This window comes from Balaenoptera musculus, chromosome 4, assembly GCF_009873245.2.
Source record: "Balaenoptera musculus isolate JJ_BM4_2016_0621 chromosome 4, mBalMus1.pri.v3, whole genome shotgun sequence".
NCBI lineage: Eukaryota > Metazoa > Chordata > Mammalia > Artiodactyla > Balaenopteridae > Balaenoptera > Balaenoptera musculus.
Window position 1 is genome coordinate 134,444,420 of NC_045788.1, and position 71,729 is coordinate 134,516,148.

The following is a 71,729-nucleotide window of genomic DNA, read 5'->3' on the forward strand; positions in this document are numbered from 1 at the left end:
TCATGCTGCCGAGACAGAAGGCATAACCTGGACCATCCCAGGCTAAGTGGGACGAAGTGTCACCCGAGTTCTCCATGGCTCTTCCAGCCCTGTAGTACACCGTTCTGTCAATATGTGACCGCTCTGTCCTCTGGGCCCAGTACAACAATGAGGCTGTAATGTTAACAAGAAGCGGCGCTGTGCTGAGTATGACACATACATTCTCTGATTTAAAACTCACAATTACAATGATCGTATTATAACACTCACTGTTCTAGATGAAAAGCTTACTCAAGATCACACAGTTAATACATGATAAAGTGGGATTTAAGTCAGGTAACGTGACCAGAGGACCTATCCGTTTCACATGGCATTATTTGTGTTGGTTTGTGTGATGTTCTTATTGGCTTGCAAGATGCTCTATCCATGCTCAGTCCCTGCCTCCTAGTTGAGGACTGTTCTGTGCCGATATCCTTCTCTTAACTGAACTATACCTTTACAGATAACAGAGCAAAGCCAGGTTTGGGGCCATTCTTAGGTGGGGAGGAAGAGCTTGAAGAGAAATCAGTGCAAGGGGGACTTCTGTTTGGCCATAAGTGCAGCCAGTGATCTGAATGTTCTAGACACATCATCATCCCAAGGGCTCTTCTGAAGGGAGCAGAGATCTGCTAGAGAAAGAGGGGATCTCTGTGGAAATGAGTCTGTTTGTTCTGGGAAAACAGCAAAAACAACAAACCTTTAAATCGTTTATTTATAAGCCTTTGAGAGATTTTCTTTGTAATCCCTGAGTTACCCTGCTTCATGCTTCCTCGTAAAATATGGTAGGAAAACTCTAAAATTACTAAAATCGACTTAATTATCAGCAGTTTTGACTCCCGTCCCTGAATTTGTCACCTCTGTTTAACCCTCCTTGGTATTTAAATAGCTAATCTGGTGCTGGCTGCCAAGTCAACACTGTGCAAATCTCCAAGTGACTTCACAGTGACCTTCGCAACTCGATTTATTTGGTATTTCCTTTGTGTTCCTTTATAGCAATTGACCGGCCTTTGCTAATTATTAAAAGTATTTGCTGAAGTATTCACCACCGTCAGTAGATAAGAATTTCTGGGAACAGCCTGTCTTGTGACATTAGCTTGTCCCCCAAAGTATAAAACCAACTGAGAAAAGTCTTTTTGAAAACTGGTTCAGGTTGATATATACATATATGAAAGCACGCATGCATTCATTCATCCAGCATAGATTTATTGAGTGCCTACTATGTGCCTGGTCCTGTTCTAGGCAGTAACACACAAAAACTCCTGGCTTCACAGAACTGCCATCCTAGTGGGTTGGGATGAGGGAGACAGATTACGTAGAACATATTACATGTCAGATGGAGATACCTGCTATGGAGAAAAATAAGGCAGAAAACGGTGACTGAGAATAGAAGCTGTGTTTTAAAATAGAGTGCTATCCATGTTCATTGCAGCTTTACTCACAAAGGTCAAGACGTGGAAACAACTTGAATGTCCTTCCATGGAGGAGTGGATGAAACAAACATGGTAGGTATTGGGTTGGCCAAAAAGTTCGTTCGGGTTTTTCCATAACATCTTACGAAAAACCCGAACGATCTTTTTGGCCAACCCAGTACTTACAATGGAATATTATTCAGCCTTTAAAAAGAGGGGGGGGGGGCTTCCCTGGTGGTCCAGTGGTTAAGAATCCACCTTCCAATGTAGGGGATGCATGTTCAATCACTGGTCGGGAAAATAAGATTTCATATGATGCAGGGCAACTAAGCCTGTGCACCGCAGGTAGAGAGAAGACCATGTGCCTCAACGAAGAGCCTGCATGCTGCAACTAAGACCTGACGCAGCCAAATAAATAAATTAATTTTTAAAAAAAAAAGGGAAATTCTGCCATTTGTGACAACATGGATGAACCTGGAAGGCATTATGCTTCATGAGACAAGCCAGAGGAAGAAAGACAAAAACTGCATAAGCTCACTGATATGTGGAATCCAAAATAGTCAAATTGGACTTCCCTAGCTGTCCAGTGGTTAATACTCCATGCTCCCACTGCAGGGGGCACAAGTTCGATCCCTGGTCTGGGAACATTTAACGATATCGTATACCGCTAAGAGGGTAGAACTTAAAGATTATCACCACAAAAATAAAATTAAAAAATAAAGTACAAGAAAATAGGTGCTTAGAGAAAAGAGCTTATGAAAGACCTCAAAAGGTAAGGGGTAATCTCTGAGGATACAGGGACCATCCCAGGCAGAGGAAGGCCCACCAGCAAGTTCTACGAATAGCAGAGAGGCTGGTGTGTTAGAAACCAATGAGGCCAGAGAAGACTGTGGTGTCTGATTTTATAGCATCTCATACTTGTAAGAACTTGGCTTTTTCTTGGTGTCAGACAGGAAGTCTTTGAAAGGTTTCAAGCCTAAAAATGGCATGGTGGACTGTTGATTTCAAGGAGGATCATCTGAACATGGGGTGGAGAACAGACAGTAGGAGGGTGAGGGAAAAGCAGGGGAACCAGTTAGGAGGTGATGGCCGTGCTTGGACCAGTCTGGTAGCAATGGGGGTAGAGAGAAGAGGTTGGATTCTGGACATACTTTAAAAAGTGGAGATAACAGGATTCACTGGCAGGTTGAATGTGGGATGTGAGAGAAAGGAGCTAAGGTTTTCAGGATGTGCACGTGTGTGTGCATGCACACGCGTGTATGTCTATATAAAGCTTAGCATTATCCAAAGGTATCTAGTTTAATTGTTTACTTATTTATTTTTGTTCCACCCCAAAACTCTGCGATGGGAGGAACCGTCTCAGTCTTGTTCACTGTTGTATACTCTTCCTTATTTTTGGCCTGTATTCATTTTACAATAATACATTTTGTAATTACAGAAAAATCAAAGAAATACACAGAATTATATGATAGAAATATAAACATTGCTTATAAAGACTATTGTTAAAAAGTGAAAGAGTCTGCATTCTACAGATGGAGCGATGTTATTTTGAGATCCAATGTCAATGTGAGTAAATGAATCTAAACAGTATAAAAGAATAAATCCAAATCCTATAGAATAGAATGGTGTTGTGTGATAGGCAGGACCAGTAGCCAGGATAGAATAGACTTTATTTGTGTTGTTTTTCTTTAAAGACAACACCCAGGGCTAGCTCTCAGCCAGCCAGTCGACTCTACTGAGTCTGACTTCATTAGTTGGTAATCTCTTGGCTCAATTCAAAAGGAGGTCTTTCTAGAGATACCAACCTTTCTATAACTAGGACATTTCTATCAACTTTGCTTGAATTAAAGTTTATGGAATATTCTTACTCCCATAAGTCTGTGCCTTTAATTTGTTTCTTTGTGAAAGCAGAGCACTGGAGACAGTTGGTTCATTATTAAGAACAAACTTACAGATGTAACTGATCTTGGATGTTTCAAAGGAGGGCAAATAAGCCTATAGCCCTTCAATGAGTCACAGGACAACAATCCCTTATATACATTCTGAAAGCTGAACAGCTCTGAAATGCAAGCTTTTTGGGGTGATCTTGAACTGGGAGCCCTGAAGCTATGTATGGTTTTTACATAATCCATCTAATGTGAAAGTTCATCAGTGTCACTGCAGAAATATTAATGTGTTTGGTTACAGGGCAGTATGCAGTACTATGTAATATACACCATAAACACTCAGGTGTTATTTTTCTTATCTTTCTGAGAATTCTGTTTTCTGAAACATCAGGCCTCATGGGGTTTGCATAAGGGTCTGTCATCCCATACCATGTTTGCTGTTTGGGGCTGAATGTGCTGACTTCACCCTTCCTCAAGAAATAAGGCTTGCGAATGCAGCAGGATTCCTTTCCTAGGTGACTGGAGCGTCTACAGAGCTGGATCTGTGTCTGACATGTTTGCTAGCTCACGTGCATGAGTGCCGTGCTTTGAGTAGATGTTGCTTTGCGGTGACAAATCTTCTGGCCCGTTCCTTTCCAGATAGGGGCCACCTTGGAGAAAGGTGGCATGAAGCTGGGTGACACTGGGCTCTTGTCCTGTCACCCATCAGTGATGGGCAATGGGAATTAGAAGGAGACATCCTGGTGATTGGCCAAATGTGTGACTCACACACTGTGATTGGCCATATCACAGATGCTCCCTGATTTTTTAGTGATAATAGAACCCTCTGTGGACATGATAGACAAATGAGTCTCAGGGCAGTATTAAAGCTTTTAAGAGGCTGACAAGTTTAGTCAGTCTTGATTCGGGAACCCTGCTCGCTCACATTTAGGCTGTGCCATCCTGGGCAACCAGCTCCTCACTGTCACCCACATGATCCAGCCTGACACATAACAAACTGACTACATAATTTTCATCATAACTTCTTCTTCTTCTCCTTCTCGTTCCCCTTCTCGCCCTCCTCCTCGCGCGGCCTCTCACCCCTCCAAAAACCCCTCCCTTCTTCTTCTTCTTCGCCTTCTTCTTCTTCTCCTTCTCCGTCCCCCCCCTCTCCTCCCACCCACCCCCCCGTTCCCCCCTCCTCCTCCTCCTTCTTTCTTCTTCTTCTTCTTCTTCTTCTTCTTCTTCTTCTTCTTCTTCTTCCTCTTCCTCTTCCTCTTCCTCTTCTTCTTCTTCTTCTTCTCTTCTCCTCCTCCTCCTCCTCCTCCTCCTTCTCCTTCTTTCTTCTTCTTCTTCTCCTTCTCCTTCTCCTTCTTCTTCTTCTAAGAGGAAAGGTGTCTGGTCTGTGATCTTGGGAGATTTCTAATCCAGTGATTTCCATAGCTCCCTTTCTTCAAATCTTCCATTTTCATCTCCCCACCTTCAGCTCCCCAAGCCCTTAACACACAACTTTAAGGCGAAAGCCTTGAACATGGGTTTAGAAAATCTAGGAGAATCAGAAAGATAAACAGGTTCTTGGCATCTTCAGGGACCAGGGAGATGCAGAATATAACCCCGGAGGGCAGAACCCCCAGTACTTGTCATGGAGAGAGTACAGCCAGCCGCTCATGCACAACAGGACACATCTCTGGTCCAAGAAGACCAGCTGGCTCCACTTGCTTCTATATCGGGGCCTCTGGAACTTCTCAGGAGGGCCCTGCAGAAATTGGAAGGAGGCGGTGTGGCCTCCCCTTCTTTCTTTCAGGATTTACCCCTCTTGCTCTAGGACACTGAGGCACTACAGGGGCATGTGCAGTTGCGCAGCTGCTGAGCTTAACGCTTGACCCCTGGGAAGGTGGGGCTTAGGTGTTTGGGTGTCGTGTGTGTTTAGGGGTGATTTTAATGGCTCTGGAACTTGAAGCTGTTCCAGAAAACACCTAAGCGGTCAGTAGAATCAGGATCTTTTCACTGAAATCCACAAGGGTCACAAGAAAGACTGTCATTGGCCAAGCTCTCAGGCCACCCAAATAGGCGGAGAAGAGGGGATGCAAACCCCGCCCAAGCCCCAGGGGGGGATGGAGTTGGCACCGGGGACTTCTGGTCAACCCCTGGACAGAGGGCCAGGCATTTCAAAGCGTGCAGGAGCTAAGCGCCCTCCCCAGCAGCGCACTGCACCTCCGCAAGCGCGTTTCCAGGAAACTAAGGTCGGAATTAGGGTCCAGGTGGGAATCAGGCGCGGAACCAGCGAGAAGCACAAGCGGTGGAGGAATAGCCCAGAAAGCTTAAGCCCGGGAGAAGGGGCGCAGCGTTCTGTGGCGGGAGGATTTCGCCCCGCGCGCCCAGCGTACCGCCCAGGCGCCTCCAGAGTCCCGGGCAGGGGGTCCTCTCGGAGCTGGCGCAGCGGCCCCTGGCACCGCGCCCTTCGCCCAGCGCCACCTGGCTCCTCAGCAGCGTCCAGGAAGGGTCTCTGGTCAAAGACAGGGATCTGCGGCCATGGCCGAGGTCGCGGAGCCGGAGGTGGGCGCCCCGGGTCCCCAGAGCCAGCCCGAGGGCTCGGCGCTTCAGGCGGAGAGACGGGGCGAGCCGGGGGCTTCCGGCCCTGAGGCGCAGAGGGAGGAGGCGAGAGAGGGCGCCGCGGAGGCGCCGAGGGGCGGGGGCCCGGGCGCAGCCGCGACGGCCGAGGTGACGGAAGGAGAAGGTCCGGGGCCGCACGGAGGGCGCGCGTGCGAGCTGGCGCCGGACGCAGGCGGTGGCCCGGGGGCCGAGACGAGGGGCGCGAGCGGAGAGCAGGGCGAGGCCCAGTCGGAGGAGGGCGCCCGGGAGGGAGAGGAGCGGGCGAGCGGCGCGGAGCTGGTGGAGGAAGCGAGCCCCGGGTGCGGCGCGCAGGCCGAGGCCCCGGGGGAGGCTCAGGTGGAGCCTGGGGATCCCGCGGCCCCCGGGGCGAAGGAAGAGGCGGAGAGCGGGCCGGAGGAGCCGGGGGGCAGCGCGCCTGGGGCGGCGGGGGCCCGCATGGACGCCGACGGGCTGACGGGGGACAGCGCGGTCACCGAGGGGTCGGCGGGGGTCCGCGTGGACGCCGAGGGGCCGACGGGGGTCAGCACGGTCGCCGAGGGGCCGGCGGGGGACAGCGCGGTCGCCGAGGGGCCGGCGGGGGACAGCATGGTCCCCGAGGGACGGGCGGGGATCCTCGTGGACACCGAGGAGCTGACGGGGGTCAGCACAGTCGCCGAGGGGCCGGCGGGGGACAGCACAGTCGCCGAGGGGCCGGCGGGGGACAGCACAGTCGCCGAGGGGCCGGCGGGGGACAGCATGGTCCCCGAGGGACCGGCGGGGATCCGCGTGGACGCCGAGGAGCTGACGGGGGTCAGCACGGATGTCGGGGCGCCGGCGGGAGGGGCGTCCAGGGCCGAGGGTGAGCCCCGGGACGGAGGGGACGGCAGCCCCGAGACCCAGGCCGAGGCGACTGAGGCCGCAGCGGCGGAGAGCGCGGAGTGCAGCCCCGGGGAGCTTGCGGGGGAGCCTCGGGGTGCAGCGGCGGGCGCCGCGGAAGAGACAGGGGACCGGGAGGGAGAGGAGTCGGAGGAAGCGGCCCCCGGGGGCGCGAGGGCAGAGGCTGGCGAGGACGCGGACCAGGGTGGGCCCCTGGGGCAGAGAGAGGAGGAGAGGCGAGAGCGGGGTCCGGAGGGCGAGGAGGAGCCCCCCGACGGCAGCGCGGATGGGGAGGCGGCCCCGCCGACGGAGGCCCGGGAGCCCGAGGCCGAGCTGAGCAACCACCTGGCGGAGGGGAGCAGCACCGAGCGCGGCGACGAGACCGCGCCGGTGAACGGCGGCCAGGAGGACGGCGAGGCGTCCGAGGAGGGGGCCCCGGGGCAGGAGCACGACATCACCCTCTTCGTGAAGGTAAATCTGGCTTTTTGCAACTCCCAGGACGCCCCCTTCCATCCTTAGTCTTGGTCTGTTGAGAGCTGATCCCAGAGGGACGCGCGGGGATCAAGCTCTCGGCGCCCTGATGGTCACCGAGCACTTCTATCCGCGGGGGCGGGGAGGAGGAGGGACAGCCTGGGTTTCAGGGAGAAGAGGTAAAGCACCGTTACGAAGACGAACTGAGGGTCTGGAAGCAAAAAGGTTGGGGTGAGAGTGGTGGGAGATGGGGATGCGGGTCCAGCGTCCCCCTGCCCTCTGTACTGAAAATCCTATCTGGCCCTTCTAGTCAGGAGGTTATTAAAGAATTCACTTAAAAAAACAAAAACAAAACCCCACCAAGCCCTGCTGATGTTCAAAGCAATTTCTGCCAAAGGAAACGCTAATACCTAAAGTGAAAAAATGCAAACAGGTAGGTTGTAAGGTGAGAAGTATCTCCGGACTCAAACCTCAGAGACCCAGAGCCGGCCCAAATTTTCAGCTCCAAAAAGGTCTTCCATTTCTGTAGAATGGATAAGGTATGTTTGGGAGGAAAGTGGAAGTTTATTTAAATACTGTAATATTTATTGAACATTTAACACTTACTTTGGAAGAATGCAAGATGCTGACGACTTGAACGTCGTCTGCCTTTATGTCCTACTTTCAGCCTTACTTCAAAGATTCAAAGAGGACAAAGATTCTGTAGAGACACAAGTGAGGAAATTTTGAGTTTAAATAGTCATTCCTACAAGACATCACAAATGAGGAACGAGGTTCCAGGGGCAGCTCACAGGAGGATCTTTGTTGGAAAAGCCCTTCCCAAAGACCTTTGGCCAGATAGGGAAAACAGCAGATAATAAGGTCAAGAATGTGCATTGTATGTTGAATCGTAATCCTTCCAAAATACTTTCAGGCTTATAGAGGCCGGTTATGACCTAAACCTCCTTGGGAGAAATATAAGCAAATTTTAATAAGCCAAAAACAAAACAAAACAAAAAACAGTTCCCAAAGTGATTAAGATCAGAATTTCAGGAATTCTTTGGGTGGCAAGAGAGTTTGGGAAGAACAGGCTTGGGTTTCTTCACTGTGCTGTTCTGAGCAATTTTTAAGATGCTGAGACATTTTAAGATTATGTATTGGGACATAACCTGAGGGTACAATCCCTAGGAGGGTCACTGGGAGCCAGAAGACTTCAGGGAAGTTAGGGGAGGGGGAAATCCGAGCACAGCGCTGCTGTGTGTGCCCCAAATCTGCTCCTTGGTTTAAGAAATTTCCCCTTGTTCTGGTCGCCTGACTACGTAATTCCAGCCTCTTGTTACAGCTTGGGAACACAGCTTCCTAACTAGTCTTTCTGCTTCCATCCTCGGCTCTCTCCAATCTAGTCCCTTTGTCATAGCCAGTGAGCTAAGAAAGAAAAGATCTGATCATTTTGTTTCCTAGTATAATCTTCAGTTGTTTATTACAGACTTTCAGATAAATCCACACTCCTTAGCCAGGTCACAAGGCTATCCGTGATGTGATTCCTGTCTCCTTGGCACTGCCTGAGTACCCCCCATCCCAGCTTTGCTACCCATGGTACCACTATGCCAGCCTTGTTAAACTACTTACTGGTCCTAGAGAGAACCACATTCTCTTCTGCCTTGAAATTTTGCATGTGCTGTACCTGAATCGAGTTTCCTCCTCTTCACCCCTCTCCGCCTCCCCTGCCTGGCTATCTGCTATGTGTCCAAGATTCAACATGGCCGTCATCTCCTCTGGGGAGACTTTTCCAACCCCAGTTTGGGTTGGGTATCCCTCTGTCGAAGCTCCACTCACACATGGCACTACCCTCTGCGTGCTGTCTCCAACGTGGAGCACAGGTCTGGAACGTGATGGTGTGTGTGAACGGGTCGCTGCCTGTATGAGATAGTAGACTGTAGTGATCAATAGCACAGAGTTTAGAGCCAGTGGGTCTGGGACCAAATCCTGGCTCTGCTCCTTTCTTGCTGTGTGATCTTGGGCAAGTTACTTGATCTTTCTGTGCCTTTGTTGCTTATGGATAAAACAGGAACAATAATAGTTCCTACTTCATGAGTTTGTGGGGCATTCAAAATTAGGATTGTATAAAACACTCAGAACAGTACCTGACTTGAAATAAGCCTGCTATAAATGTGACTTCTTATTGTTACATCTGCTCAGCTCTGATAAACTTTCATTGATTTTGCACAGGAATAATCCCTTTCCCATTCCATCCCTGCCATTTTATTTATTTATTTATTTATTTATTTCTGGCAAATATCTCTAGTTTCCTAATTACCTCCATTTTCTGGGGAAAAGAATATTATGAAAGGTAAAAACAAGTTGTTTTCTCAGACTCTGCTCAGTAGTTTGTGAAGGCAGAGGCAAGGGGGCATGTCATGGACTGCTTAACCAGAATGCTTGACTCTGATGATTGGCTTGGTGCTCGGTTGTTGTTTTCCTTTCTTTAAGGAAATAAATGGATCTCCAAACAGTGAAATTGGTTTTCAAGCAACTACTGCTTGATACAGCTTCTGAGGGTCACTTAGGATGTGCACCGCAGGATTGTTAAGGCATATCTCACTTTCTTCTTCTTTTTTTTTTTTTGGCTGTGCCACACTGCATGCGGGATCTTAATTCCCCAACCAGGGATCGAACCCGTGCCCCCTGCATTGGAAGCATGGGGTCTGAACCACTGGACTGCCAGGGAAGTCTTCATTTTCTTCTTATCCTTCTAATCATTCTCTTGAACAACAAAAGATCCCAAAGCACAAATCAAGCAAAAACCCTTTAGACTATTTTAGCTCTTGAGTTTGTAATACTCGATTTAAAATCCTTAAATTAGTTCAGAATAGGATTTCTTTGCCAGATTTAACCTTCTCTAGGTTCCTTCTTCGGGCTCCACTTTATCTGGACGCTGTATTCCGTAATGGATGTCTGACCTCCTGGGTTTTGTAAACATGTCAGGGCAAGTGTGTCTTGGTGGGTTTTTGATTCCATGATTGATGTGGAAAATTCACAGAACTGTTCTTTAAGGAGGGAACTACAGTGTTTCTCCAAACATTCTCCTAGCCTTCCTATGACAGCCTACTAAACACAATTTTTAAAATTAATTAGCCCTCATTCTATTTGGGAACTTTTAACTTTTACATTTCTTCCTGTTAGAAAAAAGAAATGTATTGGTTACAAATAAATGTATTGGTGACCAGAAAGTAATGACATACGACCCAGTAAAATGTAATAATAAAATCTGCTTCTAATTTTAGCCACCTGGTGGTTTATGTTCCCCATCTTTGTGAGAATTGTCATTTTATTAATTTGTCATTTTGTTTTATTCTATACGTATGCAAGAATGTATTCTTGGATGTAAAAGAGCCAGGAATGTATAGAACAGGCCACAGGAAAGCCTCCTTGAATTATTGTATGGTAAATGAATTGCTGATTATGCTAATTTTTAGTTCTGTTTTCTCAAAGAAGTGTTAATTATTTACCATCAAATTATAGGGCAACCCTGCAATATATTTAGTAAGAAAGATTCTTTTCTTCTTTGCTCATGAAAAGGAAGGATGACAACATAATAACACACCAACATAGTAACAACAAACGACAAACAAGATACTAACACCATAGCGTAAGGTCAGGACTTCAGCGGCTGTGGCGGTTTAGTTGCTAAGGAAGTCTCACTTACAGGTTTGGTTTGTCTAATACTTTGAGGCAGGGTCTAGGGATGGGATAGTCTGAGATATGGATTTTCTGGCAAATTCACATGACTTAAAAAACCTTAATGTGACCAGTGAATAATCCTGGGCCAGAGTCTAAGAATTTCTTAAATTACGTTTCGGAGATCATTCATATAACCACTAATACACAGCTAACGCTGAGCTTGAAAACTTGCATTTGCCATCACATTTGGATTCTCCAGGGAGGTGAAACTGAGGACGGAACAAAGTAGAACTTGAGAAAGACATGGCCTTTGAGGATAACCAACAAGGACCTACTGTATAGCACAGGGAACTCTGCTCAATGTTATGTGGCAGCCTGGATGGGAGGGGAGTCTGGGGGAGAATGGATACATGTATATGTATGGCTGAGTCGCTTTGCTGTGCACCTGAAACTATCACAGCATTGTTAATCGACTATACTCTAATATGAAATAAAAAGTTAAAAAAAAAAAAGACAAGCCTTTGAATGAGCATTGTCACCTGGAGATACCTCCCCTCCCCAAATAAATAAGTAAATAAATCAAGCCCCCCAAGCTTGTCATGTCACATGGGGGGATGGGAGTGGGGCGGGGGTCTGTTGGGACCAGCATCTGATGGACTCCTGGTGGGTCAGCAGGCTGCAGCTGTCTGTGCATCTTTAGTCAGGTGTGAGCAAGCTGAGACCTGCTCTGTGGGCTTTGGTCTCCGAAGAGCTTGAAAGGGAGATGTTATTTTCATAACTAAGTATGAATTATGTGTTTGGAAGGGAAATGAGCAAAAATGCACTTCTGGGACTTTAATTTTTCCCCCCAAATGACATTTTTTGGTCATTTGTTTTCTGAGTGTCAACGCCACTTACTTACAAATTACATCTATGAAATCATACAAGGTTAGTTGGGGTGGAAACCAAGGTGGAACATCATGCTTTGCTAACTTCTTATGCACACGTGTGCACACAGTGCATGCACAGGAGTGAGATCCACAGGGTGTCCTTACTGCCTGGCATGGCGGTAGGCTCGTGGGAGGGCCTCAATCAGTGATTTTTGGTAATGGTAGGTAAATAACCAGATGGATGGATGATTGGTTCAAGGTGACTTGGCTACTGAGAAGCTGGACTCAAGCCCCGTTCCCCACTGCCCCAGTCTAGTGTCCCTTGTGGAAGGGCCAGAGACACTCTTCTCCCTGAAGATGTCGTAGTCTGGCACAGGGTCTGGTACATAATGGGCACCCTGGTAATGCTGGTAGGAAGAGAAGATGGGATCAAGGATGAGTAGGAGGCTATGAGAGTATATATAAGAGGACCTGCACATACACTGGTGGTCACTAAAGAGTTATTGATTCAGTTGTATTTGGGGAGACACAGAGAGTGGGGACCCTTTGATAATCCCTAGCACAAATTCTTCAAGATTTTCTAAAACAGGCTGGCTTTGCTCTAGCCATTCTCTGAGCTCCTTTGATATTCAGCAAAGAAAAGTTTTCTCTGAGAGTTGGGGAGGTGGAGGCTTAAATCTCCTAAGCTTCCCCTTTTCCATCATTGATTTTCTCTGCTCTTTTTCTGACAGAGTGATGATTTGTAAACTGAGCTCTGTATCTGGGCAAAGTCGAGGGAGGTATCTTCTAAAATATTTCAACTTTTATTTTACTATTTACTTCTATTTTATTTCAAAAGTTGAGTAAATTAAATTTTTTAAAAGTTGAAATAAAATAGAGGTTAAAGATATTTATGCACAGTTTGGTCATTCATGTAATCCATGAGATTCTTTTGTAAAATGTACTTTTTTTAAAGAAAAAACAATATATTAGGATAAGAAAAACTTATAAAACAATACAATGCGATGAAAAATAAATCTTCTTCCATGCCTGAGGCCCAACCTCTCAGTTTTCTCCCTAGAGATATTCTGTGCATATTCAAACATATATGTAAGTATCCTCACTGTTTTAGTTACTTACTGCTGTGTAACAAATTACTCTGAGACTTAGCATCTTAAAACAACAAACATTTATTATTCACAGTTTCTCTGTATCAGGAATTTGAGAGCAGCTTAGTTGGGTAGTTCTGGCTCCTGAAGTTGTAGCCTAGATGTTTGCAGGGCTGTGGTCTCATCTGAAGGACTGATTGTGGTTGGATCCACTTCCACAGTGGTTGACTCACATGGCTGTTGGCAAGAGGTTCAATTGCTCATCACTTGGACCCTCCCCACAGGGCTGCTTTAGTGTCCTCAAACATGACATCTGGCTTTCCCCAGAGCAGGGGGATCCAAGAGAGAAGAATGCCTTTTATGACCTTGTCTCAGAAGTCACACAGTCGTTTCTGTCTTATTCTCTTAACTAAGTCCAGCCTTCAGGGAGATTGGAATTCCATTCCACCTTTTAAAGAGAAAGTCAAAGAATTTGTGGACATATTTTTAAAAAAACCACACCTACTTTTTTTTTTTTTCATAAAAGTAGTACACTGGAAATACATTCGGTTATATCTTACATTCTTTACTTAACATCATATCTTAGAAACCATTCCCTATCAGTGCCTGTAGCTCTCTCACATTCTTGTTAAAAATTTTGCATTTTTCTAGTAATGGGTGTATTCTACAATCAGTTTCCCACTGATGGATGTTTAGGTAGTTACCTCTTTTTGATACGTTAAGCAATGCTATAGTGAAAATCCCTCCACAGATGTACAATCATATATGGAACCTAAATTCTTAGCAATGGTATTGCTAGGAGGAAGGATATGCATATTTAAGATTTTGATAACTTTTATCAAATTTCCTCTTCAAAGAGGTTATATCAAATAATCCTCCCCTGACACCATACGAGTGCTGTGTTTGCTTCCCCACTCAGTGTATTCCCCAACTTTTTTGAATCGGAGAGGTGAAAAATGATGTCCATTGTCATTTAACTCACATCTCTTTTAGTATATGTGAGATTGAGTTTAATTTTATGTATTTAAAAACCGTTAGTATCTATTTTTCTGTGATCTGGCCATTTATGTCCTTTCAAATTGCCTTTTGGTCTTGTTCTTCCCGATTTTTATATTAAGGAAATTAGACCTCTGTCTGTCATATGTTGCATATGTTTTTATGGGACTGTTTTGACTATTTGTACTGGAGTAATTTATCCTTTTAGTCTTAGTAATTTCTTGTAACTGATACTTGGGAAAACAAAGCATAGCCTGTGATAGCACCCTTAGAAACTTCAACTTCATTTCCTAGAATCTTTAAATGCTCTCTTTTACTTTTTATCCTATAACTTCTTAAATCCTGAGGGATTAGGTATTTTAAATCTTGCCTCCCTACCTTTGTTTTTAATTAGCAGGTTACATTTTATCAAGCACACACCCTTTCAGGATCAAACTCTTTCTTGTATGAATTCCTGTTCAAAACAAAGTTTAAAACGTATAGATAGCAGCATCATTTCGTACCCCACCCTGCTCTATCTGAAAATGTAAGGTATATCACTTTGATCTTGGCTTGCCATCTTCCGAAATGGATTCGTGATCAGTAATCATCTGCTACGAAGCGATATCAAAGTATTGTTTCCAAGGTTGTGTCTCCTAGCCAGATGTTCTTATTTGGATTCTATCTGTTGAAAGAATTGACCAAAATGTATAGAGATTGATCACAAATCCTGTCTGTAGAGGACCAGTGAATTGTGGAAGCCTACCCATAGCTTATGTTTGATAAGAGAGAGGATGGAAATATACAAATATCAAAGATTGTTTGGAAAGATAATTTTGAAGCTTCTGGAAGGGTAGCTTTATGGAGAAACACAGACCGTGTTGATATATATTTATTCAGTCTGCGAGGGAAAGTCTGATTTTATATATGCATGCAAGATCATCAGATTAAAAAAATTCTCCATTTTTACTACTTTTATGGACTCTACCTCAACTTACTCTTTCTCTTTCCTTCTTTACTTGGTCATCCATCTGAAAGTTGAGTCTTGATATGGGGCGAAGAAAAGCTGCTTTTCAGTCTTTCAAACTACCAAGTGGTATTTTGGACCCAAGTAGGCTATTGAAAGTGAATGTTTATTGAGTACCCACCATGTAACAGACACTGTGCATGGGGCTGGGGGTACTACAGTGACAAACAGTGATGAACACAGCTCCTGCTTTTCTGGAGCCTCAGCCTTAGAGAGTGATCCGGAAGGAAATAATTACGATGCCGTGTGAGGGAGGAGAACGTGGCGTGGGGGAGGGGTTGGTGGGACAGGTGGGCAGAGCGGGATGGCAGCCTGGGTGGCGACGGACAGAAAGGAGAGATTTGGCCTCTAGATCTCTGACAGCAAGGGCTCTGCCCTTCTGCTGTACTCCCCTCTACCTGGAAGATTGTGCTGTACACAGTGCATGGATGAATGAATGATGGCAGTGAACAGACGTGGCTACTATATCAGGTGGGCTGAATTGGGTGGTCAGCTGTGGTTTTTATTTTTTGTTTTTGATTTGCAATGTTGTGTTAGTTTCTGGTGTACAGCAAGGTGATTCAGTTATACACACACACACACACACACACACACACACTTTTTGCATTCTTTTCCAGTGTGGTTTATTACAGGATATTGAATATAGTTCCCTGTGCTATACGGTAGGTCCTTGGTCCTTGTTGTTTATCTATTTTATGTGTAGTAGCTTGTATCTGCTAATCCCAAGCACCTAATTTATCCCTCCTCCCTGCTTTCCCCTTTGGTAACCATAAGTTCGTTTTCTATGTCTGTGAGGGGGTGGTCAGCTTTTAATGGTACATTTTGCAGAATGTAAATTTTATGATTTCGTAGATTCTTTCCATCTAAGCCAGCAATGCCTCAACTGTCAGATTGCGTTTACAGACATTGGCTTTTGTCTGAGCATGGTAACTGACCAACTATTAAAGTACTAGGCCTGTTAAAAATCATTTTTACCTTTCTAATTCCATGGCAGGAGACAACGGTAAGGAATACAGTCGACGACCAAAATGGGGGAGTGATGCAGGTTACTCGGCGGTGTTCAGCTGGTGAACGGGCTGGTCCCAGGGGTTCAAGACAACTTCACACACTTGTCCGGTGTCTTGGCAGGATGGCTAGAAGGCTGTGCAGCTGGGACGGTCAACTGGAGCACCTACAGGCAACCCCTCCAGTATGCTGGCCTCAGGGAGGGTCAGTGGACAAGGCAGAAGCTACACGGCCTTTTCCACCATATTCTAGTGGTTACCAAGTAGTCAACAGAGGTCAGGCCACATTCAGAGGGAGGAGAATCAGACCACTTCCCAATGCGAGGAGAGTCAAAGGATTTGTAACCTTCTTTAACCCATCACATTATCTGATTTCAGGGTATGCCGAAATGCACACATCATTTATTTAGATCCAGGTCTTTGCTAACTTGAACTGTTTTAAGAAAATTTTAGCAGTATGTAAAGCACTGGAGTTATTATTATTTTTTTTTTAAAGGAATTCCTTTATTTTTATTATTTATTTATTTTTAGCTGTGTTGGGTCTTCATTTCTGTGCGAGGGCTTTCTCTAGTTGTGGCAAGCGGGGGCCACTCTTCATCACGGTGTGCAGGCCTCTCACTATCGCGGCCTCTCTTGTTGCGGAGCACAGGCTCCAGACGCGCAGGCTCAGTAATTGTGGCTCACGGGCCCAGTTGCTCCGCGGCATGTGGGATCTTCCCAGACCAGGGCTCGAACCCATGTCCCCTGCATTGGCAGACAGATTCTCAACCACTGCGCCACCAGGGAAGCCCTATTTTATTTTTTATATTTAGTGATGAGCAAAGCAATGTAGCTATAGTTCTTACCACAGCAAACCTCAACTCCATAACTATAATGCACAGGCAAAGAGGGTATCGAGCCCCGACCTGGGCCCCTCCATATGCCCTTTTCACAGTCATTTCTTCGTCATGTGTAAGAGCCAGCCACTTATTCTTATTGATATAAAGGAGAAGCAGTATGCGCTGGTTAGGTAGCTACTAGTATCAGTGCCCCCTTTTTGTTTCGAGTGTGCAAGTTTAGAGCTGTTTCGAGAAGCGAGAGATTGGCTTCCCTTTTAAACCTGTGGGATTCTGCCTTCCGGCCAGTGAGACTCTTTGCTGGTGAGGGTGGCCAGTAGGAAGACCCTCATTACGCACCCCTATCCATCCCCCTATGGTGCCGCTGGCCCACCTCCAGCCACAGTGGGCTGTGGGGACGAGGAATCAGGGTAGGGGGGCACATGTTCTCTTCCCTGGCTGGGGGCGCACGAGGGGTTCTGATGGGGCCCTTCGGACAGTGGCCACAAGCATGACCAAGACATGCAGCACATCTCAGCTGTCATGTGCTGTGAAGGTCACCCAGCATAAGGGTGTTATTGGAGATCCGGAGACCTAAGGCTTTCTTCCTAAATGAGGATGATTAACACTTTTTTATTGGTGCCTTTGGTGTCAGGGCCTTGGACACGGTGAGTTCAAAGAACCTTGGAAAGATTTAATCTCTCCCCAACTTTGTTCCTTTTGTTTGAACTCCATCCAGGCTGGATGCCTTCAACTCTGTTCCCATAAATGGTCAGACGAGATGAAGTTTGGGTTGCACTCAATGGCTTTTTGGTGTCATTTAACTCTCTGAACAGAGAATTGCATGCTTAAGAAAACTCAGAGGTATTGACACATCAGATATGGAGGAAGACTTTTTTTGTTAATGCCATTTTAACCAATATATTATGATTATTCGCATCATGAAAAACAGCAATAAAGTAAGATTACTCTGTCGCTCTCCAGCGAGTGAGATTTGCTCTAGTAAGTACTGCGGATGCAGTGCTCTGCCCATCACTGGGTAATACAAATCAACACCATTGCTTTTAGGCACTGCTAAAAAATTTTTAAGCCAGTTCAAGTTAGTCAAGACCTGGATCTATAAATAAATGATTTGAGCATTTCAGCACACCCTGAAATCAGATAGTGTGGTGGATTAAAGAAGGGTACAGATCCTTTGACCCTCCTGCCATTGGGAAGTGGGGTCTGATTCTCCTCCCTCTGAATGTGGCCTGACCTCTGTGACTACTTGGTAACCAGTAGAATATGGTGGGAGTGATGCTGTGTGGTTTTCATGACAAAAGGCCATGCAGCTTCTGCCTTGTCCACTGACCCTCCCTGATGCCAGCATTCTGGAGGGGCTGCCTGTAGGTGCTCCAGTTGACCATCCCAGCTGCACAGCCTTCCAGCCAACCTGCCAAGACACCGGACAAGTGTGTGAAGCTGTCTTGAACCCCTGGGACCAGCCCATTCACCAGCTGAACACCACTGAGTGACCTTGTCAATGTCACATGGAACAGAAAGATCATTTAGGCAAGCCTTACCCTACCCAAATTCCTAACTCACAAATCATGACATATAATAAAGCAGACAACTTAGGCTGCTAAATGTGGAGTGATTTGTTACTGGGCAAAAGAGAACTGAGACATGTGACTTATGACACTTCTAAGCTGGTGAAATCTGAGTGGGTGGAAAGATGGCCAAGGTGAGAGGTACAGAGCGGGTTAAAGCAGTTCCAAGGGGGGTGGGGGGGCAGTGCAGATAAAAAGGAGGGCTCCATGTGGCCAGTTCTTCTGTTTGGTGCAGGCGTTTTCCCCTTTGGAGTCACTCTAAGAAATGGAATACGCTCAGTCATTCAAGAACGTAAACCACCAGGGTATAGAGAAACAGGCTGCGTTATTAAGCTGGCCTTCCAGAACAAGGTGTTCCTTTGTTGTAATAATTCCTTGTGAGAATTTTACAAGGAAATAAGCTTTTCATCTCTGTGTAAAAGCTTCAGTTGGTATCAGGCCATATTATTAAATAAGGATTAAAAATAGCCCGAGAGTTTTTAAAGCATAATTCATATAGGAGGATAAACAGCAAGTTTCATTTTGTTCGTCCGTGTACTTATGAGTTGATTCCACCCACTGTGACAATGAACAGCGACATAACTAAGCCTTTGGCCAGAATTTAAAGCAGAATTTAAGAGCAATTGGGTTCAGTGATTAAGTTTGTGGGTCAAGGGTGGTCACCCACCTAATCCACCTAATAAGACATTGTTACGACAGTCGAAAAGAATAAATACTATACATACTTGGGAATGAATTTAGGTTTCATAGGCTTTTTGAAAAGCTCAGATCTGTTTCGAAGTTTTAAGATCTAAAATATATTCCTTAGGATCTAGGTGTAATGAGGAATGAAATCGTCCCTAAGTTCTGAGGTTATGGAGGAGTGAGAAGCATGTTTCAAGACAGAGCATAATCCTCTTTGTGGCCTGGACCGAGGACTCTAATAACACATTTTACTGATAAAGTGCAGCAAAGCTTTCCCCTCCTTGGGTGTGCGAAGTCAGTCTAGAAAATGATATCAACTGTGCAGTCATTTTTATTTCTTTAAGAAAAAAACACTCAATACTCGCTGCACTTATGATACGTTTTTCCTTTACAGGCTTACAAGAAGTGTGATGCGTAATGTTTGTGTCATGGGATGAGCTAGTATAATAACAATAAACAATACCAACAGAGATAAGAAAATGAGGGCCACGATTCTTATCTGCAAGGAGCCTTGTTTCTGGCGCTGGGTTTTGTCGGTTGTTGCTGTTCTTGCTGGCTATTTTGTTGCTCCACCAGAGGGCAGAAGAGGAACCAGAAGGGGCGCAAGTCCAGGGGGCCAACTGGGCAGTTTCCTCTCCAGTTAGCGTTCCCTCTGCCTTGCAGAAAAGTTAAAGGAACCGAGAAGACCTTCAGATGGTCTGTGCCACACAGTAGTCATGGTGATGGTACAGCTGGAACCGCTGGCCTTTTACCTGCAAGCAGCCTCTTACAGCCCTTCCTGTTGACCGTGGCAGAATAATGGGTGGTGATATGGGAGCCCAGCTGCATGGTCCAGCTTTCTGTTCACCTGCCCATGGGCCCTCGTCCCTCCTAACTGCAGAGTGTTCTGCCCTCTGGCACCACCCCACATGGCTCCTTCCTGCCCTAACCAAGAGGTGGGGATAAGACCAGTGGAGACTTTGCTGGCACAGACTGTAGCGGAAGAAGGGAGATGGTGGTGCTGAGCTGAGAAAAGCCTGGGCAGAGGGTGCCGGAAGAGAGGTTATCAGACCTCAGTAAGTGGTGTGTCTCATGAATGTGGGTGTCCTTCAGTCTCTAAGGGAGACTCGCAAGTAGGAATTCCAGAATTTGAGCTAGGATATCAAATTCCGATGACTGCCATGTCAGAATCTCCCCAAAGAAAGCAGCTTTACTGCATTCCTTGCCCCTAACAGAAATTGTGAAATCAGTTAAGAATTTAGTACTTTAAGGGACTCTATCACTTTTCTGTTGGTTTCTCCTCATGTCCTCTCTGTCACCCACTTAAAGGGTTTATATACCCTTTAGAACACTTTGTCTTTCATAGGACACTCCTCCCCCAGTTTTGCAGTTGATTGGGCATTTCTACAAAAGTTGTTCCTTTAGTTCTTGGCAAAGAAAATAATCTTCTGTTGTATCATTGTTTCCGTGGGAAAATCAGTGAATATATCAGTTCAACTCCATCATCTTTCCCAGGGCCACTTATTAAGCACGTCTTTCCACTAAAAGGTAGCAGCGGGTGATATCTCAGTAACAGAATTATGTTTTAATCTGCAGTCCGGATTTTCAGAACTATACCTTATTCTGGCAAATTAGGTGAATTGGCTTTTCAAGGTTTGTAGAGTATGATTTATTAAATTCTTACTTCCTGCACCAATAACGTCAGAATAAAAATGGAAAGAGTTAAAAATCCCCTGAAATTATTAAACCGATTCACAGAGAATAGTAACGTGAAGTGAGTTTACGGCTTTAAACTGTATCCACTGTAGGTGGGATTTCGGAATGTTCTCAACACAACGGGTTCCCCAAACTGGGTCAGGAATAGAGTAAAGCACGGGAATTCTGGAAGCTGACTCTTCTCTGGGGGGTGGGGTCTCTCCTTCTGCCACATTGTCGCCGTCCTGCCCACCTTGAGGATGTGCTGGCACATCAGACACTGAGTATTTCTGTTCACAGTGCGGTGGAGTGCTGACCGTCAGTGTGTTTTGAGGGGGTCATTGATTGATTGATCGACTCATGGATTCATCGATTCAGCAAACATTCTCAAGCATTCTTAAACATCCCAAATTCCATAAAAGAAAATCTTTTCTTTTATTATTTTTGCACAATTTTGTCTTTCAGAACGAGGTTTTGTTTCCCGGTTTGGGGCACCCAATGTTTTGTGCCATTTTTACCCTCGTGCCAAATGAGATAGTGCCAAACCAAGCCCCCTCAGCTGCCTCTTCTCCTGGTGTTGTTGGAGGGTCTTGCAGATCATTATCAGTTAGTGTGGATTTGAACACAGATGGGGTCCAGGGAACCAGAGCAGGTCTGGTTTACATGGTGCCCGAGGGTAGACTGGACAAGCATGGCATGTAGCCCACTTAGGATACCTAAGACCTAATAAATCCTTTCCCTGGCCCTGTAAATCCCCTTGACTCTCTCATTTTCATATCTGTGTGGATGCCTTTATTTTGGAGACAAATAAACGAGAACCCTCACAAAATCTTCACATTCTGTTTTCTTCCTGAAATACAGAGCACATGTCTTTTCCTATTTAGTTAATTACCTACAGGCACCCTAGTGTACAATATTTTCAAGTTATTCTACATAAAAAGTAATATTTTGTTGCTTCATCTCTGAATCCCAGTTTTCCAAGCCTTACAAAACTGAAACAACACACTTCCATAAGAAACTGGCCTTGCCCAGATTGGATTTAGGATAATAAATGAACATCTTGAGAAATCCCCAGCCTCTTCTCCTGTGGTGTCGGTGTGTCCTTCTCCACGAGGCAGATGAAGGGATCCATTGCCCTGGAACTAGATTGCTGGGGCCACAGTAAGATTTGCAACAAATCAGGGACACCAGTTCCTGGCCACTTAGCATAAATGTCATTTTTGAAAACAGGAGCCTTTGAACGGTTTGCTCATTGGCTGGTTTGTGAACCACTGCAAAGCTGGCCTCAGGGTCACTGTTTTTTCTGACCTAATAGGTCAGGGTTAGGGAATCTTGAAACAGGATAGCACTCCCTCCTTTTTCTTCCTCAGGGGTGAGGGTGGGGAGAGAGTTCACCAAAAAAAGCTTGTGGCACAGAAAAGACTTCTGTATAATAAAGCCAGGGCACTAGCCTTGGCCTTGGTCAGCCAGTTAGGTGTTTCTCCTAATCTGGAACTTGGCTGATCCCTTTTGGTCTGAGGCCACAGACCTTCCCTGTTGCGTGGGTCAAGCCAGGCCAGAGAATATAGTCATATAACTAACAGTGGGAAACGGGGGAAGGTAAAGCTTCCAGATAATTCTGTAATGTCTGAAGTCTTCTAAAATCTTTCCGTTCAAATTGCTAGCATCAAGGTTAACATCAAGGTTAGCACCTTGTAGTACCACTACAAGGTGGTACTGTGTGCCTCTGCTCACTGACAAAGAACTTTCAAGTTCAGCAAGTTAATTATCCGTGACCTAGGAACCCCTGACCTTGTAAGAATTCTCAGATTACAAGGAAATACAAAATGAAATCTAATTGTTAAAATGGGAGTAGTTACCCTGTCGAGCACAGTTCCAGGACAATTTTGTGATTTTCCTAAACTCCATATGTTTTTTGGGAGGATTCTGACTCTGATTTTCCTGCTTTTGAAGCAAAAAGCCAACTTTTCCTATTTTATACGCAATGCGATTTTATGTACTCCTGGTTGATTCTTTTGTCTCTTTTCACTGATACAAGATGACAGGCTGGTTTGAACCTAAACTTGTGAAACCTGAGGTTTCTGGTTAGTAATGCAGACTTACCTTCAACTCTCAGTGGCCAGGAGAAAAGGGAGCAGCGGGGAAAATTAGCAAGTTGATGTAGCTTAGGTTTCTTAAACATGAAGATGTAGGTCTGAATTGAATAAAGTTGCATTGAAATTAAAAAGTGCCTTCCCACTATACCATTGATCTGGCATCTCCCATTGTGCATTACATAATTGCCCGTCTCCTTTACGAGAAGTTTTGTTTGTGCTGGGAGCTGTTCATTTGTTTGCTCATCTTGTTGAAGTTGCAAAAACCATTTAGGGATAATTCCATTATTCCATTAAACAAGACAATGGCAGGAGAAACTGATTACCCGATTGACTAGACATTTCTGTTTGTTCTTTAAAATGAAGCAAAAATTTTCAGTGAATATGTCATCCATGAGATCTACTACGAACTTTAATTTAGAAAACCAAATCTATTTAGTACCCTAGGTTGCTACTTTTCAGTATACCTGATTTAATTAATTAATTATTTATTTTTTATTGAGGTATAATTGGCATACACCATTATATTAGTTTCAGATGTACATAATGATTTGATATTTGTATGTATGGCAAAATGATCACCACAATAAGTGTAGTTAACAGCCATCATCACACAGAGTTACAGAATTTTTTCTTTCTTGGGATGAGAACTTTTAAGATCTACTTTCTTACCAACTTTCAAGTCTGCAATATGGTATTATTAATTATAGTCGCCATGCTGTACGTTACATCCTCATGACTTATTTATTTTATAATTGGAAACTTACACCTTTCGGCCCCCTTAACCCATTTCACCCCCATCCCCACCTCTGTCAGGCATCAACCCATTCTCTGTATCTATAAGCTTGTTTGTTTGCTTGTTTTGCTTTTTTTTAAAAAAATTCCACATATAAATAAGATCATATGGTATTTGTCTTTCTCTGTCTGACTTATTTCACTTAACATAATGCCCTCAAAATCCATACATCTTGTCACTAATGGCAATATTTCAATCTTTTTTAATAGCTGAATAATATTCCTTTGTGTGTGTGTGTGTATATATATGTACGTATGTGTGTGTATGTGTGTGTACATATATATACACACATATACATATACCACATTTTCTTTATCCATTCATCTGTTGATGGACACTTAGTTAGTTTCCATATCTTGGCTATTGTAAATAATGCTGCAATGAACACGGGGGTGCATGTATCTTTTTGAGTTAGTGTTTTCATTTTCTTTGGATAAATACCCAGGAATGGAACTGCTGAATCAAATGGTAGTTCTATTCTTAATTTTTTGAGGAACTTCTATACTGTTTTCCACAGTGGCTGCACCAATTTACATTCCCACCAACAGTGCGTGAGGGTTCCGTTCTCTCCACAGCCTCTGCAACACTTGTTATTTTTTGTCTTCTTGATAATAGCTATTCTAAAACAGGTGTGAGGTGATATCTCACTGTGGTTTTGATTTGCATTTCCCCGGTGATGAGTGATGTTGAGCATCTTTTTCATGTGACTGTTGGCCATCTGCATGTCTTTGGAAAAATGTCTGTTCAGATCCTCTGCTCATTTTAAAATCGGATTGTTTGAGGTTTTTTTGCTATTGAGTTGTACAAGTTCTTTATATATTTTGGATATTAGCCCCTTATCGGATATATGATTTGAAAATATTTTCTGCCATTCAGTAAATTGCCTTTTCATTTTGGTGATGGTTTCCTTCGCTGTGCAGAAGCTTTTTAGTTTGATGTAGTCCCACTTGTTTATTTTTGCTTTTGTTGCCTTTTCTTTTGGTGTCAAATACAAAAAATTGTCACCAAGACTGACGTCAGGGAGGTTTCTGCATATGTTTTCTTCTAGGAGTTTTGTGGTTTCAAGTCTTGCATTCAAGTCTTTAATCCATTTTGAATGAATTTTTGTGTATGTTGTAACACAGTGGTCCAGTTTCATTCTTTTGTATGTTGCTGTCCAGTTTTCTTAACACCATTTATTGAAGAGACTGTCCTTTCCCCATTGTATATTCTTGGCTCCTCTGTTGTAAGTTAATTGACTGTACATGCGTGGGTTTATTTCTGGGCTCTCAATTCTGTTTCCACTAATCTATGTGCCTGGTTTTATGCCAATACCATATTATTTTGATTACTATGATTTGTAATGTAGTTTGAAATCAGGAAGCGTGAGCTTCCAGCTTTGGCCTTCGTTCTGAAGATTGCTTTGGTTATTCAAGGTCTTTGGGATTTAATTTTATATTTTGAATACCTTTCATAGCTATAGTGACCAGCTGTAGTAATTAATATGGCTTCTTAAAAGTGCCTTGAACTTTTTGGAATGAGATCTGACAAGCATACCTTTACAAAAGGAACTTTAATGACTTTGCCACTTCATCAAACACCTGTAAGAAGGTGTAGAAAGTGTTGCCACAATGGACCTTTTCATGCTGTGTATGAGGAAATGGACAAACAGTGTCAGCTTGTGGGAAGGTTAGAGGTTTCTGGGATTGGTGTCCTCCCCTGGGTTGGCCCTGGGGAAGACAAGAGTAACCAGCAGCACTTCTTAACAGACAGTGGCTTTTTTTCTAGACAATTCTCTGAGATTCAGGCTTTTGTGGAAGGCTGATGTGGGCATTTTTAGACAGGTGGATTCTCCCGGCACTCACATATCATACCATACAGGTGATCCCTGCCTTCTACCTGGAAAGTTAATCACAAAGCCTCTGATTTCTGCCATCTTTCAATGTTAAAAGGAAAGCATTCTAAAATCCACAATAAGAATTCCCTCAATAACCTTTAAGATATTTCTGATTAACTGACTAGTTTCAGATTGAATAAAAAATATTATAAAATTCCCAGTCTCCTCCTTCCCTGACCCAGATCTATACAACTTTCATAAGCTGGCCATCGAAACCAACATGAGTGTCTTTAAGGCACTAGACATTCATCTTTGTAAATAGATAGTTTCAGACCTTTGGCCTCCTTAAAACTTATGAACATTACAAAGAAAAATAGAGAGGGAGTTCATTCATTTTTCAGGAAACTACATGTTTCTAAGGAATTTTGCAGGGCTTCCCTGGTGGCGCAGTGGTTGAGAATCCGCCTGCCAATGCAGGGGACACGGGTTCGAGCCCTGGTCCGGGAAGATCCCACATGCCGCGGAGCAACTAGGCCCGTGAGCCACCATTACTGAGCCTGCGCGTCTGGAGCCTGTGCTCCGCAACAAGAGAGGCTGCGATAGTGAGAGGCCCGCGCACCGCGATGAAGAGTGGCCCCCACTTGTCTCAACTAGAGAAAGCCCTCGCACAGAAACGAAGACCCAACACAGCCATAAATAAATAAATAGATAGATAGATAGATAGATAGATAGATAGATAGATAAATTTGCAAAAGAGCTAGAGAATTCTGAACAAACTGAATCTGAACACTTTTAGAGAAAATCAGAATTTCTTTTTCATGGTCTGCTCTGCCCAGCATATGGGGTGACCCTACTCTCCCACCTACCACGCTTCCTCCCTCCTCTCCCCATGGTTCCTCAATGAGAGTCCAGAAATAATTTGCAAATCTTCAGTTGTTCTTTTCCTATCATGAGCAAAGTGTGCTCAAGTCAGCTGCTGATCTCACAGAGAGTTGCATTAGTAAAGGCATTACCGTTTGGGTCCCAATTGTGTTTGGTACCCGGTTATTGCAGTGCCAAGGACAGGAAGACAGTGCCCTCTTTGGGTAGTTTTCCTATGGGGTCTCAAGGGGGTCATGGGTATGGAGACCAAGGCACTCTAGTCTTTCCAGGACTTTCCTGGTTTTAAAACTGACAATCCTGGGTAGCAGGAAACCTGAGTCTCAGGCAAATTGGGAAGGTTTAGCCTCCTACCGGGCCTAAAAACTTATTCGTGACATTTTCCACCAGACCCTAATGAGGAATGGGTGTGTTTAAAAGGGAAAGTGGTAAGTCGGGAAGTGCATCTCAAGACCACTAGGCGGCGCTAATAACCTCTTGAAGACCTTGCACACCTGACGCCAGAGTCCTTTTGAGAAGGCAGGTTCTAAAAACCATAGTAAGGAAGCAAGATTAAAAAGAGCAAAATGTCACGGTGGATCCCTCATCTTGAGAGGATGATCTGTAACTGTGCCGTGTTAGATTTTTGGCCAGATGTATCCTCAGATCGGTTTTACCAAATTAAAAAATTGGGGGAAAAATATGCCTGCTGAGTCAAGTAGTCAAGCCCCCCGTGTTAGGGGCTTGTCCGCCAGACTCTGCGGCCCCATAGGTGACGTGGAGGAATGAGCAGGCCTCCCCATAATTCAGATCAAACAGGCTATTGTAATTCACAAGTCCACACAGAGGAGCTGTGGTCTTGGCTTGGCTACTGGTGGGCTCAATACAGAGCTTCTTCAAATGACAACATTGCAGATCCCTGGCAAATGAGGAGAGGCTCATGCACGAAGTTTCTAGAAATAGGCTAAGTGCTGCCTACTTCAGGGTTCATCCTTCTGTGTGACTGATGTGTGGTTGATCCACTGAATCGTCTTAGGGAAAGGTTTAGGATTCCCATGTGGAATCATTAGCTATATTAGTTTTCTATTGCTGCTGTCACAAATTACCACACACTTGGTGGCTTAAACCAACTCAGATTTATTATTTGACAGTTCCACTGGGCTAAAACTAAGGCACCAGTGGTCCTCCGTTTCTTTCTGGAGGCTCTAGGGGAGATCCATGTCGTTGCCTTTTCCAGCTTCTATGGGGCACCTGCATTCCTTGGCTTGGGGCCCCCTTTTCTCCCTCTTCAAAGCCAGCAGCATTCATCTCTCTGACCATTGTTCTCTAGTCAAATCTTCTCTGACCACAGCTGGGAAAGGTTCTCACTTTTGAGGATGCATGTGGTCAGACTTGGCCCACCTGACAACCCAGGGTAACCTCCCCATCTCAAATCCATAACCTCCGTCGCATTTGCAAAGTCCTTTTTTGCCATGAAGGTAACATATTCACGGGTTCTGAGTATTGGGATGTGGGCCTCTGAGGGGCCATTATTCTGCCTACTGCACTGGCAAATAGACTTTGAACTTGTTCTTTCACATTCTGTCATTGTCACCCCAGGCCATGGCTAGAATGAGTTGCGGTCAAGCATAGACCTACTTGGAAAGTTAATGGGTGGTTATTTTCCTGGCTGCTTCTGAGATTGCCCACCGGTCCTTAACCAATGCCTTCTCGGACTCTGAAATGAGAAGGGCAAGTCCAAAAAGTCCTTTTTCTACCGCAGGCAGTGGTCTTGCTTTGTGTTCAACACTCTGGTGTTCTTATTGAAAGCTGTTTATGGCCAAGCTGAGGCATTTGGTTCTATCTGCCTTAAAAATCCCAGACCCAAACTCTTTTGGCCACATGACAAGGAACAGGCTATGTGGGCTGTGATGGACTGGATTAGAGTAGTTTTGACAGGATCTTTCAAGGAGTACTTTGATGCTGCCTGCCCTGCTGGAAGAAGAAGTGGGCTGTCTGCACAGCTTTGCTGGACTCCCCAGTTCTCACAGGTAGATGCCAGCCCTGCACTGCTGTGTGTGTCCGGGAAGGGGGTGCTCTGTTTTTAACCCGGCAGGAAGACTGTTTGCCTCCAAGTGTGGGGCTAGGGGATGCAAGACAAGCTCACTGTCGTCTTGACTTCTAGCAAGAAGGTTTCCTAGGGAGGGAAGAGAATATGTAGCACACAGCCAGAGGCTCCCTCCATGCCCCCAGCCCACTTGGCTACCAAAGTTGTCCCCCAGGACTGTGAAATGTCCCAAGCACTCTTTGTCCTTTGCACTTTTCACTTGCTTCTGCTGCGTGTTTTATTATCATGGATTCCTGCAAGTCGCCTCCAAGTCACCTTACTGAAAGGAGGTGGGGTAAAGCAAACAAGCAGGCTACCCAACCAGCGCCCTTTGTGCTGAGGAGCGGCCCTGCTGGAGCTGGAGCCTCTCCATTTGGACATGGGCCAGTGTCCAGAGTGGGATGAAGAGGACAGCCTCTAGCTGATTCCTGGGCTCAAATCCGACTGTGAGACCTTCTCACCTGCATAATGAGATAGTAATGGTACCTACATCTAATAGGGTTGCTCTCAGGATTCACTGAGTTAATTAAAGGAGAGTGTTTAGAACTATGACTTGCAAAGAGTAAAGGCTATGTAAGTGTTAGTTGCTATCTCATCATCATCATTTCATAAAATAGCCATTTTGTTTCTAATGACGTTTGTAAGTGACAGATCTGGAATCTGTGAACTTCTTAAGGCCTTGGGGTGAACTATTTTGAGAAGATGAATCTACTTAATGTGTCTTCTTTTTCAGAATGAGAGGTGGGAGCTGAATTCCAAGCTGATACTTACTAATCACATTGATCTTTCCAGCCCTAAATTCCCCAGAGGAGGTGTACACTCAAGTCTGCCAGGGTTTCTCCCAGCCGATGACCTAGGGGATACCTGGAAGGTTTTCCTATTTGGGACAGAAGCTCTTGCTGTTCTTTTTGACCCAAAGGGTAATATGGAGGATCAAACAGAAATCATGGCCTTTGTTGAGGTCAATTTAAGGATTTAAGGGTGAGCAGGTCATGGTTTCTGGCCCACTAGTGCGGTGCCCTTTGGTCTGGAGTGTCTGTCACACCCAGAGATGGGCTATTCTGGGGTGGCTTTGCCACCTGAATTGCACCACCAATTTTTTAAAGTTTTTCATTATTTTATTTCTTAGCTCTCAGTGATACTCTGCCCTCTTCCCTCTCTTTGTGCACCTCGTGGTTATGATTGTTAATCTTAAGAAAGTACTATGCAAATATACGTATATCCGCATTACAGTTTTTTAAAATCTCAGCTCTTTATTGACGATACTCAAATAAGGTAGGTAATCTGATAAGGAAAAAAACAGAAACAAACCCCAAATCAAGCAAGAATACCGAAAAGAATTCAAGGTTTTCATCTTCTAACTTAAGAGGAAGGGGAAGGCACTTAGTCGGTCTTTCCTTCTGCTGGTGTCCAGTTTCTCAGGGCTCCCTCAGTTTTCTGAACCAAGCGCCACTAGAGGGAAACAGGAAGTTGACACATATTAATATGTGAAAGTGTGGAAAGGTGAGTCTCAGCCTCCCCATGTGGATGTGTTCTGATTTCATTTCAGTTTGTTTATTTTCTTTCTTACCTAGAGCTTCAGAGGCTGAACCTAACAGTGTAGAATAGATCCTGACTGAAATACTGAACGATTCTTCCAGTGGCTATGGTTTAACATGGGCTGGTACCCAGCATCCACAGTATCCACAAGGGAGGACAGTTTCTTTATTTATCTTTATTTATCTTTATTTAATTTAAATTAGTTTTTATTTTTATTTATTTTTAAAATGTTTAATTGAGGTATGCTTGACATATGTTATATTAGCTTTAGGTATACAACATAAAGATTCAATATTTGTATGTATTTTGAAATGATCACCCCAAGAAGTGTAGCTAACATCCCTCACCACATATAGTTATGACATTTTCTTCTTTCTTGTGGTGAGAACTTTTAAGATCTACTCTCTTAGCAACTTTCAAGTATAAAATACACTTTTATTAACTGTAGTCACCATGCTGTACCTTACATCCCCAGGACTTATTTATTTTATAAATGGAAGTTTGTACCTGTTGACCCCCTTCACCCATTTCACCTCCCCCTGCCCCGCTGGCAACCACCAATCTATTCTCTGTAACTCTGAGCTTTGTTTTGTTTTAGATTCCACATATAAATGAGATCAAATGGTATTTGTCTTTTTCTGTCCTCAAATGCCCTCAGAGTCTATCCATCTTGTCACTAATGGCAGGATTTCAATTTTTTTAATAGCTTAATTATATTCCATTGTGTATACATACACCACATTTTCATTATCCATTCATCCATCGGTAGACACTTGGTTGTTTCCATATCTTGGCTATTATGGATAATGCTGCAATGAACATGGGACCCTTGGTTGTTTCCATATCTTGGCTATTATTGATAATGCTGCAATGAACATGGGGGTGAATATATCTTTTCGAGTTAGTGTTTTTGGGTCTGTCACACCCAGAGCTGGGCAATTCTGGGGTACAGTTGCTACCTGAACTGTACCACCGATTTTAACTGCTTCTCTTTCCCGAAGGTGGCCTGACAGCCGGGAGGGGAGATGCTGTTCCTGTGTTAGCTGGCTCTGCGCAATTTGGGGAGTTTGGCAGGCTTGTCTTAAACTCCCGCCTCCTTTCCTCACCCCAGAAAGCCTCAGCCTCTGTTCATCTGTTCTCCCTCCCCGGGAGCTGATAATCCCAACTCCTCAGCATTCAAGAGATCAACTACCTAGTCTGATCAATGGGTTACGTTCATCTGTGCTGATGGTCTTCTGATTAAGGAGGAACAAAGCCCCACTTCTAGGTTACTAGGAGGTCGTTAATAATGTTTTTGACCCTCACAAAAAATAAAGCTCTCATCTGAGTGGACAGTAGGGTGGCCAGCCGTCCCACCTTGCCTGAGACTTACTAGGGGGGATGAGGGATTTCCGACTTTAAAAATCACGGTCCCAGGCAAACCGGGTCACCCAGCGATTGTCCTTTTGGGCGGGTGAAGAAAGCAGCCCCAGGATGGACAGGCTGGGGAGGAGATGGGGCCGATAAGGCTGGGCTTGCTGATATCATCCCCGGGGGTGAGGCGTGGCTTCTCTGTGTTTAAAGGAACTCCCCGTGATAAGGAGCTTCTTAGAACTTTTGAGGACAGTGACCCTTGGCTCCACAAGGTGAGTTTTCCTGGAGTGACTTCCGTGGGCGTGACTGTGCTCCGTGATGCTGCCAGGGGAGCTGGAGGAAAATGAATGTGTCATGGGCACTGCCAGGGAAAAGGCAGTTAATCGCCGGCTCCACAGAGGCTGATGCGGTCCTCCCTGGAGGGATGGAACCTACAGAAAATAATTAGCAAACAGTTTGGTACTAAACCAGGCAGAGCTGACTCTATTGTCAGTGAACTTCAGTAAAAGCAAAAAGAAATGCCGAACAGAGAGTCATAGAAAAGGATACAGAGCTGGAAAAACTCACTGACCTGATCTGAGTAGGAGTGAGGTGATAGCAGGTAGACAAGGGGGATTTCGGGAAGGTGATGTGGGATATTTTAGGATAGCATTTAAGGGGGGTAACTGGCTTGACTGGCCGGCATATATTAGATGGTGGAGAGGAGGCGGGGGGAGGGGGGAGGCAGAGGAGGGAAGGAGGGAGTCAGAAAGGAAGGGAAAGGGGAGGCAGGTGGGGGGAGGGAGGAAGGAGAGAGGGTGTAACAGAATGTTTCCGCCTGTCAGGCATCGTTCTGTGTGTTTTCTGCTTAACGTCTAATTCGTTCTCAACCAACATGGAGGGGCAGGTAAAATTAAGCTTATGCTGTAAATGAGCAAAGAGCTGCGCTGGAAGGTTAGGTACTTTGCCCTGGTCACACTGCTTGATAGCAATGTAGTTGGAATTTGCACTTGAGCAGCATTCCAGCGGAATGAGCTAAGGACAGCGGCATCTGGGTTAACCTTATCCAGGATACGGGAAAGGAGGGGCTAGAAAGCCCAGGTAGAGAGACCCGGCAGGAGGCCGCTGTAGGAATCTGGGTGGGAGGCTCGGAGACCCCGGCAAGAAGGATTTCAAAGGAGGAAGGCTGTGCTGGGGTCTGAGTGAAGTTCAGGAAAAGGGTGAGAGATCTGGTTTTCATCGTGAGGACCTGGAAAGAAGCTGGGACCATTAACTGGATCCAGTTTACAAGAACTCGAGTGATCTTTGTTCACCTAATCCTGTTTGGGTTTTTGGGCAGGTTATTTATTAGTCTCTCTGTGCCTCAGTTTCCTCATCTGTAAAATGCAAGTGGAAATAGGACATCTTACAGGAGTTTGAGAGGATTGAATCTGATCACGTCCATAAATAGTTTGGAAGGATACTTGAAATCAGAGTTGGTCTTCAAGAGGTGTTAGTTTTTAAAAATCACCTTCAAAATTGCTGATTTGGGAGGACATTTTCTTCAGAAACATTCTTATTGGACAAGGAAGAGATGGGATGGCTTGTTTCTCCCCCAGTTAGTTAGCATAGCCTTTCTCCACGTGGATCTGCAGTTCCAGCGTGTTGAACGCCAAGTCCTGATGGAAGAGTGGTTGCTTTCTTCTCTCATTACACGGGACCCACTCTCCCCCAGGTGATCACGGACAAAAGACAGAGGCCGTTGGTGTCATTTCTTGAAAAGTAAGCAGCTTCCCTGGGCTTGTCAACCCTGCCATCGGTCAGGTGCCGGTTCTCCTGATGCTCTTTCTTCTGGACTTTTCCCCAAGAGGTTGGTGTAACTCCCAGACACGAATGCCAGGCCAGGGCCCTGCTATTTTGCCTCCTGGCTAAAGATCTGTTTGCTTTTGCAATTAAGGAAAAGACTTCAGTTGTTAATTCTCACTTGGAATAGGAGGTGTTAGGTTTTGGGGGGAAAAAAAATCAGTGCTTCTTTAAGGCCTATACGGTTTGGCATGAAAATCACACTAATTGAGCCTTGTTAAAAAGTACCCTAAGTTCCATAATTGTCTGTTCTGGGGCTCTCAGATTTGGAAGAGTAATGATGATGATGGAATAGCTGCCTTTATTGGGTGCCCAGGAGACTCAAGTGTATCACACAGAGATCTTGCGAGGCATAGGGATTTTTATCCCTATTTTTTAAATGGAGAAACTGAGGCTCAGGGAGAACAAATGAATTGCCCGAGGCCACTCGATTAGTAAGTAGTGGGGCCCAAGTTCACACTGGCTCTCCCTGGCCCCATACCCATTCCCCTGGACCATGTTGTCTCCAAGAGACCTCATGTTGCTCAAAATGGAAACTTCAGTGTCTCTGGCAAATGGAAAGAATTATACGTTTTTTTCAACTTACAGATTATTCAAAATCAGGAAGTCTCTGACTGATTTATATACTGCATTTTAAGCCAAACCGCTAGTCCAAGAGGCTTGGGGGAGACTTTGCTGCCCATGACTTGGGACCTTTGGGCTCTCTAAAACCATCCCCCCCTCCCTCTCTCCTCTCCTCTCCTTCTCCATCTCCATCCTCCTCCCCTCCCCCCACCTCTTCCCCTCCCCCTCCCTCTCGCCCACCTTCTCTTCTTTTCCCTCCAGTTGGATGCCACTCTCCTTGGGTGATCTCTTAGTAGCGAGAAGTTGTGAGCTTCTAAAAGGGAAAAGTGCATGGACATTGGCCCGGCAAAGAAAGAGGAGAGAGGCCCAGGGAGGCACTTTCTGAAGTGGACCAGGCTCCAGGCGCATGGGAGAACGGGATTCAGGCCCTTAGTCATGTTTGGAGTGTTTACTGTGTGCCAGGAACTCCGCCAGGGCCGGCAGGAGCCGCCCGGATGAAGGAAGATGGGTCCCGGACTCCGGACCCGTGTCGAGGGTTAGGGACGTCCTGGCTCTCCTGCCTGCTTCCACATGGGAGCAAGAAGAGACCCAGGAAGAGTGTCCCCCACCTGTCCCACAGGCCTTGTCGCTGGGTTGGGACAGTTTCCCTGGTCCTGACCTGCTCCAAAAGGCAGGCGGACATGGTGGGTGCAGGCTGGGGGGTACGTGTGCAGACACTGCACCCACATTTCTCTTTACAAGCAGTAGCTACTCCAGTGCCCCGAGCTCACGGTGGTCCCCCTCCCGTCCTCCTGGGGTTGAGTTTAGAGCACACACATTCCACGAGAGGTGCTCGTGCAACCCTGACGTCATCTGTAAAGAGGCGTGTGCATGGGAAGGACGGCCTCCGTGGACCGGGAGGGCTGACTCCCCGGCTTGGAGGCCGGCTCTTTGTGCTTGGCCGTGCTGGGCAGGTTCGATTGCCAGGTCCCAAAGCACGCGAGGCTGTCGTGCTTTCTGCAAAGGAGCCGGGAGGAATTCAGGGAAATGTGTAGGCGGGGCTTGGAGGGAGAAGTCGGCTCCCACCTGGTTGGCTGCAGCTGTTTCTCTCTGGCTGTGCTGTGTCCAGCCTTCAGCTGCACCAGCTGCCAACAGAGGAGCGTTCTGGCCGGCCCTTCGGACCACGTTGTTCTTCTTGGGGGAGGACTGATTCTGGTGGCCGCCCGTGGCCTCCCACATCAAACTGTCTTCTGACTCTCGCCTCCTCAGATCAGCTACTGATTTTATTCAGCCTCAAGTCTCTCCAGAACGTTGGAAACACACGGCCCATCATTACTCACCGGTTTTCTCTGGGTCCCTGGGATGGAGCCAAACAAATTAGCTGTTTGCCCCCAGATCCCTCCTGCTTTTCTGCAGGGACAGGAACACTCTCCCGCACACAGGATGGACATCCTACCTCCTTGGTTGAAAGCCAGTTCTCAGAAAGGGGACACTTAGAATATTTCCAATGTATTGCCTCTTCCTTTATCTTCCCTCCACCCCCCAAATCGCTTTTTCATGACATTTACATAGAGTAGGGACAAATGCTTCCTTCTCAGAATCTGTTTACCATTTAGGCCCTCATGGAGTTTTCTAGAGAGAAGGTAGGGACCAGAAGGTGGGGAATCAGGTGGTGGGTGCATGACCTGTTCTGGTGGGAAGGTCAGGGAGGGGTACTAGGGAGCCACCAGGAATATCTTGAGGGGGTCATCACTCCTTGGTCAGGTCTGGCAGGGGGTGGGCAGGGGGTGGGCGGGTCCCTCAAAGGGAGTGGCGAGTGGGGGTCATTTTAGTGGAAGGTGGGGTGGGTGGGTCCCCTTCCATGTAACTCCAGACCAGCAGTGGAAGGGTCGTTTGGCGGAAGCCAAAAGCACTGAGAGGAAATTTTAAAAAATGCTCCCCACAGATTCTAAATGGAGTAAGCATGCAAAGAGTAGGTGGGAGAGGCTCTGATCTGAAGAGGGTCTGCTGACCTTTGTAGTGACCTTTGGACCTTTACACCTCAGGCTGTAAGGGGGACCCAGCAGAATTACCAACGTTCTTGAACGCCGCTGCTGGGCTCAGTGGCGAACGGAATTTCTCAGAACTTTCTCAGAACGCGTCAGAGGCACCAATGTTTTTCTTTTGAGAATGACCATCGTGCTAGACGCTCAGCAAAGTTGCATTTGAAAGGCAGACCTCCAAATCCAGGTTACCCAAGTGCCTGGGTCTTCACTGGAAACAAAAGACACTCTGATCTCTTAAACTGCCTAATTTGATTTTATCAGAAATGTATACATACAAAATTTCCCCATAGGCTGAGAACTCTGCTGAGAAATCTTAGCCCAGAGTGTAATTAGCCTGAGAGAATTAGCATCAGAAAATAAAACTGCATATGATAAAACGTCCCGATCATGGAAACGGTGTCGGTTATTCACCCCTCGTGTCTGTGTGTTTACCCCATCATCTTGTCTGGTAATGACTGTGACCAGAGCGATACTCTCCCAGCGTTGCCCAATCATGGGCGGTGGAGACGGTGTGTCTTTGCCTTTATTTTTGCTGGCACACCCCAGCACTGAAGCACATTAAAGTAATAAAATTAAGCAGCAAGGCGTCCGAGTCACTCCCACCATGTTCCCGTAACCCCCTCATGTACAACAGGCTGAGACAGAAAAAAAATTTATTTTAGCGCAATTTAAGATGAGGCAACACTGGATATGTAAATCCTGTTTTATGGGCAGTCGTGGCAGCTGGCTAATTCTTTTAAGCTGCCTAACAGGCTTCAGTCCAGCAGCTGCGCTGGCTTGGAACAATTCTGTTTGAAGGCCACACGGGGGGAAATGTACAATCACGGCTTTCATCACAATCTTCTGGGCTGTGGGCGCTATGGCCGTGCAGACCGTTGTCCCACCTTCCTGGCACCCATGTTAAGTGCCAGTTGCTGTTCTGGGAAGGAACCTGTTAAGCAGGCTAAGTTTTGATGGAGTGGATGACACAGGCCATTGGAATATTTTAAAATATGAATTGCTCCTACCCCCTTTTTATTTCTCCTAAAGAAATAGCTGCCAGGATTCAGGAAAAGGTGAGAGCAATTTCAAGGGAAAACCCTGGCTTGAGTTTGAGACCATGAAAGAGACAGAGTGAGGCAGAGAGCCCCTTGCAGAGTAATTATTCTCCAGAGGCTGCTGTCCCAGGCACAGGGTTCTTGGTCAAGGTGAGTTTCATCAAGAAGCCCGGTGGAGAACGCCTGGGCTCCGCGGGAATCTTGCTGCCTTCAGAACGAGTTATTACAGGATTTCCAAGGTCAGAGACACAAGGGAGATGGAGAAAAACAGTTGCCCCACTCTGAAGAACTTATCTCAGACTTTGCTGAGCTTAGTGTAACTACTATAAAAATAAGAGGTTTAAAAGCTGCAGAACAAGTCAGGACTGGCCAAAATATGTGCCTTTGTGTCCCAGCGCTTTCATCCCCCCTTCGCCCCGTTTTTTGGCATGACTCTGCCCAAACCTACAGTGGTTAAGAAAGCACCATGATTTAGGAGGGATCCCCAGCAGCAAGCCGCTGGGAGTTTTATGTAACTCAGCTCTGCGCTGTTTCTTTTTCCAGGACAGAGCGAGGAGGAGACGGGGCAGCCTTCAAAATGGCCATAAGGCTATGGGACCAGGCGACCAAGGGGCCGTCTGCAGGGCAGTTGTTATATGACTACTTGGATGCTTGGGTCCTAGCTATGCACCTCCCCCACCCCTCAAGCTCCAGCAACTTCAGACTCCAGCTGGGGGAATTCTCAGCCCTTCCCTCTACTAGGGGGGAAGGGAGAGCTGGAAGGGTTGGAGGGGGTGAAGCAAGTACCCAGAGCTTAGGGGTCTCTGAAGTCACTTATCTGAATCTGTTGGTGCCTCTTCATGTGTATTAAGTTCACCCTTTATCTTTACACTTATGCAGCTGTATTTATCAACTAGGAGGTCTTGCAAGTCTTCTTATCTACAGATCATCCAACTGGGGGGTTTGAACCGTTCTGTCCTATGCATTGATCATAACACTGGGCCAGCCTTTCCTCTTGTCCAAGGCGGGGCTGAGGCCACTGACCACAAGCATCACATCACCCAAGACCCACTGAAACTGACTCTGCATTTTTTAAATTAATATTTTTGCTTCTTTTTTGTATTAAAATAAAACATGCAATAAAGGAAACAAATCTTAACTAAGACTTAGTCAATTCAGTGTAGCCACCACACAGCTCAAGCTATAGAATGTTTCCACCACCCAGACGCCTCCCTCCCATCCTTTCCAGACAATACCTAGCTTCCAAAGGCAACTGCTCTTCTGATTCCCATCGCATAGAGAAGTTTGCCTGTGTTTGAACTTCACCTACATTGAATTATGCAGGAGTCTTTTGAGTCTGGTTTGTTTCCCTCCACATTATGTATGTGAGATTCATCCACATTGTGGCTTGTAGTAATAGCTAATTTTTTCCACTGTGGTATCGTGTCCTACCATATGAATGTACTATCATTTATTTATTCATTCTATTCTTCATGGTGTCTGAGTTGTTTCCAGGTTTTGGCTATTACACTAAAGCTGCTAAGAACATTCATATAAATGCTTTTTGTGCTCCTAAGCACTCATTTCTGTTGGGAATGGAATAGCTGTGTCATAGCATAAATGCATGTTTATCTTGTGTAGATAATTGCCAAACGGTTTTCCAGAGTAGTTGTACCAATTTGCACTCTCACCGGCAATGGATGGGAATTCAGTTGCTCTGCATTCCTGTCCACACTTGATATTGTCCGATCTTTTCACTTTAGCCATTCTGGTAGGTGTGTAGTGGAATCGATTTGTGGTTGTAACGTGCATTGCCCTACTGGCTAGTGACGTTAAGAGTGTTTTCATGTGCTTATTGGCCATTTGGGTTTTGTCTTTTGTGAAGAGGCTGATCAAGTCTTTTTAACATTGGGTCTGGGGTCTCTTATACTCTTCTTTTATAGGGACATCTTGTTATTAACAACCTCTCCAGGTGACTTAGGAACCTAATGCCAGAGAACCACCTCTGAAGTTCTCTTTAAGTTGCCAGTTTTCTTAAGGCATCATTTTCCTTTCTTCAATTCCCAAACCACACACAGCTCACTTTCTGCCTTGTGTCCTTCTGTTATTCAGGTTATAGATTCACTGCTTTCCTCTCAACTTGCCTTGAACTGCATGTGGCAGAAATGGACTTCCTGGATTAAATATGGCTGTGTTTCTGTCCTCGGAGTCTGGCTGAGGCTCCTGGTCTTTCCGGCAGCATTTTGTTATCACTGTAACCTTGCCAGAGACGCATGGGGTGAAGAAAGATGGGAAGAGAAAGAAGAGTGTGGGAACTCCCCCAGGAGGACAAAGCCCCACGGCTCCCCTCTCTTCTCCAACGCCTGCCTTCCTCCTCTCCCAGGAGCCCACAGGAAGGAGGATGTCTGTTCAGTATTTTTCTGTGCCTGTGTCTCGGGGATGTGTGTGTGGATGTGACCTGCTTGGGTCATCAGGGAGGCACTGTTTCCTAACCTTCCACCCTCAGTGCCAACTGTGCAACAACCTACCATCTAAGTACAAATGCTCCCCAACGGATGAGAGGACCTAAAAATTTTACAGTGTCCGGGGGTCTAAGAACTCGTATAATCCAGCCTTCATTCTAGAGATGAAAATAGTAGAGCATATTGGGGATGGTGTCTCCGTGGGAGAACGTGCTGGTCTGTTTTTACGCATGATCGTCCGGGAAAGAGAGGTGTGTTTCTTCTAAAGAGAATGGAGAGATGGAGGGAGGGAAAGAGCATGTTTTTCTTTTTTGCCTTTAGTAGCAAAGGGGGTTCCCTCTTGCCGCTCTTTCCCTCTGTGTACTGCTATTCAGAGGCCTGGCGTGGCAGGAAGTGGTGAGGTGGTGGGAAGGAGAACAGAAAATGCTCAGTGAGTGCATCATGTGTGTCCGCCCTCCCCCTCCCCAGCTCCCACCTGGAGGCTGGGGGAGGGGGCCTCAGAGGGCTGTTTACAGTATCATCACCATTAACGAAAATTCCTCATGATTTTGTGTGCATGCATAGCAGAGTCTGGCATTGATAATTGTGAGACTGGCTCTGATAAGGATTTCTTTTTCCATTTGTAGGCTGGTTGTGATGGTGAGAGTATTGGAAATTGCCCATTTTCTCAGCGTCTCTTTATGATTCTCTGGCTAAAGGGCGTTATATTTAATGTGACAACGGTGGACTTGAAAAGGTAAGACAGGGTTTCTGCAGTATTGAAGTAACTGTACCTAATTCCCTATACACACACACAGCACACACACACACACACACACAGAGATGGAGACACACACAGGCATACAAACAGACATACATGCAGACACACAGAGACACAGACACAGAGACACAGACACAGAGGCACACACAGACACCAACACACACACACAAGCACACACACACTTCTAGGACCCATGGGCGATATCGCAGGCACGTCCACCCTGGGTCAGGACCCTGCATTGAAGCGGGAGTAGTGTGGGCCACGCAGTAGTTACAGAACGGGATCAGACGTAATCCAGAAGGAGCAGGAGTTGAGGGTGCGCCGTGCGTAGCCTGCTCTCCCAGCTATCGGTCAGCTGTGAACCTCTCAAAAGCCTGTCCGAGCACCACCCCTGGCTGATAACACTGGGGAGAGTTAACGTTTCACCTCCGTCTCCAGATAAAGGGCCACGCTTTCCTCGCCGGTAGGACAGTTTGTAAACCCACAATCGCCTTTGAAATTCTCAAGGGTGGTTTCTCTTAAACGGGGGAGGACACAATTCAGCCTTGGAAATGATCCAAACACTGGTGCTACCAACGCTGCCCTTCCCTCCCACCCAGGAAACCCGCGGACCTGCAGAACCTGGCTCCCGGCACCAACCCGCCTTTCATGACTTTTGATGGTGAGGTCAAGACGGACGTGAATAAGATCGAGGAGTTCCTAGAGGAGAAGTTAGCCCCCCCAAGGTGGGCCTCATCAAAACCCGTGTTCACAACTCGCTTGTCACTTCTCCCCGTTCACAGACAATTCCGTGTGTTGGTTTTCTCTGGCCATGGTACTCACTTCCCGAGTTGTACCTGTGATGTGCCACAGAAAACAGCGAGATTGGAAACCCTGAGCTTAGGTGGCTCGGATTTCTTTGCTCCGCACCTGCAGTTTGGCAATTAGGGGTCGACGGCAGGAAGTGGGGAGGAAGTAGGCCGGTGTCACGTGGGTGGGTCGTTTCTGCTGGAAGGTAAGGAGCGGGTGTTAGCACGCAGCATCACAGCGGGCTGGACCTGGAAGGGAACCTTCAAGTCCATTACCTCTATTTCAGGAGGGAGGGAACTGGACCAGTAAGGCCAGGTGGGGCCCCGCATCCCAGGATGAGAACAGTCTGTCCAGTGCTTTTCCCCTGGACGGCGTTGCTCTCAACTTTGAAGCTGGAAAGAGTAGGCAAACATTCAAGGGGCAGTTTTCATGTTTATATCCACTCAGAGAAAGTCACTTCCTCCCCCTCCCTCACATCGTATTCTCCTAACTCGAACGTGGCTGATCTGTGATACTCTCATTTTGAATTTTTCAAGGTACCCTAAGCTGGGGACCCAACACGCTGAATCTAACTCTGCTGGAAACGATGTGTTTGCCAAGTTCTCAGCATTTATAAAAAACACCAAGAAAGATGCAAACGACAGTGAGTCCCTCCCTTCTTCCTGTTTTCTGCTTTCTACGTGGACCCCCGCTCCGCCTCTGGTGCGGCTTCTCATAAGATCTTGGGAATTCTGACTCGTTGCACAGTGGGGAGGGACCTGTACGTAGAAATGAGGAAAAAGTACCTCTGACGTTGACACGTGGGTTTCAAGAGATTGAGTGCTTCTTCTAGAGGTGGGGAGCCCAGAAAACCACATTTTTAGGGGAAAATAATCACCACCAGGGATTCCTTGCCGCACCATGGGACTCAGTATGCATGAAGCTTCTACTGCTGCTTACTTCATTATGTGATTTCCATAAAGATTTTGGAATAAATGAATGAGTTCTAGAAGTAGCAGTGTTGTGTAGATGGCAGAATTACTTTCCAGGGAGAAGTGAGTCTTTTATTCAGATCTCGTAAATCCACCTCTCTCTTTCCCGAGTCTCCAATGCTCACTGGCCGTGTCTCGGGAAGGAAGGGACAAACTCCTTCTTCGGTATCTAGAGAGAGGTGACCCTAACTCCCATGGTTCATCTTAGTCATTTTTTGCCCTTCTGTTTTAGTTTATGAAAGGAACCTCTTAAAGGCCCTGAAGAAGCTGGATAATTATCTAAATAGTCCTCTGCCTGATGAAATAGATGCCTACAGCACAGAGGAAGTTACGGTTTCTGGAAGGAAGTTCCTGGATGGGGATGAACTCACGCTAGCCGACTGTAACCTCTTACCCAAGCTCCACATTATTAAGGTTTGTCCTTCCTCTTACCTCCGGTGCTGAATACATGAATGGGGCTTTGTTTCATTGTGTTTTGACTTGTGTTTTTGCCGGACATCGAAACAATCTAAAATGCGGACTCTTGAATTTAAAAATCTAGCTTGTTACTGTTTGAGGCAGGCAAGCCCCAAGTTTCAGATCTGTGGATGATATTCTCAGGTGTTCCTCAGAGGTTCTCAAGAAGCATCTGAGAACTTGGCTCCCATCCCTCCATCCTCACTGCTTCTCTTTTCGAGTCTCAGCCCCAGAGCCTAAAGAAAAGCTATGTGAAAGCAACTTGAGGGAATACATTGATTATACCTGGTGTTTCATGCTCCAGGCTTGGAGATGGTGTGTGGAATCTGCTAGCATTAAAATGTGAACTTGGGGAATTCCCTGGCTGTCCAGTGGTTAGGACTTAGTGCTCTCACTGTGGTGGCCCAGGTTCAGTCCCTGGTTGGGGAACTAAGATCCTGCAAGCCGAGTGGCCAAAACAAAACAAACAAATAAACAGACAAACAAAACAAAACAAAACAAATCTGAGCCAACCTGGAAAAAAAAATGTGAATTCAGTCAATTGTTGGTGATGGGCAGGGTAAGCCTAGCCCTGTCTAGGGACAAGAGACGGTTGGTTCCTAACACTGACCCCCTACAGCTGGGGAGCAGCTGATAACTCCTTGGCTGGACCTCTGCCAGGTTTGGCATCCTGTCTTCCCAGGTGGTTGACTTGGACTTGTGACAAGCCCACACTTGGACTCCTTAGTTATGGCTGCTGTCAGAAGTGCCCCAGCCTGTCTATCACTTACAGGTGTTAGTTGTTATTATCATTATCACTGTTGCTATGTCCTTGGTCCTCAGTTACCTCAGATGCCCCAGGAAGAAACTCAACCCTTGTTCTGGGGCATCTTTATTATTCAAATCCTACCAGGTCCAGAGCTAGGTCCTTGGTATAAGGATAGGGGAGATGGGAGAGAAGACACAGGGAAATACAAGCCAAGGACCCTGTGTTCTAATAACACATTTAATTAGCACTTAGAAATTTACGAATTAGGTTCACACAGTCTGTGGGATTGATGTCCTGTGGGCTACTAGCCGCCCCTGGTTACTGAAAGTCATTCCCTTGCCTTTCTCTTCCTTCCCTACTCCATCCCAGTCTTTGCCACATTTTTCTTCTTTCTTCTGTCTTCCCTGTTGTGCTCAGAGGGTACCAACTTGAAATTCCAGCCTTGAAGACACTGTTGATCCTGTAAGTGAACGTTCGTTTCCGTAGCTCTGCCAGTCCTCTGACATTTAAAATTAGCGAAAGCATCTCAACCCCTCAAACCTGCTACATTGGGGACATTCTAAATTGGACATTTGGGAGCCATTTTCCAACAAGTTATTTATGTAGTTGTGTTTGGTTTAGTCCCTTTACTGAATGTATTCTAATCATTGCTATGACCAGTGTGGCATCACAGAAGCACATGGAGGTTAGGGAAGGCAAGAGACACATACACACACACACACACACACACACACATATCAATTGCCACTTATTTAGCCCCTATAAAAAAAGATAGTTTAAAATGTCAGTAGAGGGGGTAAACTTCAGAGTAAAATAAAGCAGTCCATGGCTCCAATATAAGAGCTAACTGCAAAATCTTCAAAGCCAGTTAGCACTCAAAATACCAAGCAGCTTACTAATCTTCCAGGATGGAGCACTTCTGAAAGGAAATGAGAATCAGTGTAAAGGAATTGATGGTAAAAAGATGAGAGAATAGAGGAAATTTATCATTTATTCCCTTCCTGAAACCCAGCAAAAACATTATGAAGGACTAAAGCATTATCTCCACCTTTTATAAAACTAGAAAAGGATGGATCACCCACTCAAAGACTTAGAAACTTCAGCCAGTGTGAGGGGTCACAGAGCCTAGGCATGCTTCTCTAGATCTTCAGCAAGGTTCAGATGTCTCTAAAAGTAAATATTACAGCCCTGAAATGCCCAACCCAGACTTCTTTGTTTGAGGACAGGGCATGGAGCGGGCCACGAGAGAGGCAGGGACCATCCCTACAGAGCTGAGATCTCTGTGGGGGCAGAGTTGAAGGCGGAACTGTTCAGAGGCGCCATCTGTATCTTCACCACCATTCTCTAATGCAAAGGAACAGGGAGGGGAGGTGAAGGGGAGGAGAGAAGACAAGTGGCATTCTGCTTTGTGACTGCTGAGCGGAGAAAAGAAACAAGCTCTGAACGAGTCAAAGGAGAGACTGTAAATTATCTGAGCTTCACTTTTAGCCATGGTGACCGCTTCCTAATCTGTGAGCGTCAGGGTGGAAGATGCAGTAACCTTGACTTTGACCCTGACTCTAGCCCTAAGCCTAATGTGTCCCTGGGACAGAGTATAGAGCAGTGTTTGATGAGTGGGTGTTTGAGGGTAAAATCCATATTGGTCTACCTGCTGCCCTGCCTCACTCCCTTTGCCCGCCACACTGTTTTTAAGCAAATGGTAGGTCCAATAGAGCCGCCCATTAAAAGATGGTTAATAAGCAGAAAGAATCCAAGTGGGATTTCTATGTGGATAGAGATGATCCAAAAGGAGGGGGGAAAGGTTAAAGAAAGAATAAAAGAGGAAAAGACAGATGAGAAACACATATCTGATAAAGATTGCTCCAGTAAACCAAAGAATTTTTCAGACAGATACTTCTCTGTGGCCTCAAAAAAATGAAAGAGAACCTTTGGTGAAAATGCTCAAAGACAAGTCACAAGATACCAAAAAATGTAATATCACTAGGAAGATGAGAATTAAGCTGGTAGAACTAAAAAACACCCTTAAAGAAAATAATTTCAGAAACAAAAGTGATGTTAGAAGTAGCAAGAAGTGGAAAAAGACATTGCAGAAATTCATCAGACATCGGAGGATGGGCCTGAGAAAATTATCCCAAATCAAATGGAGAAGAAGCACGAGGTAAAGAGTAATTAGCGAGACCCCATAATCAGAAAAAAGAGAACAGGAAAGAAAAAAGAGAGAAAAAGAAGGCTCAAAGGTAAATTCTTTTGAACTAAAGGATGACCTGAACCTTTAGTTTAACATGTCATGATTAGAAAAATATTGCCCAGAACAATCAACACACTATCACATATTTGGTAAATTATTGAACTTTGAGGATAAAAAAGAACGCTTTGGGTGTCTAGATGATGCTGATGATGATAAAGGTGATGATGATAATAATAATAATAGTCATAATAATAATAATAGATAAAGCCACCTACACAAGGAGGGAATTCAGACTAGTCTCATATGTCTCTAGGACCACATTAAAACCCAGAAAACAGTGGTTTAATAGTTAAAGGATTAAAGGAAAGGATGTGTGATGTAAGAATTTTATATCCTTGTAAATTGTTGTTTTTACCTAGACTTCTGGTCTCAATGAAATAAGCACTCCTGAGCCATTTTTAAAAATAAAATTGCTATATGATGAAATAATAAAAAATGATAATAAAATGAGAATCCAGGAACAGAGAAGGTGTGTGGTATAGAAGGATTGGTGATAAACATAGAACCTATTTAAATCTAAAACGAGAACTAAGCCTAAACAGCAGTGGGAATTATAACTACTGGAAAGAAACAGTATAATAAACTTGGATGTTTTACACCATTGGAAGGAGGATAAGGGAGCAGAAATGAAAAGAACTGTAGGTATACTAATTTCCTCATTTGTCATTATCAGAGTAAGTAGAGATCATCTAAAGTTGATAAATCAAGAAGTAAAGAATTCTTATTATTTAAAGTTATATAAGAAACCACTGGAAGAGTTAAAACAGACCATAAACCTTCTAAACCACCAGAAAGGGAAACACACACACACATGAACACAAAAATATTCACAGAGGGGGCTTCCCTGCTGGCGCAGTGGTTGAGAATCTGCCTGCTAATGCAGGGGACACGGGTTCGAGCCCTGGTCTAGGAAGATCCCACATGCCGCGGAGCAACTAGGCCCGTGAGCCACAGCTACTGAGCCTGCGCGTCTGGAGCCTGTGCTCCGCAACAAGAGAGGCCGCGATAGTGAGAGGCCCGCGCACCACGATGAAGAGTGGACCCCACTTGCCACAACTGGAGAAAGCCCTCGCACAGAAACGAAGACCCAACACAGCCAAAAATAAATAAATAAATTAAAAAAAAAGGATTCACAGAAAGTTGGAAAACAAAGTATTACATTCATAAGATATGATACAAATACAAGCTTAACGTCTATGAAAGGCATATAGATAACAAACTTACTCAGAAATGCTAAAATAAAAAGAGGGGCAAAGCTAAACCAGGCAAATGCAAACAAAAGGAAAGCAGAATTCTTGACATTAACGTCAGTAAGTTTGAATTCAAGCAAAAGATGTTAATTTAGGAGGCTCTCTGAAAGCTCTATGGTCTTGTTTTACTGCATCAATAGCTCCTGGCCTCCAAAATCTGAGAAATAAGTCCCGAAGATCTTCTAATTGGTGATACATTCCATGCTCACGCCACCCAAACGTCCCAGGAGCCAATACAGTGGAAAGGAACAAAGCAGAATGGGCCGTTGTAGCCCTGGGTCCTTGTTATGGGATGAATCATGCCCCCCCAAATTTATGTGTTCAAGTTCCAACTCCCAGGACCTCAGAACGTGACCTTATTTGGAAATAGGGTCTTTGCAGATGTAATTAGTTAGGATGAGTAGAGTGGGCCCCCTAAGCCAACATAACTGGTGTCCTTATAAAAGGGAATTTGGACACAGACACACCAGCACAGGGAAAATGCCATGTGAAGGTTGGAGCTGTGCTCCCACAAGCCAGAAGCTGGGGGAGGGACCTGGAACAGATCCTTCCCCAGAGCCTTCAGAGAGAGCCCGGCTCTCCTGACACCTTAATCTTGGACTTCTGGCCTCCAGGACTGTGAGAGAATAAATTTCTGTTATTCCAAGCCACCCAAGCTTGTAGTGCTTTGTTAAGGCAACTCCAGGAAACTCATACTATCTCCAACAGTATACACCCTCCTTTGTGATGAATTCCCCAACGGTACCCTTCCAGCCAGAGGAAACATCTCACATCATTGTGTGTTCATGATGTTCATTCTCAGCTACCCTGTCTGTACATCCACTATTTCCATGAGGATAAGAATAAAGATATTTTGGTTCACGAATCTATCCTCTGCACATGGTGGACCCACAGTGAAATGATCCTGTCAGGGGCAGAATGATGGAAATCCACAGGAGTAACATACACAGCTATTTGGGATTTCAGGAGGTAAGGCTCAGCAAATAGGAAAAAGAGAGGGCACTTCACAGTGATCCTGGTACAATCTAAACTGAAGATCCAACATGAACCTCAGGCACCAAATAACACAGCAGCAGAACACAGGGAGAGAAAACTGCCAGAAACACAAAGAGAAATCCACTGGAGTACGGAGCAAATTCATGCCAGTGGATCACAAGGATCGTCTGTGATAAGTTGGTGGGCACGGTTGTGTAGACCCTCTGTTTTGAGTCCCACGCTCGGTATGCCCCGTGCAAACTCAAAATGCAACTCAGAGCAGCCCGAAAGGCTATAGGACGACATGGGAACTTGAGAAGGAGAATATATTACACGCCTCAGAAGAATGGATTGTCTGATCTAACTGCCTATGTTAGTGGGTTGTCCCTTTCTGACTATTTCCTCTTCATTTTCAGATCGTGGCCAAGAGATACAGAGATTTTGAATTTCCTTCTGAAATGACTGGCATCTGGAGATACTTGAACAATGCGTATGCTAGGGATGAGTTCATAAACACGTGTCCAGCCAACCAGGAGATAGAACACGCATATTCGGATGTTGCAAAAAGAATGAAGTGAAGTCGGGGTTTTTTCTGTCTCATCTCAGTCTTATGAGCTAGACTATGAAAAGAGTGTGTCCTTTGTGTTTCCCTCCCAATAACCATCCTTTGCAAAATAATGCCTATATTTTAACAGTGCACAGGCCATAGCGTGTTCCACTCAACACCAAATGATACATAGTCTTGTAATTTGTCAACTCACTTGTGTATCTGAATGATACCAGTATCTGTTGTTATACACACCAATTATCCAGTTTATATTCATTTATGTCTTTAACATTCTGGGACCTGCAACATATGCCCTAAATATCTGTAATCCACAATATTTAGGGCACGTGTTTTGCAGTTTAAGTTTCAAAGCAAATAAGGTTCGGTTCAATTCCGCCTTTATTTAAAAAATTGTATCTGTCTCTGATAGTTTTTAATCATGCCTAGCCTATTTTTTTCTGCTCTAAAATAGTAGTTTAATTTTTTTCGGAACAAAAATTCTCTTTTTATAATTACAAATTACACGCTTATTTTAATACTTTAAAACAATGTCAGAGGGCATAAAGAAGAAAGAAAAAAATCACCTAAACTTTCACTACACTTAGATAACTGCTGATAACTTATTGGTGAACATCTTCCAAATCCTCAGACTCTCTCTTTCTCACACACACATTCACACCGCACATAATTTCATGCCTCTGTGGTATTGTGTTAGTTTATTTTCAAGGACTGGTGAGGGGACCCCTTGGTAATGCCTTGATGGTCAGCCATAGAGGACCTAAAACAACAGATTCAGCAACGCAGAGCTCAAGAGGGCGCTTGTGGCCAAGTTTCACAGGGATGGAGAACTGTAGGGTCACAGACCCACAGGGACTTGCAGGGACAAGCGGGGACCGGAAGCCGTGGAGGGTCCCCACCTGCCTTGTTCCTGCCTCCGTGATGCCACTGCCCCTGGTTCCAAGGAGGGCATGGAGGAGGGTGCCTGTCTGTGTCCCTTTCCAGCTCCCTTTCGGGGGCCTTCTCTTGCTCCCCTCCTCTCACAGAGACCATACCTTCAGGAGGACTCCTGACATCAGCTGTGTGTTGCAGAATCTCCCTGCCCTGTGTTGAAATGTGGACCAAGCACACCTTGATCCCTTCTGATGGCCGCTCTCTCCAAGACAGAACACTGCGCCTCTTCGGCCATGATGCCGTGTAGGGCTAGCCCGGATCCTGTTGCTTCTCTGCTCTCTCTAGTGTCACTTCGAGGTCAAGCAAGGAAAATCCAGAGAGATTAGATTCATGGTGACTCCTCTTGGGCAGTTCTGGCAAATAGTCATGCTAGGGAGGGAGTGGAAACTACTGAGTCAAAAGAGTTTCTGGTTCATCTGTGACTTCCCCTGCCCCATCCGTGAGCCAGCCCCTCAGGCGCAGCTCCCTGTGGGCTGGGGCCCAGCTCCTAATCAAGCCTTGGAGGACAGAATGGGAGGCTGTTTCCATACTCATCAAGACTCGCTGGGTTTGAGTGTTATCTGCCAGGCTGTGTCCCTTTGACATTTGTACACACCTTCCAGAAGACCTGCTTGTCCAGTTGGTGACAGCATGTGGTTGATGTTAAATGCTCGTTAGAAAAAAAATACATACACCTGCTCACCGGGCGATGCATTTGGAAGAGAGGAAAATGCATTAACAGTAACCCTTCTGGGATTTAGTGAAAGATGTCTAGTAAGAGAAACAAAGTCTTTGAGATGGTGGCCACTTTCTCTCCCCTCTTGCTGGATGCTACGGTTTTACCAGGGGCGGCCGACCCCAGCCCTCCACTTGCTTTGTTAGCCATGTATTTTTGGAGGTTGTGTCTAGCGTGTGCCGCCATGATTCCTGTTTCACATCTGTTTAGGAGTCAGATTATTAAGATGAGTTTTACCATGTTACATTTAAACTTCGCAAATGAATTGACTACCCGATGTTACTAGTGCAAACTTTGTATTTTTAGAGGTTAAAGTAATCTACATAAACTCCGTGATGCCTTAACAATTAAATGAATTATAAAAATGTTTACATGGAACCAATATCTTTGATTTTTGTTTTTTTTACTTTGCATTCTCCACTGAGATGTGTGTGTGTGTGTGTGTGTGTGTGTGTGTGTGTGTGTATCGTTTCACCTGATCCCTTGCCTGATGGGAAAAAGTGTGGAGTAAGTCACAGGATATGATTTGCCCCAGGACACACATCACTAAAATGACCCTGATCCACATCATCCTAGGGATAGTCCTATACTATAATTCTCTTTTAAAAAGGTAGGATGGGATAGGAGTTAATACTTACAGGAACTTTAGAAGGGGGACCCCACTGAGATTTCAAGAAATAAAATGAATGGGAATGAGCTTCCTTTCAAATGGCAAGAGCAACTTTGAACCAGAGATTATCAGTAGTTGAATTCGAGATTATCTGTATTTGAATTGTGACCCACAGAGACATTCTAACGGAGCCTTAAAGAGGTCTGAAAAAACACGTGTGACCTGTCCTTATCCAGGTGGCTGAAATAGAGGCCCTGCGGACTGTTCCATTTTTAAGTGTATTTGTAGGAAATCGACTGGTTGCTGGCAGCCTTCCCCTCCCGGGGGCCCTGCCCTGCACACCCCCTTCATAGGCCCCTAGAAAGCTATTCATATGTGGGAAGGTGAGAAATATTCCAGGGCTGTTCAGCTGGCTTAAAGTCTTTATTAGGTGTGGTTTTTTTGAAACGACATACATTTGTTCTTCCAAACATACCATGCAGGATGCAAATACAGACAAGTTGTGAGTGCAGCCCTCCTCTGAGGCTGATCGTGGGAAGGTTCTCAGGCTGAGGGGATTCTGTTCTTGCTTTTAGTTGCCCAAGAGGCTGGACAATTCAGAAAAAAATAGCTTTACTTCTGAACATAGAATCTCCAAATGTAGGCTGAAAAAGAATATGTGTCACAAAGTTGTACTTTCTGGACACGGTCTAGCCAGTAGGGATGGAACGATAGAATTTAGCTCAGGAAAGAACTTTCAGAGACCAGAGTTCTCAGTAGGTCTCCTGTGATCTACGGGACCATCCCCAGGAATTCAAGGTATGCCCAAGTCCTCCTGTCCAGAAGGACAGACAGACACAAATGCACGTACTACATACATGCACACTCACATACATACACACAGACATACTCTCATACACTCACAGTCACAGAGACACACATTCACATATACACACACTGACCACACGGTCACAGCACTTTCACACATGTCCAAACATGTAGATATACATTCACACACATATACACAAACGCATCCACATTCACACAAACATACACATTCATGCAGTACACTCACACACACACTCACACATTGGCATACACTCATGTACCTACATATGTACACACACACACACACACACACAGCTTGCAAGGCGAGGTCTGGGCTCCCTTCCACCCCTCCTTCAATCACTGGCCAGAAACGCACTCTTAGCAATATTCCACCCATGCCTCCACCCCAACTTCCCGTGGTTCATAATTAGGCTTTGGGAAAAAAATTAAAGAATAACTTTTTTTAAATAAGAAAACCCCAATCTTTCTTTTACAGTTTAGAGAACCAAGATGTGTATCATTCTAAGAACATATGATTCACAAAACCCTGGACACATAAAATGGATCAATTAAGGGATGTTTGTTTATGTTACAATTATGAATTTTTCCATATGACCAGTTTCCCTTCACATGTTTGATTTGAGCTTTAACATGTGAGGGCATTTTGGGGTGTCGGAAGACCAGATGCGTGTGGTGTCTCCCCGTGATTCGCCGGGGCCTCTGCAGGCGGTGGGCCTTCCAGGAGTCCCTGCCCCCTGCCTGTGGGCTCAGGGACCCAGAGGCGCGGCTGCCAGCCATACGGCCTGTGCTCGGGCAAAGTCACCCTCCCATGGCAGAGGGTTCCAGCCATGTCTCCCTTGCCTTGAACAGGCCACTTAGTCAGGGAGAAGGCCTGAGCTGCCATTTTTGGGTCAGGCCACAGTCCAGGGGAATCTGTGTTCAAAAGCAGGGAGTTACAGATTTGGGGATGGAAACATCTATTTAGGGAGTAAGGCCTGGTACTGGGTCACCAGTGGACCTTAGACCATCTGCTGTTCATCTCTCCCCTGTCAGGGACCACCGCCCATGTTGTCCTGCCCCTGCCTCTCTCCCGCGGCCCCTGGACCTGGCAGCCATCCCAACAACCCTCTTGAAGCAAGGCCAGTTTTCTTGATGACACACCCACTCCCATCTTTTCCTCACTTCCCTTCTGTAAGGGGCTCCCTGACGTACCCCTGGGTGAGTGGATTAGGACAGTGGCCATCCGTGACTGGCCAGGGGTCACCCACGGCTCAGCTGACCTGCCGAGCTCTGTCCCCTGCAAAGCCATCTCTCCAGGTGGCTGATGTGAATCTGAGTCAGGCCCCTTCCTGAAAGCCAGGCCTTCTACCACTGCTACACACTTAACTAACACCTACCAGAACCCGGGGAAGCCGGTCAATCTTTCAGATCCCCTCAGGGTCCAGGAGAATCACTCCAGAAGGAGGGGAACCATCCTTGCTCGGGTGAAAGGGGGTGTTGAAATAGCATGAAGGGTTTTTGCTTGCTTGCTTTTCTCTGACATTAAGTGCTAACAAGTTAAACATGTTTCTAGCCTCGTCCCCATAAGGCACTTTGAAGCAGTGGTGATGTTAAAAAAGAAAAAAGAAAAAACAAACAAGAGGACACATAGGGTCCTAAACTGGCCCTCAGTACCTCTGACACATCTGAATGATCATTGAATCTCTCTGAGCCTCACTCTTCTCGACTGTAAAATGGGAACAATATCTCATAGTCGTGTAGAAATGGGTGCGTTTAGTTCTCTGTGAAAACTGCCAGGCAGCTGGCTGTATACAAGTGGTATTTGCTCTTACACGGGTTGTGTCAAAAGGGACAGAGCATGAGATGACAAGTTTACAGGACCTTGAACCTTTCTTACAGAGGAGGAAAACAGTTACACCCTGACCTCCTGGTTCCCTACAGTGAAGCACCACCTGGGGGATGGTGGTGGCTTACTGCCCAGCTGTCCTCTTTGGTCAGTCCCTGTGGGCCGTCCAGGGCTGGGCCAGTCCTCTCTCAGGCCCCTGCGAACTGGGTGGGCTCCACAGTGGACGGCTGGCTCTACGGGGACCCCTCCCATCTGGCTTGGAGACAGTTTTCAGCCGCATGGCATTTACTCGAGGCCCTGAGAAGTGGAAAGCCAGGTGCACCCAGGGGAGCGGTCTGCAAGCCAGAGCCCAAAGCCCACCTGGGCAGGATGCCCCTCTCACCACTAGGGGGCGTTTCCTCCCATTTTCCCCGGAACGGGGCTTCCATAGGGAACCTGTTGGGTTACCCACCCTGGCCTGAGGCAGATTCAGCCTCAGACCTTCATCCAAATCCGGTCCAGCCTTCTCGGTGTCAGCCTGGGGTGGCCCACGGGTCAAAGGGTGGCTTTACCGGGCCAGAGAAGCAAAGCATAGAAGGATCCTGCTGGTCTCAGCCGGCTTGCAGGAGGTCCACACCCACGGCAGGCTGTGGGTTCTGATGTATCGAAGGCTGTCGTGGAGGGGCTCCCGCTCCGTCCTGTGGCGTTCTGTCTTGCCTTGGAATGTCCTCAAGGGCCGGAAGCTCCCTGCTACCCTCCCTCAGGCACAACTCCCTCTTGATGGGCCCGCACCCATTTCCTGTTGGTGAAAACAGATGCAGGTGGAGGCGTGCCCTGCCTTGTAGACTTCAGGGGCTGAAAAGAGCCCTGGGGTCCCTCCTTGGCTTCCTCCCCTCCCAGCGCATGAGTCCAGTGTTCCGATGGCTCAGAGATGCACGAGGATCTTAAGGAAGGGCCAAGTCCCAGGATCCTGAGAGGCCTACAGTGGTGGAGGGTCCCCCTCCTCAGCTCACAAGCCTGGGCTCCGGGAGCCGGTACACCTGCCCAGCAGACTTGCCCTCATGGCCCCGGGCCTGGAGGAAGGTGTGAGGACACCTGAGCGGGTGGTTGCCTGGCTGGTAGGAGGATGCACTCTCCTGCCTCCATCCTGTGGCCACATCCCCAGACATCCTCCCGGCCCCTCGCCGGCCCCTGAGGGGAGGAGGGGCAGCACACTGTGGGATCAGAGGATGGGGAATGAGGGTCCTACTGCCGGTGGGAGCCCTGGGGTTACCGCTGGACGACAGCCTACTCGGTCGTTCCTGAATCAGTGGCCAAGCAATGGACAAAGCCGTCCATTTCATTTCCCTGTAGGACTGCATTAAAAAGCAGCCGGGCAGTCTGGACATCTGATCTTTCTACCCAGTCCACAGTTCTCAGACTGCTGTCCAAACTGGGCCTCAGCTATTTTGCTGCCCGAGAAGAAGAAAAAAGTAATGAATGTCTTGTGGCTCGTTTGTGAGTGTATTATTATGCCGCGGAGCTCAGCTTCGTTTGTCACCAAAGCCCACCTCTTTGCTGGCTCTTTCTGGCATCCGAGTGGGCTGATGTCTTGAGTGTGTTCCTTAGTGAAGGAACCTGGCCGCCTTACATCAAACCAGAAGGCGGCTCCTCACAACCCACAAAAAGCAGAAAATGGAGACAGATCTTGGATGTTCCTGGAAAGAGACTTAAGGAAAAAAGGGGCGGGCGAGGGCGGTAGCATACACCACAGGTATGTAAGTACTTTCTTGTGCCCACGGGCCTTTCAGGAAGCCCATGAAACTGACACAAAAACTGAGTTTAGCTGCAGCTGCAAGCTGCCCAGTGTTGAGGTTTGTGACTTGGGGGGAGACCAGAGGCCCAGACCTGCCCATGGGCCCTGGGCAGTGTCACCCGACCTGGCCCTTGCTGGTCATATCATGTGCCGAAGTATTTGAAAGGTGTGTAGGCGTGTCTGAAACACTTGCACATGATTTTCCAACAGTGTGGACTGCACTCAAAAAAGTATAAGAAACACACAGATTATTCTAACAAGGTTCTTTGCCCCTTGGTTTTTAAATCTGGAACAAGGATGAGAGGCTTATTCGCAGGGTTCCCTTTCTTCATGATCTTGGGTTCTCCCAAGATTGGAGCCAAGAGGAAGGAGAAATGGATTAGAGAGGCACCTGGAATTCTAAGGGAGACCGAGTAGCAGGGTGTGTCCTGCCTCCATCATAATTGTTCAACTTTTATTTTATTTCATTTTTTTGCAGCTCACTGGTCCCAAAAGAGAATATTGTTTGAAAGAAAATCTTAGGGTTATTTGGTGGTGGTTCAGGTGTTGGGCAGGCCATTTTGGTGCATATTTTGGCATTTTTTTTCCAGCTCAGGCAAGGGAAAGAAGAATTTGTTGTATTGAGTATGATAGTAGAATACACAAAAATTAAAAAGAAGTTAAAAAAATGTGTCTTGCTTTTAAAGACTGTGTGGTGATAATGACAAAATAGAACAGCAGCTAGAAAGATGCCCAAGAACATTTGGTATAATGGAAGAACATTTGGTATAATGGAAACCAAATGGGTGAGTGGGCAAAGTGCACACTTCTACCCTGTAGCTGAGGTGATGCTACCCCAAATGACGTAATAGAGTGACCAAGCGCATTTGGGTAGCACTTTACAAAGCCCGTAACAAGTATGTGGTTCCATAGGTCATGGGTGTGTGTCAGAAGTTGAGGAGGACATTGTGACAGCAGCGAGGTGGCCGCCATCTTGCCTCATGGTCCTGGAGGGGCCTTACTGGCTTCTCTCTCATGAGTGGGGTGTGCTGGCCACCAAAGGGACTTTGTTCTGTCAACTCTGGGGCCTTGTACCATCTAGAGGGAGCGAGACATTCCAGTCAGAGAATCGGCAGCTTACAGGCTTGGAGGTGGCAATAAATAGAGGAGCGGGTAGAATATTGGCTGAAGGTTTGTTCGCCTCGTCTTCCATCTGAAAACTAAGGGGTGGACTAGATTGGTGGGTTTCAACCTTGACTGTGTATCAGAATCATCTGAGTAGCCTTAATAGCTACCAATGCCCAAGGCACACCTTAGATCAACTTGAATCACAATCTCTGGGTTTGGGCTTGGACATTGGTGTTTTTAAAATCTCCCCAGGAGATTCTCTTGTGCAGCTGGGATTAACAGCCACTGGGTAGATGCTCTCTGAAGTTATTTCCAGCATTAACTCTCTAATTTCTGGGTCCTGGGTTATACAGTCCTGGTGGGGGTGGGTGAGGGGGAAGAGTGATGGAGGGATTGCCCATACACATTTTCTCTACTCTCAGGGCAGTTGGCTGAGCTACCCATGTAAAACCAATGTACTAGTCAACCAGTGTACTAGTCAACCAGTGTACTAGTCAACCAGTGGTTGAATAGTGACCCCCCCAAAAACTCTGGTCCACTTGGGGTCTCAGAATGTGACCTTACTTGGAAATAGGTTCTTTGCAGATGTAATTAGTTAAATTAAGATGAGGTCATATTGGATTAGGAAGGGCCCTAAATCCAATGTGACTAATGTTTTTATAAGAAGAGGAGAAGATGCAGAGTCATACACAGAGGGAAGAGGCCATGTGAAGATGGAGGAAGAGACTGCAGCAACAAGCCAAGAGATGCCAAGGATTGCCGGCAACCACCAGAAGCTAGAAGAGGCAAGGAGCGATCTCCCCTAGAACCTTCAGAGGAAGCTTGGTTCTGCCGACCCCTTGACTTCAGACTTCTGGCCTCCAGAACAGCAAGACAGTAAATTTCTGTCTGTTCTTTTAAGCCATCCCCTTTGTGGCTGCAGCCGCAGGAAACTTATCTACCCGGTGAGGTTTGGATCTCAGAATGGCTGAGTCACTTTGTCATTGCTTAGCTATAAGTGACTCGAGCTGGTGGCACAGCTAAGGAGAGAGGCAAGTCGGCTCGTCAGGAGAGTTGGTGTCACGTTTCCGGCCAAGCAAAGACAGCCAGGTGCAGACTGAGCCGGGTCTGTTTGAGAGAGTTGGCGATTTAACCAACAGGCAACATCGGGGTCCTTTTTCGCTAGAGGAAGGGTGATAAGATGGGAAATTGTTGAAAGCCCTGAGTTTTGGTCCTGCCCCTGCTGTGTCTGGATGGAGAGCTTTGGGAAAGACATTTAACCTCCCAGGGCCTCGGTTTCCTTGTCTGTCAAATGCAGGGACTGGATGATATAATCTTCCATGTCCTTCCCAGCTATTAAGTTGTAAACACTGAGCCAATGAGACAATTAAGTGCCAGTCTTAATGCTTGGGGACAGGCCCCCTGGCACACACCAGCATCACGCTCCCTACAGCCCTTGCCCCAGGTCTGAGCTTCAAGTTCAGATCTGTTTAGCTACTTGCTTTAGGGATTTTTGGTGGATGTTTTGCTATCTGATGGAACCACTCCCCAAATTTAGGATATCAATGCAGTCTGACTGAATTAGCAATATCTAGTCATATGCTCCTGTAATATGAAGGAAAGATTAATCCCCCACTATGGGTCTAAGAAGCTACCTTTTCTCAGAACACGTTCTCCATGGTCAACCAGGCCTTCAGTAACCCAAACAGCCAGGCGTAGAGATCTTAGGAGCCTGCCCCAGTCTTCACCCCGCCCCCATCATGCAGCAGTCTGCTTTGCCCTCATCTAAAATAAGCCCTGACTTTGAACATTCACCTTGACAGGGAAAAGTGGGAACGGGAAACATGGATATGGAGAAATGATGGAGAGAATGTGGGCGCATGTTATCTCTGCAATTCCTGGGATGATGTACAGTCATCCCTTGGTATCCGTGGTGGGAATTTGTTCCAGGACCTCCACAGATGCCAAAATCCTGGATGCTCAAGTTCCTTATATAAAATGGCATTGTAGAGTTGGCCCTCCGTATCTGAAGGTCCTGCATCTGTGGATTCAACCAACCATGGACTGAACCCACAGATATGGAGGGCCAGCTGCATTACTCTTCTCTGTTGCCTAACAAATTTGCACAATCTTAGGGGCTTAACACAACATACATTCATCATTTCACTGGTTCCATAGGTCAGGGGTCCAGGCATGGCGTAGCTGGGTTCTTGGCTCAGGGTCTCACAGGCCGAAATCAAGGTGTCAGCTGGGGCTGTGATTCTCTTCTAAGACTCAGGGTCCACGTCTTAGCTCACTGGCTGATGGCAGAACTTGGTTCCTTCCAGTTGTAAGATTGAGGCCTTCAGTCACACAGCCCTCTCCTTAAGGCACCAGTGTGCTTCTTCAAGGTCAACAGAAGACTGTCTCTGCTGCTTCAAATCTCTCATACATCATCTCCCATCCCTAACCTCCATTCCCTCTTTTAAGTGGCTCATCTGATTAGGTCAGGCCCACCCAGAATACTCTCCTTTGGAATTAAAGTCAACTGATGAACTCAGGCCCACATAGGGTAAAGTCTCTAGTTAAAATCAGCTGACCAAGGGCTCTGATGAAATATGTAAGATCCCTTCATCTCTGCCTTATAAAGTAACCCAATCCCAGAGGTCATATTTCATCATAACATGGGTTCTGCCCCACCCTAGGGGGCAGGGGGGTTATAAAGGGGAGGTACACCAAGGTCTGGGGATCTTGGGGGCCGTCTTTGGATTCTCCTGTCCCAGATGAGTTTGAGGATCTGTAATGGCCGTTCCAAAGGAAGTCTGCCTCGCTGCACAAAACCCACGGGTTGAGGTCAGCTGAGATGCCTGGTGTGATTGCCACACCGTAGCATTAAGTGTCTGCTGCCTGTGTTCTTGGCAAGCTGCCCTGAGACTCTTTTACTTCTAATCGTTAGGCTCCAACCAACACCTGGGGAGCAAGGAGGTATGGCATTTCCGTGAAGTCCTCTGACTTGAGCCCCAGCTTCCTCTGACAAAGCAGGAGCTTGTTGACCTTCAGTCCTGGCACCAAATGTACCTATTTACTGAGGCTCTCGTCAAAGGGTGGGGAGGCAGGGTGGAGCAGGGGAAGGATTCTTTTGCAGTTGGTCAATGCAGGGCTTTGTTATGATTCTGTTCCATGGTGTACAGGTGACCAAGTGTCCCACGTACAAGGTAGATGGGTCCCCTCCCCAGCTCCACCCCGGCCTTCCCTGAATTCAGCCCAAAAGCCAGTTGTAAAGATTAAAAATAAGGAGGGAAAAAAGGCCCCTGTTTCTCCTGTGGTAGGAAAAGCTATGTTTAGAAAGAAGTAAAGAGCCTGAGAGCTTACACGGAGTTTGAAAAAACAAAACAAAAGATCCCAATTCTTCTCTCTTCCCTTTGAGTTTCATTCTGTGTCACGTGTCAATGCCTGCTGGATGGTTTCACGTCTTGGTGCAGGTTTTATTGTCTGTTTGTCTCAGGGATTCTCCTGGTTTATCCCTCCAAGACAGGCAGGCTTTCCAGTGAAAAGAGTTGTCTGGGAAATGGATTTGCTTTCTCTTACTTGTGTCGTAAGACACTGGGGAGGCATAGGCCCGTGGACTTTAAACCACGGGAAAGTGAAATCTCTGTCAAAATAGGAACGCTGAGTTGGGGAGCGGAGGCAAAAGTGTAACCCTACGCTTGAGTGCACACAAGAATCAAAGGAGACCTCCCTGGCCAATGGAAGGTCACGGACCACAGCTCATGTGGCTGGAACCCTGGTCCTCAGCCTTCAGACTTACTGCCTAGGGAGGAATTTGGCCTCCGTCATCTCCAGGTGCTTTTAGCAGTAAAATGCTCTGATTGTGTACAGCACACAATCTTCATTTAATCTGTGTAGCTATGACATGACTGTCCAACTTTCATAAGAAGCCACCTCCAAATAAATCATGACTATCTCACCCAGGGAAGAGCTGGAAGGTGACAGCTCTCAAGTTTGGGTTAGTTTGTTTGTTTGCCCTGGGGGATCACCTCCTCGTGAGAGATGTCAAATAACACAATGTCACAATTTTTAAAAATAAATAAAAAATAATTTTTTTTTTTTTTTTTACTATTCGTATTCTTGCATTTTCATGTTCTGGGAACAAAGTGATTTTATTTTTTCTTTTGAGAAAGATTAAATACAAACAATCAAAGCATGCTGATTTTGTTCTCAGCAGCTATCTGATTCAGTCAGGTTGAATGAGATAAAAGCAGTTTCCCTGGTAAGAAATGAATATACAGTTTCAACCACAATGTATCTTCACAGACAAAATGATTTCTATCTTTATTAATAAGCACATTGTCTGAGGGCTCTGGGTTTCCCTGAGAATGTGGTCTTTAGTGAGACGCATGTTCCCGCCGTGTCCTCAGGACCAGATCCCAGAAATGCTCTCCATAAGCACAGGAGGGATTTGCCTCCAGTCTGTAAAGTGCTTCCGGGGAGTAATAATCTCTAGAAATGGAAGTGGCTGCGATGGAGGGGGTGTGGCAGCTCCCCCAGGAGATCTTGACAAAGGAAACATTTCACCTCTCAGAGACATCTTAGGTGGCCCTGTCTGGCAGCAGAGAACGGTTAGATCTCCTATCAAAGTTACCCCAAATGTCAATGATATTACTGTTCTATAAAAGGGGTTCTACTTGGTGTTTCTGAGAAGTCTGAAGATCCATTTCCATGTTTAAAGAGGAAACGTTTTTAAAATGTGATGACACTTACACGTAAAATTTGAAATGCTGCCTTGCAGGGACCACTACCTTAACAACACCAGTGTAGGGGGTTTTAGCACCTGGAAGACTGCCACGAGAACCCTGTGGTGTTTGCCTGGTGGTTTGGAGTTGGGTGGCACTGTATTGATTTGACACCCCAGGAAATTCAATCTTTACCTGCCATGATCACAGGAAACCCTCCCAGTTTGCTCCACGGAGGCTGGCTGGTCCTGGCCTTCTTGCACACTGTGTAACCTCCTAATAAAGGAAGTTTGGATCTAGAACCCAAAGCCTGGTTAAGGGTTAATGCCTGAAGCTCATTTTTGTGGAACCAAGTAATATCAGGAGAAAGGCAACTCTTATCTACCCTGCATTCTCCTCCCCTCTCTTCCGTCTGAGGACTTCTGGGCTACCATTGGTGTAGATACATGTGTGCATGGCAAGATCACGCAGACGTGGATTTCAGACCCACATCTTCATAAGGGGCATGGAGGGGGACGTTGGAGTGGATGAGAATCAAGGACCTGGGAGAGGGCTTAGAATGGGTGGGAGCCGCAAGATTACCCAACACTTGGATTTTTAATCAAGGGATTTTAGGAAAGAACAGCATATCCTTTGTTGGGCAGAAAATACAAATGCAAAACAGAAACCAGTAGAGATTTAGTAAACAGACCGATCAGTAGGGCCCTTTCAGGGGAACCTTGTCTCGGTGACTGCTTTAACCCTGCAGAGGTGAATTATGGTGTCATGGTCAATGTCGGTCTCCTCTGGCATGGTCTTAAGTTGCCCCAGTAGTGAATGCAAGAAGCTTCGGGTTAATTTGGACACTGATTTTCACAAGCAGTAGGCCCCGGTATTTAATGATTTTGATGAACTTTTAAGATAATAGAAAGATTGTGCAGGGACATAGCGTTCTCCCTTTCTAAAATGCTTTCAGAAGGGACTCAGTTTACTTGAGTGGGGAGCATAAATGTGTCCAGTTCGGGTACTGAGACTACCAACCACTGGTAGATGTTTCTTGAAGACCAGTCTCACACCTACCTTTTTCATCCCCCATCAGCACACCCTCAGTCTGTAGTCTCTTTCTATGCTGGCCCCTCCACTTTCTTTAACTGGTCTTAAGATAACTTGGCAAAGAGCTATCTGGTCTTAGGCAAGTCATTTAATTTTGCTGAATCACGGTTTGCTCATCTGGGAAAGACTTTTCCTACCCAGCTCCTGGAACTGTTATGAGAAAGTATAGGAAAAGGCACAAAAACATGAAAGGTTAGGGAAAAGCAAAGATTAATATGCTTTTTTCCTGGTTAAATGGAGTAGGCCTTACCAAGCAGGGCAACCTCATAGGCAGGGAGCTGAGATGGGGATCAAATCACTCCACTGGTTGGGAGGCCCTGAACAAGCCACTTGTCCTCCCCAAGACCAATACGGATCATACTGGTCCTTTTGAGATTACAGGAAAAAATGGAAATGAAATCGTTTTGACTTTGTCTAAAAGACAGTGTTAAGGGAAGATATATCACTCCAAAACATTTTTAATGTGAACTGCTTAGCTCTGTTCCAGCTGCCCTTTGTCCCTGAAGAAACTCCTCCAAAAGACCCCTTGACCTGGGATCCTGCAAGGAAGTCCCCTCTGGGTCCAGGTCACCTGTGAAGCCATAACCAAGCCCAGGGCCTCCACATCAAGTCTGATCACTTCCTGTAGTCAAAGAGGCATGTGAAGGGCCTTGCAAAGTATCAATCACATTTCTGCCTTCCCACTTTTAGATGCTCCCATTTTGTCATCTACATTGTGAGCCACCGTTCAACATGACCCCAGATCTTTAGAGAAATCAGTCACCACAGAGCAGCTAGGATTCCATGAGATAACTGATAGAAAAGCATTTGAAAACTGCAAGGTACAACGCAAATGTTCATTACGTTGATAGTTATCTGGTTAGCCACTGATTTTTAAATTACTTTAACTGAGAAAAATTTTAAAGAGCCAGAGGTGAGATGGACAGGGTCTAAGAGAAAATGCTGAAGACCAAAGATCAAGCATCCTACTTTTAACTTGCTCACAGATGTTTGAGAGCCATACCACATTCACCTCCCAGGGATGGTTTTTTGCAAAGACGTGTTTTTCAAAAAGCGTGCGTCAGGAGCTCCAGGCCTGAAGGATGTTGACTTTACTTATGAAGCAAGCTTGGCGAGCTCCTCAATGGCCAATGTCCCCAAAACTGCAGAGATTCAGTGTCAGAGGCTGGCAGGGCCGGAAGGCAGGAAGTGGCTGAAACGCTGGAAATTCTGACTCAACACAAAAGTTAAGTGAATATTTTTTTTTAACATGTTTATTGGAGTATAATTGCTTTAAAATGGTGCGTTAGTTTCTGCTTTATAACAAAGTGAATCAGCTATACATATACATATATCCCCATATCTCCTCCCTCTTGCGTCTCCCTCCCACCCTCCCTATCCCACCCCTCTAGGTGGTCACAAAGCACCGAGCTGATCTCCCTGTGCTACGCAGCTGCTTCCCACTAGCTACCTATTTTACATTTGGTAGTGTATATACGTCCATGCCACTCTCTCATGAAGTGAGTATTTTATACTTGCCCTTCCCTTTGAGGATATGAAACCAGTCTTGGTAATTCTCTCCCATTGAAGACACTCAAGGACTGATACCTCTTCACATACTCAGTCACAGGTAGAAATCCCATTTTTGAGAGAGACCCCCTAATTAGTGATGCCAAAAACTGAAATAGATACCACCTATCTGGGAAAGCTTTGATCCATCCTAAAAGCAGGGAAGAACCAGTTGACTATGACAGCTGTTCATCCTCTCTCAGGGCACTGGCCGTTGAGCCAACTTTGGGCTCTGTGGGGCTGCCACTCCAGCTTCCTAAGAAAAGCCAGCATCCTTTGGGGCCTGGAGCCCGTGGAGAGCACCCAAACTCAGATCAGGCTCTAATTCCTTAAGAGAATCTGGTCTGGCTTCTTTGGGGCTTTCTCCGCCCCTGTCAAATTCATAAGTCTCCATGATGCCTGGTCTTAGTTTCCACCTCTTTGAGCTTTTCAATGGAATGCAGCAGCATTTGGGGTTGAACTCTCTTGGGTCCAAGATTTGATAAGCAATCGTTGTTTTGACTAGTGCCTTTATTGCCTAAAATTTCGTGAAGATTATAGCATTGTAGATGACACAAGGAAGGGTAATTTATACCTTTTATACTCAGATAACATTAGAGCTAGAAGTAACATTAACAATCATACAGGGGAAATTTCCTTTGAGGAATCCCAGAGAACTTAAATTATTGCCCCAGGTCCCTCAGCCACCTATGGTAGAGCTGGGGCTAGTTTCTAAATCTCTTGATTCATAGCTGAGGACCATGAACCAAGAAGATGCTTCTCAAGTGTGGTCCTCACACCAGCAACAGCAGCAGCACTGTGAACTTGTCAGGAACGCGCACTCTTGGGTGCTACCCTGAACCTACTAAACCAGAAGCTCTGGAGCCCGTATTTTAAGGAGCCCTGTGACTTCCCTGGTGGCTCAGCGGTTAAGATTCCATACTCCCAGTTCAGGCGGCCTGGGTTCGATCCCTGGTCAGGGAACTAGATCCCGTATGCCGCAACTAAAGATCCTGCATGCTGCAACTAAGACCCGGCGCAGCCAAATAAATAAATATTAAAAAGAAAAAAAAAAAAAAAGAAGCCCTGTAGGGGATTCTGATGCTTGCTGCTAAAGTTGGAGAAGCACTATTCTATGGTAGGCATGTCAAACCTTTTGGGGGTCAATTCAATATTTTTCATTATTTGTACACAGGTTGAGTGATGAGCAGCGATTTCTCTCACACTTTCTTTTATTCATTTGTACAATCATTCTTGAGCACCCATTCCCATATTAGGCACCACGTGGATTGGAAAGACATTGGACAAAGATTCTTTCTTCAGTTAGCTGATGGGAACATGGCATAGACAAAGGGAACTTTTATATTGAGATGTAAGGCAGAATATGATTAAATCCTTGAATGATAGAGACATCAAGGGCAGTACAAGTTTGGGAACACTTTGGGCTGCAGAGGTAAGGTTGGGAATGTCGATGCGGAGAGAGAATTAGCAGTCAGATGGTGGAATTGGGCCTGGAGAGTTCTAGAAACAGCAACAGTAACCTGAGACCAGTCAGGCTAGGGGAGACTGCTTGTTCTGGGAAGTTTCAAGATTGAGTTTCTCCATTCCTTTGAGTACCCTAGAGATGCTGGCCTCCACAACAGAGGGCAGTGGGTGGTTGGCCTTAGGTCCATGGCTCAGTGACGGACTCTGCAACCTTCTGTCTGGGAGGATAAGGAGAAATATTTTCAGACTTCACTACAGTACAAGCCTTAAGCAATTTGGCATCACTCAGGTGATTGGGAAACAGCTGTGTAGCCTCACATGCCTCTTGAGCAGCCTCGTTGGGCTGAGCTGCTTTTTTTATTTTTTAAAGAAAGAGCCTTTGGCTGAATCTGAACTTGGAAGAGAGTCCAGCAAACAGCAAGTGGACACAAAAGGTTGAGTCATGAGTTCATGCTTCATCAAGGCCCGTCTTTTCTTCTGAGCATGAAGCGGGATTGAAGTGGGATTGGCTTCTTCCATCATTTGCATTTTCAAATTGTAAATGTAAATTCTCTGTGAGTGATTTCTCTTACCTGGATCACTCTATATACCTGTATATCTGCATATCTGCATGAAAATAAAATTGGTATTCATAATGAGGTGCCACTAGATTCCCAAAGACCTGCTAGATTGTCCAAGAAAAATATCTAGTTGAGTATCCAGCTTCAGGGAATTTTATTGTGCTTTAACTTTTAATTTTTTTTTGGCCGCACAGTGCAGCATGTGGAAACTTAGTTCCCCAACCAGGGATTGAACGTTTGCCCCCTGCAGTGGAAGTGCAGAGTCCAAACCACTGGACCGCCAGGGAAGTCCCTGTGCTTTAATTTTTGAAACCTAATCATCCATTTGTCATCTAAATGATAAATCTAGTTATCAGAATGTATTTATTTATTTATTTTTATTTTATTTTATTTTATTTTTAGAATTTATTCATCAGAAAACATCGTTATCAACCAAATTTATTTATTGCAGTTTAAACTACTGATACTTTTGAAAATAACACTAGCTAGCATTAATTTAGTAGACTCAGGCATTGGACTGCTGCTTTAAATTCATTACTTTGTCTCATACACACAATTATCCTATGAAGTAAGCATCATTACTGTCTCCATCTTACAAGTGGGCAAACTAAGTCACAGAGAGGATATGATATCTTTAGCATCCTGCAGCAAGTTGTGAAATCTGCATCACACACACCCCTGCCCCACACCATTCAAATCCTGGTGGGAGAGGGTATTGCATCTTGGAAAGAAGTAAGGATTTCAAGCTAAGGTCTGGTAATTGAGTTTTGACAGGCGGAGAACCTTGGGAAAGCCACTTGTAAACTCTTAGAGTGTTGGTTGTCTATTCAATAACACAGAAAGAATCCCTTCCTCACAGGTTGGTTGCGAGTTAAAAATGAGAAAATACATGGAAAAGTTCTGCTCTATAAACTACCTCCCCCTTTCCCTTGCCAACCATGTCCACAAATTAGCTTTCTCTGGTAGGTCATGGATGTAGATGCAGCCTTAGGATGCCCTGATCCAACTCCCTTATCTCAACTCAAATGGGCTGATTCTGTTCCTAACCTGTCAGTCAGTTTAGTTCATCATAATCATCTGTCTGGCCAGGTGACCTGTTAAGGAGTCAATTAACCACCGGTTGCACACGGAGCTTTTTGGCGAGCCAGGGATGCTGACACAGACTTGGACCTGCTCAGCGCTCTGACAGATGGATGGCATGGATGGTGGCATCCCTAAAAATAAAGATGTCTTGTCTGCGGGTCTGTGTGTTCGGTTGCCTAGGCACTCTTCCACTCTGGGGAAGTCACACTTTCCTTTGCTTCACACAGCAGCCCCTGCAGCTGGTGATTTAGGGCCCCCAGTGGCACATAGACCTTTACATCCCTACTTTATCTCTTGCCCAGTACCTCAGGAACCTGCTAACTAACCTTCCCCCCAACCCACCCCAGACCTCCCTCTCACCTACTGCTACTCTTCACTCACTGGATTTTAGCTTTTGATGAATTAGTGAAACACATGTTCTTGTGAGCTCGTGTCTCTCAAGCTCTCATGAAAAAGCTTTATGCCTGGAACAGAAACAAATATCAGCACTCCATCTTTCTAGAATGAGTGGTACTTTGGAAATATTTCTTGAAGTAAAAAATGATCTCCAAATGAAGGCCTGTGAAATTGGAAAGGTAGCTGTTATGATAGATAGGGTTTTTTTTTTAATTGTGGTAAAATAGACATCACGTAAAATTTACCATGGCATTAAGTACATGCATAATGTTGTGTGACCATCATGTCTATTTATTCCAGAACATTTTCATCACCCCAAAAGGAGACCCAGTACCCATTAAACAGACATATCCATTTCTCCCTCCCCCAGCCCCTGGGAACCACTAACCTGCTTTCTATGCCTAGGGATCTGTCCATTTTGGATATTTTCATATAAGACTGATGAGTTTGTTAATTAAAAATTTTTAACATGCTATATGTTCACACTCAAAATATAAAAGTCTAAAATATCTTCCTTTTTTGTGTCTCATCCCCCAGGAGCCCTCATCTCTCCCTGCCCCTCTTCTACGTCTTTGTAGATTCTTATCTATTCTTCTAGAATATGTGTATCCCTATACAAGCCAATATTTTATCCCCACGCTTTATCACACAAAAGGTAACATTCTGTACCTTGTTTTTTAGTCACTTAACAAAACGTCCTGGAACTTGGTCCATATCAGTCCACAGAGAGCTTCCTTGTTCCTTTTCATAGCTGCATAGTTTGTTGTTCTGAGGTTCCACACTTTATTTAACTAATCCTTTCCTGATGGCTTCTGGATTTGTTTCTGGTTGTTTGTCATCACCCATGAAGCTGCAGTGAATCATCTTGAACACATGTCATCTCTAAAGTGTCTCTGCAGCACAAATTCTCAGAAGATGTGAGGCTGGGTGAAAGGGCATGTCGATTTATACTTCTGTTCACTATCAGCCAGTTGCCTTCTGTAGGGTTGTGCCATTTACCCTCTCCCTGGCAACACAGGAGAGCTCCATAGCCCCCGCCACTGAATGTCACCAGATTTCTATATGTTCTCATTCTCAGTCAAATTTTCATTTGAGTATCTATTCATATGTATAAGAAATAGGGTTTATTCCTCAAAAAACTAAAAGTAGAACTACCATACAATCTAGCAATTCCACTGTGGACTATATATCCAAAGAAAGTGAAAACACTAATTAGAAAAGATACATGCACCCCAATGTTCATGGCAGCACTATTTATAAGAGCCAAGATATAGAAGCAACCCAAATATCCATCAACAGATGAATGGATAAAAGAAGATGTGATATATATATATATATATATATATATATACACACACACATATATACATATACATATATATATAACAATGAATATATATATATACACAATGGAATATATATGTATATCTGTGTGTGCATGTGTGTGTGTATATATATATATATATATATATATATATATATATATATATATATAAAATGGAATATTACTCAGTCATAAAAAAGAATGAAATTCTGCCATTTGCAACAAAGTGGATGGACCTAGTATTATGCTTAGTGAAATAAGTCAGACAGAGAAAGACAAATACTCTGTTATCCCTTATATGTGGAATCTAAAAAAATGAAACAAATGTATATGACAAAACATAAGCAGATTCACAGATATAGAGAACTAGCAGTTACCAGTGGGGAGAGGGAAGAGAGGAAGGGCAAGATAAGGGTATGGTATTAAGAGATACAAACTACTATGTATAAAAGAAATAAGCAACAATGATATATTGTACAGGACAGGGAAATATAGCCATTATTTTGTAATCACTTTATTAGTTTTCTTAACATCTTTATTGGAGTATAATTGCTTTAAAATGGTGTGTTGGTTTCTGCTTTACAACAAAGTGAATCAGCTATACATATTCATATATCCCCATATCTCCTCCCTCTTGCGTCTCCCTCCCACCCTCCCTATCCCACCCCTCTAGGTGGTCACAAAGCACCGAGCTGACCTCCCTGTGCTATGCGGCTGCTTCCCACTAGCTATCTATTTGACATTTGGTAGTGTATATATGTCCATGTTACTCTCACTTCGTCCCAGCTTACCCTTCCCCCTCCCCATGTCCTCAAGTCCATTCTCTACGTCTGCATCTTTATTTCTGTCCTGCCCCTAGGTTCTTCAGAACCATTTTTTTTTTTTAGATTCCATATATATGCGTTAACATACGGTATTTATTTTTCTCTTTCTGACCTACTTAACTCTGTATGACAGTCTCTAGGTCCATCCACCTCACTACAAATAACTCAGTTTCGTTTCCTTTTATGGCTGAGTAATATTCCATTGTATATATGTGCCACATCTTCTTTCTCCATTCATCTGTTGATGGACACTTAGGTTGCTGCCATGTCCTGGCTAGTGTAAATAGAGCTGCAATGAACTTGTAATCACTTTAAATGGAGTATAAACTATCAAAATATTGAATTACTATGTTGTACACCTAAAACTAATATCATATCGTAAATCAAGTGTACTTCAATCAAAAAAAAAAGAAATAGGATTTAAAGAACAATTATTCTGTTTTTGTCTTCTTAAAGGAAAAAAATGTACTTGGCACCTCCCTGGTTGCCTGTTTGTCATCGCCAGTGAGATCCACCAAAGCAGCGTCTAGCCCAAGCCTGCGGACCCCTCCCCTACCTGGAAAGAACCGCCCTGGGGAAGGTCTCTGCTTCCCTGGGCCATGGGTCACCTGAGCCCATCTTTGTTACAAAGTGATTGGGTATTTTCAGTACAGATCGCTCCCATTTCCAGCTGAGTGTGCTGCCCACAGGCTGCGGGGTGAGGTCCAGCCTGTGCCATCACTCTCCTCTCACTACTGAGTGCTCCCCGCACGTCAGCTGCTCTCTGAGCGCCAGGCCAGGGCTCCAGGAGTTTATTTAAAGGCGTGGTGAGAACGCTCATTATGGAGATGGAAGCCATGTGGGATGCAGAGCCCGTGTGGGGTGCAGAGCCGGGGTCTGTTGAAAAGCCCCCTTCTTGGGGGTGGGGTGGGGGAGGGGATGAACTGGGAGATTGGCACAGACACATATACACTATCGATGCTATGCATAAAATAGATAACTAATGAGAACATAGTGTATGGCACAGGGAACTCTACTTAATGCACTGTGGCGACCTAAATGGGAAGGAAATGCAAAAAAGAGGGGATATATGTATACATATATAGCTGATTCATTTTGCTGTACACCTGAAACGAACACAACATTGTAAAGCAACAATACTCCAATAAAAATTAATTAAAAAAAAAAAAAAGAAAGAAAGGGCCCCTTCTTGGCTCTTTTCCATCCCAGTAGAGTGGGAAGAGGTGGCTGGAGGCCCCAAGTTCAACCCTTGGGGGCCACGTGACAGTGAATGGCAAGAATTACTGCACTCATACCCTTTGATTGCTCCTTAAAATTATTTTAAAGGTATTTGGGGACTTTCAAGTTGTTTCAGTCTCTGAAGAATGTTATTTCTCCTTAACTGGGAGTCAGAGAGTCCACTGAGAACGCATGGCTGTCACAGTTTCTGGCCTCCAGGTGGACGCCTCTCCGCTTGGATGGGGGAAGCTGACAGCGTTCACTCCCTACTGCGTGTGTTTCCCATTTCCTCCTCGAAGTCTGGGAGGGCGCGCTGACCCTGCCCTGCAGCCATGTTTACATCCCATCGCGGGGGGGGGGGGGGGGACAGCTGAGGGGCGGTTTGCTTCCATCCTTCGTTCCAAATGCAGGGAAATAAATTCAGCCCAAGCAAAGGGCGACTCCTCACTGAGGCCACGTTCTCTGGTGAGCCTGCATTCCTTCCCACCACATACCCCGCCCGGCAGCACTTCTCCCTGCCACGTTTCTCATGATGCTGGATGCTCCTTACGTAAGTGTTGAATCAGGAGCCGACTGGGGGCTTTACCCCAAAAGGCTGTGAGGCGTGGAGCCCTCGGCTCCCTGCATCTGCTGGTAAGTGTGTCAACTCGGTCCCCTGAGCCCCATTTCCCCTCACTCCGTCTGCCTCTTCTCCCCCAAATACAATACCCCAACCTCTCTCCCCCATCCTCCCCAAGCTAACCCCAGCCTCTGGTTCTCAGGGCAGGGAGGCCTTGGGAACAACAGAGGGTCAAGTCCTGGCTTGGTCACTGACAGCCCGGCAGTACCTTAATGTTTCCAAAATCGTGTTTTCATCTGTAAAATGGGCTGACAATACTGCTGTCCAACAGCAATGGCTGAAGATTGAAAGAGGCATTTAGAAAGTGCCTGGCCCCATAGAAAGCATGGTGGCAGCCATGAAAACAGGTCCCTCATGGTTGACAGTGACCCCAGGGCTGCGCTTGGCATCCACCAGTGAGTCTGCACAGAGCCACGCTCCCCAGTGACTGAGCGTGACAGGGACACTGAGACAGGTGGGTCCTGAGAGATGTGGGTTCCTCTGACAGACAGCTTTGGCTCCAGGACTCCCTGTGGGCATGGCTGGAACTTTCTCAGAACCGTGCCGAGGGAGAGACTTTGCCTCTGCAGTGTCCTGCCCTCCCCGCTCACAGCGTCAGAACTGCACATGGTCTGACGGCTCTCCCACCCTCTCTGGCTCCTTCCCTTTCTCCCTCACAGGTGTGCCCCCTGCAAATCTCTTACGCGTCTAATGCCACCTTGCTGTCTGCTTCTTTTTTTGTTTTTTTAATAAATTTTTTTATTTTTTATTTTTGGCTGCATTGGGTCTTCGTTGCGGTGCGCGGGCTTCTCACTGCAGTGGCCTCTCTTGTTGTGGAGCACGGGCTCTAGGCGCAGGGGCTTCAGCAGTTGTGGCGCGAGGGCTCAGTAGTTGTGGCTCATGGGCTCTAGAGTGCAGGCTCGGTAGTTGTGGCACACAGGCTTAGTTGCTCCGCGGCATGTGGGATCTTCCCGGGCCAGGGCTCAAACCCATGTCCCCTGCATTGGCAGGCGGATTCCCAGCCACTGCGCCACCAAGGAAGGCCGCTGTCTGCTTCTTGGAGACCCCAAACCAACACAGCACTCAACGCATTTTAGTTCCCTCTTTGCTACATACATCATCCAAAAGCCATGTATAAGTATTTCTAATCTAGAAATCATTTAAAGGAATAATGATTTGTTACTTATTTTTAAATTATTTTATCTCAACCTTGTGAAGATTCCTTAAGTACCTCTGAGACTGTGAATCCTGGGACTTCTTGGAGCATCAACATTTTGGGGGAGCTGCTTCTAATGAAGACAAAAGTCTCAGGATCTTCCTTTGTTGATCAGGC

General features: G+C 45.7%; 1 protein-coding gene across 8 annotated transcripts; it reads left to right on the forward strand.

Moving 5' to 3' along the window:
- Positions 1–5,484: 5,484 nt before the first annotated feature.
- Positions 5,485–49,818, forward strand: CLIC6 (chloride intracellular channel 6). 8 transcript variants are annotated; one of them, XM_036851809.1, is made up of 7 exons: positions 5,485–7,278; positions 25,878–25,884; positions 39,671–39,780; positions 40,404–40,529; positions 41,130–41,236; positions 41,797–41,978; positions 47,658–49,818. In XM_036851809.1, the coding sequence occupies exons 1-7, from the start codon at positions 5,825–5,827 to the stop codon at positions 47,817–47,819; spliced, it is 2,148 nt and encodes a 715-aa protein (XP_036707704.1). In that variant the 5' UTR covers positions 5,485–5,824; the 3' UTR covers positions 47,820–49,818. The 8 variants fall into 8 exon arrangements, with proteins under 8 accessions (XP_036707704.1, XP_036707705.1, XP_036707710.1 ...); XM_036851812.1 differs by lacking the exons at positions 5,485–7,278; positions 25,878–25,884 and adding exons at positions 31,410–31,429; positions 38,695–39,295; XM_036851811.1 differs by lacking the exons at positions 5,485–7,278; positions 25,878–25,884 and adding exons at positions 32,220–32,356; positions 38,695–39,295.
- The last annotated feature ends 21,911 nt before the right edge of the window (positions 49,819–71,729 follow it).

Bases quoted from the DNA above. Each gene is read 5' to 3' on its own strand.
- CLIC6 (XM_036851809.1), top strand. From the start codon at position 5,825: ATGGCCGAGGTCGCGGAGCCGGAGGTGGGCGCCCCGGGTCCCCAGAGC. The intron at 41,237-41,796 runs GTGAGTCCCTCC...CTTCTGTTTTAG, and splicing joins CAAGAAAGATGCAAACGACA to TTTATGAAAGGAACCTCTTA. The intron at 41,979-47,657 runs GTTTGTCCTTCC...CTTCATTTTCAG, and splicing joins CCAAGCTCCACATTATTAAG to ATCGTGGCCAAGAGATACAG.